Source organism: Cynocephalus volans, chromosome 16, assembly GCF_027409185.1.
Source record: "Cynocephalus volans isolate mCynVol1 chromosome 16, mCynVol1.pri, whole genome shotgun sequence".
Classification (NCBI taxonomy): Eukaryota; Metazoa; Chordata; class Mammalia; order Dermoptera; family Cynocephalidae; genus Cynocephalus; species Cynocephalus volans.
In genome coordinates this window covers 1,911,799-1,983,887 of record NC_084475.1, presented here as the reverse complement: position 1 = coordinate 1,983,887, position 72,089 = coordinate 1,911,799, and the positions used below count along the sequence as shown (strand labels likewise).

Genomic DNA, 72,089 nt, shown 5'->3' with positions numbered 1-72,089 from the left:
AGCCGAAGGAAAAAATATCAACATCTACACGGACAGCAGGTATGCTTTTGCCACTGCTCACATTCATGGGGCAATATATAAATAGAGGGGACTGCTCACTTCGGCTGGAAAAGACATTAAAAACAAAGAAGAAATTCTGGCTCTGCTAGAGGCCATTCACCTCCCTAAGCAGGTCGCCATTATCCACTGCCCGGGCCACCAGAGAGGAAATAACCCTGTGGCGGCCGGGAACCGGAGGGCCGACGAGGCTGCAAAACAAGCCGCCCTGTCGGTCAGGGTGCTAGCAGAAACTATAAAGCTTCAAGAGCCAATCGAGCCTGCTCAAGCTAGGACCAAGCCAAGAGAGCTCACTCCTGACCAGGGAAAAGAATTCATTCAGCGGTTACATCAGCTAACACACTTAGGACCAGAAAAGCTCCTTCAACTAACGAGCCGCACCAGCCTCTCCATCCCGAATCTCCGGTCCACCGTTCAAGAAGTCGCCAATCGGTGTCCGGCTTGTGCCATGACTAATGCGACTACCACCTACCGAGAGACCGGAAAAAGACAACGGGGAGATCGACCCGGCGTATACTGGGAAGTAGACTTTACAGAGGTAAAGCCTGGCCGGTATGGGAACAGGTATCTGCTAGTATTTGTAGATACTTTCTCTGGATGGGTAGAAGCTTTCCCTACCAAAACTGAAACGGCCCTGACTGTATGTAAAAAGATACTAGAAGAAATCCTGCCCCGTTTCGGGATCCCTAAGGTGATCGGGTCAGATAATGGCCCAGCCTTTGTTGCTCAGGTAAGCCAGGGACTGGCCACACAACTGGGGATAAATTGGAAGTTACATTGTGCGTATAGGCCCCAGAGCTCAGGTCAAGTAGAGAGAATGAATAGAACCATCAAAGAGACCTTAACTAAATTGGCCTTAGAGACCGGTGGAAAAGACTGGGTGGCCCTCCTTCCCTTAGCGCTGTTCAGAGCCAGGAATACCCCTGGCCAGTACGGTCTAACTCCCTATGAAATCCTCTACGGGGGACCCCCCCCCATACTTGAGTTGGGAGAAACACTGGGTCCCGATGATAACTTTCTTCCTGTCTTATTTACTCACTTAAAGGCTTTAGAAGTTGTAAAAACCCAGATCTGGGACCAGATCAAGGAGGTATACGAGCCAGGTGCCGTGGCCATCCCTCATCCGTTCCAGGTCGGAGACCAAGTGCTGGTCAGACGCCATCGACCCAGCAACCTTGAGCCTCGGTGGAAAGGCCCGTATCTGGTATTGCTGACCACCCCGACCGCAGTAAAAGTTGATGGCATTGCAGCCTGGGTACATGCTTCTCACCTCAAGCCTGCGCCACCCTCCGTACCAGATGAATCCTGGGAGCTGGAGAGGACTGATAATCCTCTTAAGTTGCGCATTCGGCGGCGGCGGAGCAAGCCTACCAAGTAATAACCCTAACCAGCCCAACACCCTCACCTGGCAGGTACTGTCCCAAACTGGAAAGGTTGTCTGGTTCAAGACAGAAGTCCACCCCCTTTGGACTTGGTGGCCCTCCCTTACCCCTGATATATGTGCCCTGGCGGCGGGTCTCGAGGCTTGGGATATTCCAGAAATTGATGCACCGGCCTCTAAAAGAGTCAGGCCTCCTGACTCAAACTATGAAAATGCTTATAACCAGATCAAATAACTCCCCTTGGTTGACCACCCTACTGTCAACCATCGCCGGGCCCCTATTACTCCTCCTTCTGTTGTTCACCCTTGGGCCCTACGTCATCAATAGACTAGTCCAATTCATCAATGATAGGGTAAGTGCAGTTAAGATTCTGGTCCTTAGGCAAAAATACCAAACCTTAAATGGCGAAGATAACTTTTAATTCCGCTCTAAGATTAGAGCGATCCACAAGAGAAATGGGGGAATGAAGGAAGTGTTTTTTACAAGGGTATAGGGAAAATACAGCCAAAAAGTCAAGTTAAGAAACAAGGGGAACAGAGTCAAACAGGATATCTGTGGTTATGCACCTGGGCCCCGGCCCGAGGCAAAGGGCGGATAGTTCCCAGAAATAGACAAGTCAGTTAAAGTTTCAAGAGTGCCCCTCAGCTGTTTCAAGGACTCCCACTTGACCGAAGTTCACCCCTGGCTTGATTTAAACTAACCAATTACCTTGCTTCTCGCTTCTGTACCCGCGCTTTTTGCTATAAAAAGGACCCAGGAGCTCTACTCGGCGCGCCAGTCTTTCGAAAGACTGAGTCGCCCGGGTACCTGTGTGTTCAATAAACCTCTTGTTTTTGCATCCGAAGCCGTGGTCTCGCTGTTCCTTGGGAGGGTCTCCCTGAACTGACTGACTACCCACTGCGGGAGTCTTTCAAATGTAAAGAGGGTGAGAAATCCTATTATGGTAATTGAAAGGTGGGGCCTTGAAGAGGTGATTGGACTGTAAGACCATGCATAGTGAATGGATTAAAAATGGTGGTCAGGGGTGTGGTCCTGAGGGCTTTAAGAGGAGAGTCTGTCTCTCTCTGCTTCCACCATCTTGCAATGTGAGACCCCTGGGTCACTGTCACAACCACCAGGTGAACTTTGGACTTCCCAGGTTCAGAAACTGTAAACAATAAATTTAGTTTTTCTTTATAATTACCCAGTTCTGTGTATTTTGTGATAAGCAACACGAAACTCACTAATACATCATCTTTTTTTTCCTGAGAAATGTGTGTGAATGATTGTGATTTTATTCTGTAAGAATAAACAGCAGCCATAGTTCCCCTTGGTAAAGCTGTTCCTGGTTCTCTAAAAGAAATAAGTGTTGTGCAGAATGCACAACTTCCAAGCACCCTGCTTCCTGAGTGAGTCTGAGAATCAGGGTTATAGAGGACGGGGATCCTGCCTGGAAGTAACCTCTCTCCAGGCCAGTTAAGGTGGGTGTGGGTGGGAGGAACTGGGCAACACCAAACTATGCTCTTAGAGAAAGAACACACACAGACCAAAAGGGGACAGGAGCATACAAGATGCCCTGCTCAAAAGCAACCCCCGAGCAGTGATTTCCAACCGGTGACTACAGCTCCTTGGAGGGCCAGTTACGGCAGCGGGCCTCCGAATGCATGTGTGCGCCAAGCACTGTTTGCAGAGCAAATAAATCCTGTGTCTCCCACAAATATAATTATTATATCACTAATAGTGATCATATATTGAGCGTGTACGCCTTGATCTCATTTAAATCTTATAACTACCTGTGAAGTAGCTCTTATTCTCCCCAATTAATAGATGAGGAAACTGAGGCTGGGGATAGATAACTCGCCCAAGTTCAAAGAGATATTAGGGGTTTTTATGTTCCATTTGAAATAAATCCATCTACAACATGCTTAAACAAAAAATGGCTTACATTATGTTGGCTCATATAATAAAAAAGCTCTGCTTTCCTCCTGGAAGGCTCTCTGTCCAGCGCTGGTGGCCTCGCCTCTCTGTGCCGGGCTGGTGTCCTAGGGACCCGGGCCACCTGGACCACTCAACGGCTCCCGGCACTCCGCCCCATCCGGCTTCTAAGAGCAGTTTAATTAATTAATTAATTAAATCAATCAATCAATCAATCGGATCCCATATAGGGATGGCTGGTTGGCTCACTGGCTGAGCGTGGTGCTGACAACACCAAGTCAAGGGTTAAGATCCTCTTACCGGTCATCTTCAAAAAAAAAATAATAATACATGTTTATCCACAATCCTAGAGTCAAAGGGACATTAATTTATCAGGCTGAAAATCTTCCTCAAATTTCTAGGTAAAAATGAAATTCTTATGTCATGTCTGCATCTCAAGAGATCTTTCTAAACAAGAATCTAAACCAAAGAATCTCTTGGTTCATGGCCTCAGCTGAGATGAAGCTTAACATATATGGCTGACCTACATAGTTTGGGTCAGGAAGAAACAAGACAGAAGCACAATTTGTGCTCTAAAGCTGAGCACACATATGAAACACTGTGTGGGGATGTTGATATATGTATACTACTCCACTTTACCACTAAGTCTTCTTGGCAAAGAGTAGTGTAATTCTGAATAATCTTGGCCTCACATTCTCATGAATATGCAAATTGGAGGAAAATCCATGTAATACAAGGACACAGACAACAGCATTTTTTTTGGCGGGGGCGGGTGGCTGACTGGTATGAAAAGAATTCTTTTAATAATTGTTGGAATGTTATTTCCATCATTAGTCAAAGGGTAAAAATCAGGTGCTGCTCCTGAAGGATGGGGTTGGGGCACGAGATGGTACACCTAAATTTAATTGCCAATATACATTTTGCTATTCAAGGTTTTTAGTTTTTCTTCTCGAACAGAAAGTATTCACCTTTATAACTATCGTCCCCACAGTATGAATTTCTATTTCCATCCTTTCAAGGTAAACTAAATTTTAAAAAGCATACAAGATTTCGTGCAACCTCAATGATTTAAAGATATCTGGTTTCAAACGATGAAAAACAAAACTATTTTAATTCTATTAAATGAGGTCAACTTATTCTGATTATAATAAAGTATGCACATTATCATATATCCATAGGCTGGGGGGAAAAAACAGTTTAGAGGAAAAGGATGTTGCCTAAAGAAGAGAAGAGCTACACATTCAGATTTGCTGGCAATCAATGCAATACTATTATTACCTTCTAGAAACAATTATTATAGAGTCAGCTATGGAATATGAATAATACTACCTATTTCATAGAATTATCTGGAAAATAAAATGAAATAATATATACTTATATATATATATATACAGTGCTTTTCACCACAAAGGAGAAACAGTAGTGTAGCTATACTACTTATTTAGGGAGTTAATTTTCTAGGTCTTTGTTTTCTCACTTTTAATGGAATAGGTATAGATTATTTAGAGTTACTGAAAGGATTATTTGAAATGTTGTATATCAAGTGCCTAGTAAAATACCTAGCACAAGCAAGTACTCACTAAAATGACAGTATGAGATACATAAAAAGTTTTACAGAACAGTAAAATCTCAAAATCTATCTGTATTCAAGGTACAGTGTTCTACATCATTCTCTAATTTTGGGGGAAGGATTTGTAAGAAGCTGAATTCTTACAATGGTTAACTCTTAAAGAGTATGATTTTCTGACCTCGTGGATACTTAAACAATGCTAACTTCTAGAATTTGATAAAGAAGGCACACTTTCCTTCTGATGAGTTCATGAAAAAATGAAATATCTGCCTCTGCTCCTATTACTTTTCTTATTTCTTAAATGGATTCTATTAGTGAGAATTTAATTATAGTCTGAAGAAGACTACTACTGTATACTAGCTCAGGGGGAATTCCAAAGACATTTAAATGGTGGGAAGCACTTTACAGAATAATCTAAATCTAGGAAATTAAAAACAACATGTTCAAAAGACTCAGCTGGAGAACTTTGCCAAGTCTTTACAATAAGGTTTGTTGCTGAAAAAAGAATTCCTTTTGTATATCCAGTGTACAGAATTATTTTAAAAATTGGGCGGGTGGAGGTATTCAATTGTAAAGCACTCTGTATTATGAAAATAAAAGTTACCTGAAATACCGTCTTTAAGGGAGACATAAACTACAATCAGTTGCAAAAGATGTATGCAGAAGTTTAATTGATTCTGCTGTGAGCTTAGTGTCAATAAAACCTAACTTCATTAGGCATAATTTTTTTCAGTTTATAAAACAAAGAAATGAAGAATAAAAAACAGACAACATCACTTACTAGGCCCAATATGTATTTAAGTGACCCTTTATTCCATCTTTGCTCACATGCTATCTCAACTTCCCCTTTACTAGAGCATCTCCAAAACAAGTTCTCTAGGTTATGCCAATTAATCACAAAGCAGAGAGGCTGGCATAAATCTGACTTTTCTAGAAGTACAGAATAAAAGACTTTACAGCTTTCAATGGCCTATTTTAAAGAAAATGAAAGCTGGTTGTTCACTTGCTCAGCAGCTTTAAGAAGAAATACAAAGGTTTCATGCAGTCATAATTTTATTTTAAATGACAATACCTGTAAAAGGCAGGTAAGTAACTGGATAATAAAAGCAGGATAGGAAAACACAAAAGAAAAAAAATAACAGATAGAATTTCGTACCAGAAATATATTAAGCAACTAATTGTTTTTCACCTAAAGCTAACCTCAAAAGTTTTCCTTTTGTCCTGATTTCATTCTTCTTTCAATCCCTTCTAGGAACAAAGAGTTCCCACCTCCTTCTGCACGGCTAATAAATGATTTCAGTTTTAGAAGTAGGTGGCATTCCTTGGCCACCTACTCCTTTCAGGTGCCTGCACCCACCATTTAAATATTCCAAAAAATTTCCTATGTGGCTGAATATGCACTATAACAACATGTTTCTATGTTTGCTCTAGGTGATGTCAGACAAGATAACAAAAGTGTTAGTTCATGGGTCACTGTAATCTTAATGGGACTGCTTTTAGAAACTGATAAGTAATTACCCCAATATCCAGAATTATTACCTTGTTTCTATACTGACCTTTGCTTTCTGTCCCAATGAAAGATTAGCTGTATTGTAGCAGCATGTCCCCTGCTTTACTGACTAGGTTTCTCAGAATGCCTCTGACCAAATACAGTCTTACTTAATTTAACATAAGAGCATACTTGGTTTCAAAACAACAGGGACTTGATTAACTTCCTGAGATTAATAGATTTTTAACTATCTAGGCAAATACTGCAAATCACTATCTTTTATTTCCTTTTAGAAATCTTTATAGTTTGACTCAGTATATTTGTCAACCTTCCATTAGGCCTACTAACATATTTCCAGGGGGCTGGCCAGTTTTCTCAGTGGTTAGAGTGTGGTGCTGATAACACCAAGGTCCAGGGTTTGATCCCTGTACTGGTTGGCTGCCAAAAAAATAAAAATAAAACATATTTCTGACTCCCAGAAGAAAAGTACAAATTGTGACAAAATATTCTTAAAGATTTTAATGGAAATAAGTCTTGAAGTATTGTGTTCTAACAAAACCATGACTAAGATTAGAAACAAAGTCTTAAGTCTATTCACTGTAGTGTGATTTGTATTTAAATGGATTTGTCATTCCTTCTGCCTAATTATGAGCCTTCTGAGAGCAAGAATCTTCTTATGAATATTTATGTCCCTGGTATCTGACACAATAGTTGCCAGATAGTAAATATTCAATAAATGTTGGTTAAATAACTGAAAGGATCAGGCAGTTTCTTGGGGCACTGTGCTTGTGCTAAGATTTATCAGTGAACAAGACACATGCAATAGCTGCTTTCTAGAACCTACAGTATTCAACAAGTAGCAAATGAAGGAGATAGAAAAAATGTGTTTAATTAAAGTGTTTATCTGATTAATTACCCACCTAATGCAGGAACCAACAAGGCCTGATTTCTGTCAATCTTTGTTGTCATCTGATTGGTTAAAATTACCTATAAAAACAAAATAAGTGAGTCTCTCCCCAAATTTAGGTGAGTCTCTCTCCAAAATTATCAAGTAAATAGTTCTGTGATTATAGCATTATGAACATAATCTAACTGTTAAAGAAAGCCATATTTAAGTAATGAAAATTTTTCTGATAGAATTTTTAAAAATTTACCCATAAAAATGGATACTTATCTGAAAACCTGATTCTACTGACCATAAAATATTATTTAATAGGTAAGAATAGAGAAGTTCTTATTGTAAAAATGGAAGAATAAGATATACCAAATAATATAAGAAAGTCTAAAGAGTAAAAACCTCATAACTGGGAGCACTGGAAAAACTTTGCATTTAAAATCAAGTTTTATATGAGCCAACACAAACCAGAACAATAGCAGCAACATCAATAGTGGTAATGAACACTTACTGAGTACTTAATACATGCCAGAAACTATGCTAAGTGCTTTACCTTCATTAGCTTATCTCCACAACTACTCTATGAATGAGATGCTATTATTATTGCAATTTTACACATGAGAAATCAGAGGCTTAGAAAGATTGAGTCTTTCTAATATCCATATACAAAAGAATATCCATATACAAAAGAATATGAAATATTTAATAAATATCTCACTGGTCACATTTTTAGGGAAGAGAAATACAGTATCAACACTAATGATTTTACAGGAAAAGAAAGAAACTGAGGCAAAGAATTATGAAAAGAGACCTAAAATCTTAAAGAAAATATAATGTACAAGAAGGAAAAAATAAAACCCAGGTCAAATGACTCCAAATTATGACCATGCCAGTCTGCCAGTAATAGCCACATGTGTTGCTTTACTCATAGGTGATCCTCAAGGCTAAAAATATTCCTATATCTCTTGGATTAAATAGCAGCCTGCAGAAAAGATTCCATGTTTGGAAAGACAGTAATTTTAAAGTAAGGAAAACAAAAGTGTTTAAAGCAGACTTAATACAGCCCAAGTCAGATTATCTGGCACTTTTTCATACAAAATTCTCCAGAAACAGTCATTTTAAATATTTTTCCTCTACAGATCTTCCCTCCAGAAAGAAGAGTTACTATTGTAAGCTGAAATTGATAAATAACTTCTTTGAGAAACAATAACAAAAGGTACCTCCCTCTGAAAAAATCAGTAGTTCTATAAGAAAATTGAGGGGAAAAAAGACTGGTTGGCTGTTCCCATTACAATGGTAACACCCTAAAATGTTTGTTTAGTCGAAAAGGAGTAATCTGTGATCCATATAGATCTCAATTAGATACCAACTAGACAACATGACTTTCTTTTTGGGGTGGCTAGCCAATGCAAGAATTTGGACCCTGGACCTTGGTACTATCAGCATGACACTCTAACCAACTGAACTAACCGGCTTGCCCATGAGTTTCTTCTAGTTTGCCCTTAATGGGCCGCGGTGCCTTCCTGTTTGTTACCCCACATCAGGCATCTCAGAACAAGCTAAGCAGAAATTTAAATTGGTAATTACCTGAAATATATGACTAACTGGCATCCACAGCATGTTGAGTAATACTCTTTACTGTACATACTTGTCACCTCTGGCAGAGTGATGGAGACACAAAAGATGACTCAGAGCCCATGTATTCAGAGCAATGAGAAGCCCAAAGGGACTGCACCAAGGAAAACTCCTTCAAGAGAGGAGAGCCCGGGCACAGGCCCGAGTCAGTTTTTGCTTGAGTTTTTATCCTAAGGACAAGAAAGTTACAGAAGAAAAACAGATGGTTGATCAATCATAGTGAAAACATAAACAAACTGGCTACATGACAATCTTCATTAAAGCAGATGTAACTTAAAATAGTTCAAGCAATGTACCACCAAAAGGAGTCATAAAACTAAGCTATGTGACATACAAAAAGAAACAATGAGATAATCACCAAAGTGCCTAACTTCCTAAGAAACTCAAAGAAACAGCTTAGGGTGAGATGTGGAACGTCCCCCAAGCACTAACTAGCAGAATATCCTTGAAGATTTTAGCTTACATACTTTCCCATTATTTAGGTTTAGCTGAACTAAGGGCAACTGCCCCAGAACAATCACTTTTCTCTGTGCTTCAATTCTCTCATCTACATCAAAGGCTTTAATCCTGTGAAAGTTTTCTGGTCTTTCTTAATCTTAGCATTCCCACATGTTTTCCTAAAGGGTTGGGCTTTGGCCCCCTAAACTAAGGACTTTGGTCCTCTAAACTATAGGCTTTGGCCTTCTGCGCTAAGGACTTTGGTCCTGTGAAATACATGTGTTTTATTTCTATCTCATTAATAACTTCTTAGTAGTATGATAAAGGTCGAGCAACTTATGCCTACAGTTTTTGTTCAGAGATATGCTGTACAAATCCATAGCCTTCAGCCACATATAACTTTTTAATGTTAAACTAAACTAGAAATTCAGTTCCTGAGTAACATTATCCATATTCCAAGTGCTCAGGAGCCATGCAGCTACTGTACTAGACTGAACATTTCCATCTTTCCAGAAGTTCTACTGGACAGTGCTGGTTTAGAGAGAGTAATTAGTATATCCATTACATATCTTTAGGAAAATGTAAGAAGTACTTCCTCACCAGCTGTTCAACATCCAAAAATTAGATAGTATATTATCTGCAAATATTTATAATGTAATTATACTACTTCTGCAAAAATGTTGGGCTTAGCAAGACACAGATGAAAATTATTGTGTGATTACTCCAAGCTTCTAAAGAATGTCTTTAGAATAAAGTAACAATCACTTTGAAATTACAAACTTCAGTGCTTTAAAAATACTTCTGCTACCCAAATGTCCTGCAACTAATCAACAGACAAACAAAAAATGTGGTATATCCATAAAATGCAAAGTTATTTGGCCATAAAATCATACTGAAACATGTTACAACACGGATGAATCTGGAAAACATTATACTAAGTGAAAGAAGCCAGACATAAAAAGCTACATATTTTATGATTCTATTTATATAAAATGTCTGAAAAAGATAAATTCACAGAGACAGAAAGCAGATTAGTGGTTGTTAAGAATGAGGAAGAGGACAGAATGAGGACTGAAGGCTAATCGGAAGAGTCCTTCTTCTTTTTATTTTGGAACTATGCTTGTCAGAATTACTTTCTCTGTACAGCACCAAGTTGAGGTTGGCCATAAGAGAAATTTGCTTGAGAACTAAAAGGAAAAAGTGAAGGAACAGACATCTTTAATACTCAGAAGATCACTGTGGGACAGGGGTTTCTTTGTGGGAGAAGTGCAAATGTTCTAAAATTAAATAGTAGTGATGGTTGCACAATTCTGTGAATATACAAAAAATAATTAAATTGCATATTTTTAAAGGATGAATTTATGGCATGTAAATTACATGATATTAAAGCTGTGTAAAAAAACATTTCTGCTAATAATCAAAGAAATGCATTTGTTTAAGGTCTTTCTCCATATCACTTTGGCAAAGATTTAAAAGACTGGTCACACCCAAAATTGGTATAGATGTGGTAAAGCAAGATTCAATGTTGTAGATAACATACTTTGGAACATGCTTTCTAAGGGTAATTTGATAATATATAACAAAATGTTTAAAAATAGATTCCCTTGGCTTAATACTTTCACTTTAAGAAATTTACTCTAAATAAATAACTGGACAAATGGACAAAGATGCAAATATAAAATTGCTGATTGCAGTGTTTTAAGTGACGAAAAATTGGAGCCAACTTTAAGGACTATCAATAGGGAGGTGGTTAAAAATTAACATATGCTACATCACACAATGGAATACAATATAGCTGTTAAGGTAAAGTAGACTTATAAATAGTGTAAATGGGAAGATGTCCACAATATATTAAGTGAAAAACAAAAAACTGCTTTGCATGGCAGCGTACATAATAAAATCTCATTTTCTAAAAAAAAAATGTTAGCATATATACAGAATAAACTCTGGAAATCAACAATAATCACTTTTTACATTTTTGATTAGTTAGAATTTTTTTTAAACGAGTATATATAACTTTAAATTGTAAAATATATTTATTATCAAAAGTCATATGTACTTCTATACACGCTAACTGGGAAAAATAAAAATCAAACAAAGAATTTATAAAGTAAGAGGGGAAAGTATGTCCCCAGTCCCACAAAATCTTATCCCTGGAAGTGACCACTGTTAATTCTTTGATCCTTTTAGATCTTCTTCTTCATATATATACACATATAAATGCATATATTTAATTTTAATTTTTCTCAAAAGTGGTATTATACTGAATATATTGTTGTGCAACTTCAATTTTTTCACTTAATGATATATTTGGATATAGCTTGTCCCATGTTAGTGCATATATATTTACATTGCTCTTCTTAAATACTGCATAGTATTCAATATTGTCATTTGGGTTACTTTTTTTTTGTTTGTCATCCCCATATGTCCATAAAACAAGCCAGTCAAATTTAGCAATGTGGAGCTGTATAAAAACTTTAGTGACACTATGTTAATAAATTCTGATAACTCACTAACATCAGTGCATCCTGGATTACTTTTTTAATCAGAAAAGATAAAGCTATTCTATTAAAACAAAAACAAATAACTGAGGAACTATGCAACCCATTAGTCTTGAGTGCCCCCTACTGGGGACTCTTCACTGATATTAACAAAATGCTAAATTACAATTAATCGCAAAAAATAATTCGAACACAGGGCACTATCCATTTCAGCATATGGTAAAAAAAAAAATCTGGAAACGCAAAAAAAGATGTATGTTTTGAAATGATCTTATCAAGGAAGTTCTTTCTTTACTTATGATGCATTACAGGTATGTGCTAAGGACTCTATACATCAGGGTAAAGACAAAGAAATCAAGTGAAACAGTGTGATCTTCCATCTCTCTCCCAGACAAGTGTGTATATTTGTGTCACTGGTGGGATGGGGTTGCAGTGTGTGAAGTGATGGCAAACAGACAGTTTGAAAAACACAGTTTTACCTCATTCCTTTTTATCTCTTCACTTCTGAACTTATATTTACCTCTCTCCTCACATTTCAAATCTAGAATAATTATCTCTACCTCAAAACATATAGGTTGTTTTAAATTACACTAGGAATTTTTCAATCCTTCTGAGTCTGCAATTATACACTATATAATAATCAAAGACTCAGAGTAAAAGAAAAATGGGGATTTTGGAAGAGCTCACTTGAAAAACATCAAGTATATTTCGATAAAAAAACCCACTGCAATTACCAATGGGAACATTTCTTTATCAAAGTCCTCCATTTTTTAAAAGACATATTGATTATGCTTGTTATTTTTCTGAAAAACTAATATACAACTCCTATAACTGAAATTAATTTTTTATAGAAACCAAAACAAAATTACATTCAAAAGTGCAAGTTTGTATTTTTTACTTTTAGTTAGGCAAATTCTGTTTTGCTATTTCTAGACATTAATATTTTAAACAGTCTTGACTTTACTATAAAACCCTCTTAACTAGTAATACCTACAGCCAATCTGTGATTATTTGCAAGGCTGATCATTTGCTGGGCTAGGCCATAATCCACTATCACTAATCAAACCTAAATACAGAAGAGATAATGACATTTAGTATTAAAATTACAATAAAAATGGCATCCAAAAAGCACAGTCCATTACAGGAAAAAAACCCTTAAAATTGTGGATTTCCAACTCTCCAAAGAAAAGCTTTTCTTTTAGAGAGTTATAAATCTATTCATCCAATGCTTTCTGTAGTAATCACCAAAAGTTAAAATATATTCTAGTTTGATAGTTTATCAATTTAAAAAGAGTAATTAAAAAAATAATTATAATTTTCTTATAATTTGCCACTATACACAGTTTTTACAGAGGTGTCTTCCACTGATAAAGGCACATTTGAAGTCTTAGTAAAACAAATTTCTCAATATACAAATTTTACCTTCAGAGTTCCTTTTATGGTTAAAAAAACACCTTCAAATTTTAAATTATAATATCTTCTTCAAAAATTTAATTCTTGGTACACCTTTTCCTCTTAATTTAATATATACTATGGGGCAAGTAACCATTACAGAATCTGTTATAATACATAATCCACCATATGGCAGATATGTTTTGAATTCCAACCAAGAAGATTTACCTATAGATTGATAAGCATTTTTATGACAGTTTCACTTATTATATAACCCAAGTAATTATAAGTGAAACTATCACAAAAAGGTTTCACTTATAATTATTTGATGTAGAAATAATTCAGAGAAGTTATACAGTTATACATTGCTTAATGACGGGTAATATGTTCTAAGAAATGCATTGTTAAGCAATTTCGTTGTGCAAACATCGTAGAGGGTACTTACACAAACTTAGATGGTACAGTTTACTATACAACTAGGCTATATGGTACAGCCATATGCAATTATAGTCTATGGGACCACTGTCACACTAGTGCTCTGTTGATGACTGAAACATCATTATGTAGTGCTTGACTGTCTATTAATATAGAAAAGTAAAGTTAGAGTAATACATCAATATATAAACCTAAGATCCAAAATCAGAAGGAATCTGAAAATTACTCTAAATGTAAACAAACCCCCAAAAACAAGGCTGTATTTTTTTCTATCTAGTAAAATGTAAGTTAAAGAAGAGGCTTTTGTGATGCAATGACTAAATAAGCCATTCTTTAATCTTTTATTTAGACTATTCATTTCTTCATCTAGCAAATATTAGACACTGAGTATATGCTAGTCACTGTTCCAGGCACTGAGGATACCATGGTGAATAAGAGAAGGTCCCTGCTCTCTTGCAGTTTATGTTCTAGTGGAATAAGAGACTCTTAACATGCAAACACATAAATAATATAATTTATGATAATAATAGGAGCTATGAAGAAAATAAAACCGAGTGAAGGGATAAAGTAGGTGATGGGGTAGAGGAAGGCTAACTTAGACTGAATGTGAGAAGGCATTAATGAGAAGGCAGGCAACAGAACTGAGTCCTGGATGAGAATGTCTAGGAGGGAAAGAGCCTATATATAAGGAACAAGAAGGGCAAAGGCCCCAAAATTCAAACAAGTTTCATATGTATAAGGATCAGAAAGAAAGTAATGAGAGGTGGAATAGTAGAAATAACATCAGACAAGTACAGTGGTGTGCTGAAGCCAAATGCTACAGCCAACTGAGCCAAGTGCTACATTTTCAGAAATTCTGTGAGGCAGTCATTAAACACAGCCATTAAAAAAATTAAACTATATGAATGAGTAGATAACTTATCTTAAAGTAGGAATAATAAATACTCAAAACTCCTTACTTCCTAATCATTTTACCATATTTTAATATCAGCTATAGTACTTATAGTGAAAACACTATATATTATGATGTGATAGTATACATTGTCTCTTCTGTACTCCATATTCAATGACATCATATTGAAAGCTTGAAGTCAGCCATAATAAGAGTATTTTCTCCAATTATGGAAATTGGCAAACAAATCACCTACAGATCAGGGCTTGTTTTATTGATTGTCTATTAAAAGTCTGATAATAAACTGATGGAGAAAATGTCAAAATCAGATTAAATTAAAAAACATGTGGTATCTCAAGCCATCACATTGTGAATTGCACAAAAAATTGAGGAAATATTCTCTAGTATTAGAAAACTAACCAATTCAGAGCTAGTCAGTTAGTTCAAATGGTCAGAGAACAGTGTTCTCCACCAAAAAAACCAGAAGACTCTAGTCAATTCAGCAAAAAAATTACACCTTTATCATCTTACTTTCATCATATTCTTAACTTAACAAATATAAAACTTAGGCAAAAGTAAAAACCTACACTCATGTTAAAATAGCATTTGTTCATCAATGATATGATCAACTTTCCCGAAGAAGACAGCAACCAAATATTTACCAGCAGCTTCATTCTGCCAAATAATGGTACAGGCTGGATACAGATATATGAGTTGATAAAAATTCAAATTAATAAAAACCTCATACATTGGTGGTGGGAACGTAAAATAATTCAGCTACTGTAGAAAAGAGTTTGGCCATTCCTCAAGAAGTTAAACATAAAATTATCATACGACCCAGCAATTCCACTCCTAGGTATATACCTGAGAGAACTGAAAAATAGTGCAACAAATACATGTACATACAGGCTTATAGCAGCACAATTCACAACTGTCAAAAGATGGAGATATACTCCAAATATCCATCAACTGATGAAAAGATAAAAAAATTGTTGTATACACATAAAATAGAATATTATTCAGCCATAAATAGGAATGAAGTACTAACATGCTACAATGTGGACAAACTTTGAAACATTACACGAAGTGAAGAAGCCAGACAAAAAGGTCACATATTGTCTGATTCCATTTTATTAATATCCAGAATAGGTAAATCTCTAGAGACAAAACATATATTGGTGGTTTCCAGGGAATTGGTGGTTACCAACTCAAGGGTTAAGATTCCCTTACTGGTCATTTAAAAAAAAAAAAAAAAAAAGGTCAATTTCACCTCAAAACAATAAAAAAGGCAAATCAAGGAAAGATTTCTGTAAAAATCAACCAGCTATATGAAATTTATAATAAAGACTACTATACATTAGTTGTAAATTGTGTGCTACACATCCTTTATGTTAGCAAAATTTATAAATGTGTGTATGTATATATATACATACGTGCATATATACATACACACAGGTATAGTCATTAAATATTTACCAGCATGCCAATGGAAAGATAAGAAGAATCACATCATGTAAGGTCTTATATATTTATTCAATGGTTCTCAAAAGCCAGAAGGTGATAGGATGACATAATCTAACTGATGAAAAAAACAAAAACAACTATCGACCAAGAGGTCTATATCTGGCAAAAGTATTCTTAAAAAATGAAGCGGAAATTAAGACATTCCCAGAGAAACAAGTAGACCTGTCCTACAAGAAATGCCAAACAGAGTCTTTCCAGCTGAAATGAAAGGACACTAGACAGTAACTAGAATCCATGTAAAGAAATAAAGAACACTGTTAAATATAACTAGATAGTTACATAAAAGTCAGCATTAATGTCTTTTTAGTTTGTAACTCCTCTTATTATATCATTTAAAAGACAACTACATAAAATGATAATTCTATGCTGATTGGTACACAATGTATAAAGATGTATCTGTGACAATAACAACATGGGGGGGGTAAATGGAACTACAGAGAACCAAAGTTTTTGCATACTATTGAAACTAAGTAGGCATTAATTCAAACCAGATTTCTGTGATTTAAGATGTTAACAATAATGGTAGATCAACTACTAAGAAAATAAAACATATATAGTAAAGGAAATGAGAAAATAATCAACATGGTACACCAGAAAATATCTGTCCAACAAAAGAGAAGGCACTAATGGAGGAATTCAGATACATGATGTGATACAGTGATATAATGAGAAATACATAATTTCTCTATCCCTGGTTCCTGAGATAGAGTTCCTAAAACCCTTCTAGACAGTGGTACTAGAAGAATCTTTTGTTCTCATATTTGGTCTTTGACCAGGGTTCCTGACACAGAGCTTCTAAGACCTTTGTAATTTCCTGAGTGATAGGAGTGTCTGACAGAGAGTTCCTAAATCTTTTAGAATTTCCTGGGTGACAGGAGCATCTTTTGTTCTAATGAGGCAACTCTTGGTGAGTTCCTAGATAGTGTCCAAATTAGGGGTTGGTTGCCAGGGGGAAAGAACCATGTAATGAGATGGTTAAAAATTTCAATCCCATCCTCCAAATCTGGGAGAGGGGGAGCTGAGGGTTGAGTTGTTTATTAATAGCTAATGATGTGATCAATCATCCCTACTAATAAAGCCTCCATTAAAAAACTTCTAAAGGACAGATTTCAGAGAGCATCTGGATTGTTGAACACATGGAGGTTCCTGGAGGGTGTTGTGCCTAGAGAGGGTATGGAAGCTCTGTGCTCCTTCTCACATACCTTGCCCTATGCATATCTTCCATCTGGCTGTTCATCTGTATCCTTTGTAATCCTTTATAATAAACTGGTAAACATGCTTCCCTGAGCTCTGTGAGCTGTCCCAGAAAACTAATCAAACCTAAAGAAGGGGGCACAGGAACACTGATTTATAGCCAGTTGGTCAGAAGTATAGGTGACAACCTGCTACTTGGTACTGTTGTCTTGACAGAGGGGTAATCTTATTGGACTGAGACCTTACCTTATGGGATCTGACTATACTCCAGGTACAAAGTGTCAGAATCAAAGTGAATTACAGAACACCTAGCTGGTGTCACAGAACTGCTTGATGTGGAGGGAAAACTTCTATAGATTTTGGTTATAGAAGTATTCTGTGTTGTGTTCACTGTGCACGAAGAAAAAGTGTTTATTTCTTACACCTGAAATAATACATACAGAAAACAGAGAAATAACAGAAGTGCCTCCTTATCAGTAAGTACATTATACATAAATAGATTGAACTCTCCAATTAAAAGGCAGAGACTGACAGAATAGATTTTTAAAATGATCCTACCTATACACTATCTACAAAAGACTCATTTTAGATCCAAAGACGCAGGCTGGCTAGTTAGCTTAGTTGGTTAGAGCACTGTGTTATGAACACTAACGTCAAGGGTTTGGGTCCCCACACAGTCCAGCCCCCCCCCAAGATAATAACTCAGATTTAAAGATGCAAATAGGTTAAGAGTGAAAGGATGGGAAAAGATATTCAATGGAAACAATAACCAAAAGAGGGCTGGAGTGGCAATACTAATATACAACAAAACAGGTTTTTTACCAGAGACAAAGATCTACAAAGATGGGTACTGTATAATAATTAAAGGGCCAATCCATCATGAAGATATAATAATTGTATGCATATAACAACAGAACCCAAAATATATAAAGAAAAAACTGGCAAAACTGAAGAAAAAAATAAGATGGTTCTGTAATAATTGTTGGAGCCTTCAACACCCCACCTTCAATGATGGGTGGAACAACTGGACAAAAAATAAACAAAGAAAGGGAAGATTTAACAATACTATAAACCAACTGATAAAAGGCATCTATGAAAACCCAAGCTAATACTGTAAAGTTGATTCTCATAATTCATGGTAGTTAGGGTCTATAGAGCTAACACCAACACTGAATTAGTGAATACTGAACCATTGCTCCTAGGGAAAATACAGGGTTAGGTTTCTGTGACCATCTGTTCACAACGTTTTCATCAACCAATAAATATATAAACTTATTTTATGTGTGTTTTTACTTAAAGATGTGTTTAGATCATTAGCCAGCACTTCAGCACTACACTTGATGGGCATTTTAAACAGTGAAATCACCAAAAAAAATAAAAATAAAAAAAATAATAATGCAAAAAATGTGGCATTAAATAGACCCTGAAAAGGACTTACAGTATGAGAGATAAGACAAGAAGGCAGAGAATATCACCTTATTCACTTCAGTGGGAATGTATGCATAGATGACTAAATCTTTCACCACTCTACATATATCTACTGTTAGCCAAAGAACTGTGTCCCCCTAAAATTCATATATCGAACTCCTAACCCACAATATGACTATATGTGGAGAATGGGCCTCTAAGAAAGTAATCAAAGTTAAATGAGGTCATAAAGGTGGGGCCATTATCCAATAGCATTAGTTGTCTTATAAGAAGAGACACCAGAGAGCTCACTCTTTCTAACTCCCACCATGTGAGGACACAGAGAAAAGGCAGCTTTCTGTGAGCCAGCCAGGAAGAGAGCCTTTGACAAAAACTGAATCAGCCAGAACCTTGATTTTGCACTTCTGCCTCCAGAACTATAAGAAAATAAACTTCTGTTATTTAAGCCATTCAGTCCATGGTATTTATGTTATGGCAGCCTGAACTGAAAAATACATTTGCAAATGACTACATAAGCACTGTCAGTATTAATTCTGGGATTACAAATAAATTTTTCTAAGTATACAAATTCATGGTTACATAATCTGTGAATAATGAAGATCAACTTATTTAATGGTGATAGATTGAAAGCTTTTCCCCAAGATCAGGAACAAGACAAAGGTGCCTGCTTTCATCACTGTTTTTCAACATTATAGTAGAAGTTCCAAGCAGAGCAATTAGACAAAAAAAAGAAAAAAGAAAAAAAAGAAAAGAAAAAGAAAAATGAAAAGAAAAAGAAATAAAAAGCATCCAAATTGGAAAGTAAGAACTAAAACTACCTCTATTAATAGATTCCATGATTTTATACATAGAAAATCCTAAAAAATCTACATAAAAAAACTACTAAAGCTAAAAAACAAATTCAGCAGAGTTGCAGTATAGAACATGAACTTACACACAGTTTTATTTCTATACACTAGCAATAAACAATCCAAAAATGATATTTAAAAAAACAATAGCGTACAAACAATCCACTTACAATAGCATCAAAAAGAATAAAATACCTAGGACTACTTATACACTGAAAACTATAAAACATTCTTGAAAGAAGTTAAAGAAAACCTAAATAAATAGGTATCCCATACTTGTGGATTGAAAGACTTAATATTATTAAGATGGCAATACTAGTACACTCAAATTGATCTTTAGATGTTGTTGGGAAAATAGAATAGTTTAGTCAGGTCCCTTGCCTCAGGGCAGGTTGGGGGTTGTGCAGCACATTCTTTGTGAATAGACTGTGTGTGGGTTGAGTTGGTGTGCATGCGGGCAAGCTGCAACCTTGGCTGGCATCTGCCTCGGGTTGCCACCGCCCACACAGCCATGCTCTCAACCTATAGCTTCCAAGGAACTGTCTGCTGGTTACCTAGCTCATAGACCTGCATGTGAGGGGTCTGGTGACCCAGCCTGGCATGTGAGCGATCTGGGGACCCAGCCTGGCATGTGAAGGGTTTGTGACCCAGTCTGGACAATGGGCTTAAGGGGTCTGTGAGCTTCAGACCCAGCCTTAGCTCGACAATTGGCCCAGTTGGCAGGATTATGGGCAGGTAAAAGAGCTTTACAATTGGCAACATTGGCAGGATTCTGACAGCGCCAGACCACCACAGATGCAATGTCATCTTTATCAGAATTCCAGCTGGAATTCTGCAGAAATGGACAGGCCAATCCTCAAATTCATATGGAAATGCAAGGGGCTCCATACAGCCAAAACAATCTTGAAAAAAAAAAAGAACAAAGTTGGAGAACTCACAGATCCCACTTTCAAAATGTACCACAAAGTTACAGAAATCAAAACCATGTGATAATGGCAGAAGAGTAGACATACATCAATAGAATACAGTCCAGAAATAAACTCACACATCACAGTCAACTGATTTTCAAAATGGGCACCAAGTTGATTCAATAAGAAAAGCTGAAATGTTAGCTCAGTGAATGACTCAACTAATAAAAATTTTGATTGACAGTTAGGACATGATTGTGGTAAAAAACATACACTGAAGTTAAGTGTTTCCCCTATACTCTTATCAGCAACTATCATCACAGAAAACTGACTTCTGTGACCGAATGTGTGAGAATTTCTCTCCACTGGCAAGCAAGCAATGAATCAATTCTGCAGTATACACCAGCTGGGTGCCCTCCAATCAATTTAGTTTGCATTCCCCAGGAAACTAACCTCAGATAGCACAGGAAAAGTTTTTCTTTCCCCAAATAACCTCATTTCAGAGACAACCCCAGGGGGAGTAGGGAAAGGCTATAAGTTTAAAAGGCTTCCCAACATTTTAAGGCTATTCCCATACACAGTACTCATCCTCCATTTCCAAGGCCAAACTCTCCTGCTGTTTATCCTTTCTTATTAAAGCTGAGCATTTATGGGCTGACTGATTAACTCAGATGGTATCAATCCCTATACTGGCCAATCCTCCCCCCAAAAGCTGAGCATTTAAGGACATCTAAGCATTTAAAAGCATGGGTTCTCACATCAGAACTTACTGGAAATGCAAATTATCAGGCCATATCCATGTAATGAATCAGAACTCTGGGGCTGGGATCCATCCATCTACATTTTAACAAGCCCTCCAGGTGAAATGCATACTAAAGATGGAGAATTACTGGCCATTGCATATTTTCTTTTTATGGGCACTGCATTTTGAATGAGCAGAAATCTCAGCCCAGTCTGAGGTAAGCCAGCCTCAAATCCTTGGGTCAAATTAGCATGTGACTTTATAATTCCACTAACAAAAGTAAATTGCCACTGGATTAAAAACAAAATGAAACAAAACAGAAAATACACTCCCAGTACCCCCTCCTCCAAAAAACCTGAAATGAAAGGAAAGGGCTTTCAGTAGGCCCATGAAAAGAAATGGCTCCCCATTACTTCCCAACGAGTGTCAATTTCCTGCAATAGCCCAAACCTATCTTTAGCATCTAGTCCCTCAGGGAGGAGTCAAACAATCAGAGTGACTATTACTCCATGATGAACATATTAAAAGAGAAGGTCATTGTTAGTAGCTAAAGAATAATATAATTTTTAGAATCTAGAAATATTAAGAAATCAAATTTTTTTAAACTGTAGGGTAGCCAAGTTACACAATATAAAAAAAAGTCCAATCTCATTAATAACTAAAGAATGTAAATCAAATAACAAAGAGATAGAATTTCTATGTAAAATCCTGGCAAAAATATCCATAAGGTCAGGATGATGGGTAACAGGCATTGATATATATTGTCAGTAAGAGTGGAAATTGGTGTAACCCTTTTGAAGAACAATCTGTGTTAAAGAAAAAATTACTCTAACACTTTTTAGAACAGTAAGGAATACAAACTTTCCTGTAAGCACTGCATGAGCCCTGCATCGTATAAATATTGATATATTGCACTTTGATTTTTTTCTTAAAGTACTCTAATTTCTCTGTGATTTTTCATTTTACCCATTGTTTATCTAGGAGAGTGATGTTTAATTTCCACACATTTGTGAATTTTCTAAATTTCCTTCCATTATTGTGGTCAGAGAACATACTTTCTATGATCTTAGTCTTTTTAAATGCATTAAGACTTGCTTTGTGGGCAAAAAAAAAAAAAATCGTTACCTCGCAAAAAAACAAAAATAAAATTGCAAGGAATACTTTTTTCAAGACTACTACTATAGGGGTATCACGACAGGGGAGAGAGATTGTATTCAAATCCAAATACAACAAGGACAAGTGGGGATTTACAGACAAGGAGTAGAGTGAAAGAAGGGGTCAGTGAATGGAAAATTCCTAACAGGGGACATCAAGGGTAAGGGAATTCTTACTAAACTGACCCAACAGGATTCTTGCTAAAGGCAGGCCAAGGATTTATTCATGAAAGGTGGGAAATGAGGAACTTCATCAGATATCAAAGGTGATCAGATTATCAAGGGTGAGATAATTTTTTTTTTCTGACCAGTAAGGGGATCGCAACCCTCAGCACAGTGTTGTCCACACCACACTCAGCCAGTGAGCGCATCGGCCATCCCTATACAGGATCCAAACCCACGGCCTCGATGCTACCAGCACCGCACTCTCCCGAGTGAGCCACGGGGCTGGCCCAAGGGTGAGAGATTGTGACAGCTGGATTCTTTGCTTAGACTGGGCCAGACAGGCCAATGGCAGGATGGGGCCAAGTTTGGTCAAGGAGAATCTTTGTTGTTGGAAAAGTTTATCAAAATTAAAGATGCACATACCCTTTAAGATTAAAATTCCAATATGGAATTTATCCCATAAACAAATATTCACCAAGATATATGTATAAGGATAATCACCAAACCATTAATAATACTATCTAAAAGTTCACTGGTTAAACAAATTAAGGTTCCTACTTAAAATGAAGTAATAGGCAGCTGAGTGTTATAATACCAAAGTCAAGGGTTCAGATTCCTGTACTGGCCAGCTGACAAAAACAAACAAACAAACAACAAAAAAAAAAAACCCAGCTGAAAAAAGAATGAGGTCTATCCTTTTGTGTTGATACAGAAAGATATGCAAAACACTTTAAGCCAAAATGGAACGTACAGAACAATATCAGACTGTAATCCCACGAACAAACGTTAAAGATGAGGAGATAGATACTGCAATATGTACAAAATTTTTCTGCAAAGACACAAGAAATATTAATAGTGGTCAACTTTGGGGAGAGGACTAGGATGAAATAGCAAAAGGGCAGTCTTTATTTTTCATTTCACACCTTTCTATACAAGTCTGTTTGATAGGAGCTATTTAGGTGGAACCTCTTTCTATATTATTTCTATATTATTATTACTGGAGGTGGAACCTCTTTCCATATTATTTCTATATTATTATTATTGGAGGCGGAACCTCTTTCTATATTATTTCGATTTCTTACTCTGGGCATAAACTACACACACAAACACACGTGTGCATGCACGCATGTGTGCAAAATAAACTGTAGAGCAGGGAAAGAAGAGATGTTTTAATTGGCTTTGACTTTAATTTTATGTTATTGTATTACTTGGTTATTTTTCATGCTTATCTTTTTTTTTTTCTGGTGGCTGGCTGGTACTCTGGACCTTGGTGTTCTCAGCACTATGCTCTAACCAACTGGGCTAACTGGCCAGCCCTTTCATGCTTATCAAATACCTCCAAATATACTTGGTTAGTTACATTTCTGTAGTTTGTCCCATACCTTTGAGGGCGCTGAAAGGAAATCTGGAAGGAGATAAACTTGTGCCAGTAGCTCTGTGTAGTCATGACAACGAAAGTAATAAACATGGGAAAGAGTATTTTCAAGTGTGAAATCCTCTAAAGCTTTTTGGTGTTATGAAACAAACAATAAAACAATTTTAAAATAATTAGTTTTACCTATTTTGATATGCTGGTGATTGTAGGAAAACAATAATTTTAAATAACAAAATGCTATACTTTGTATAACAAAACTCTTCACTTTAATTGAAAGATGACAAAAGTGTAGCAAAATAAAATTATGATAAACTATCATTTCATAATTCCTGACATCTTATCACTTTTCCACTGTTCCTTACATAGTAGGCTATCTATAAATTGTACACATATACAACTAGAGTTTTAATGCCTGCCTTTTCATATTTCCAGTCATTGGCTTCTATTGCACAGAAGGAACATAATAAGTTTCTCTTTCTTGTTTTTTTCCATAGGACTACAAATTTAGAGTTCAAAGGAAAAATGTTCAAATGAAGCATTTGTCAAAAGACAAATTACAAGAAATTTAGTTTAAAGATTACAATTGTCTTTACTGAGACTCTAGTTTCAAGCAACACTTCATTCTGTAAAATAGAATTAAATGTTCCAATAAGCGGAGCAGAAGGGGTTGGCTTTACGAACAGAAAGGCTGAAGAAAGTAGAAACAAAGAACAGAATGTATTACTACTTTTTTATAAAGCAGGGACAGGGAAACAGAATAGAAAAATAACTGATTAGTTAACATCAGGCTGCTTCTTTTGCATAAGAATTAAAGCAGAAGGAGAGGCTATCCAAACAGCTTTAGTTGGTTAGAGCGCAGTATTGTTAACACCAAGATCAAGGGTTTGAATCCCCATACCTGTCAGCCTCAAAAGAAGAAGGAAGAAAAAAAAAAAAAAAGGCAAAGGGAATCTCATCATGCTGATGGACAATTTAAACTGGACTGTTTGGGATACTGGCTGTTTGGGGGTTTGGTGATGTGGAACTTTAGCGTGGATGACTCCGTTTTGATTTTTAGTCTGGTCCATTGAGGCCTAGTGTTCAGAAACTTAGTTTAAAACAATGGCCTCCTCTAACTTTTACTTAACACATTTTCCCCCTTTATATGCTATAGTATAATTTGATATTTACATAGAAACAATGATATAAAATCCTCCTTAGACTGGATTTTAAAAATATAACCACTTTGGTTTTGTACATATTTTGGACAGAAAAGAATTTATTGCATTTAAAGTTTTAACGTTAAAAAGCCAAGAAACTATATTTTATAATAAAAAAACATTGCCTATTGCAAATACACACAAACAAAAAAGTCAAATTCTCACCAAAAGAATACAGCATAATCACATACCAATCATTAAAAACTCTATATCCCAGTGCTATTTTACTGTAAGATTTTAAGACATTATTACATATACGCATTGTGACATGGGAAGCTTTAAGGAAGAAGGGAAGAAAAATTCTTTTTCCTACTACCCTCCTAGGTTCTCTGGCTGAGGTCCTGTAAATTGGACTGAGAAAACAAGGATTAATTAGAGAAATACATGTATAAGTTTATTAACTTGTGTATCATGAGTATAACACATGGGGAACCAGAGATTAGTAATTCAAAGGTTTGGTTAGAATTTGGGTTTATTTTACCAAAAGAATAAATTTTAAGAGAAATGACAAAGGAAAAGAACCCTGAGTCTTTAGGGGTAGCAAATTACGGGAAGGCAAATATATGGGAAACTAATGGAAGATAAAGGCTAGCTAGTAAAGTTCGTATAGATTCCTCTGATGCTGCTCCAGGCTGATAAGGGTCTAAATGACTAACTTTTGTCATTCCTGATAGAGAGGGGAGAGGAGACACTTTTGTACATTTATGTCCTACTTTTAGGAAAAAAGAGGGAGAGCAGATAGCTTTACTTTATCTGCTTCTTCTCAATTGCCTTCAGCTCAAAATAATCCTTAGGCCAAAGTGGAATATCGGGGTGGCATATTCTGCCAGTATATAGCATTCAGTCTACTGAATCCATTATATCCACATAATGATCACTCGTTAAATGGAACACTTAGTATCACGAAAAAAATAATAATCCAGCTTATTACACTCATTTAAAGGAAACAGTCATCTCATGAGAAGCATTGTGTTTTTTAAAACTTCTAGAGAAAAAAATAAAAACTGCACATTCGAAAACAAAATAAAATATACAAAGCAAAAGAAAATAGTCAAACCAGAAGCCATTTAATTTTATAAGTAATGGAAAGGACAAGAACTTGAATATAAATTACCTTTCTAAAAAGTTATTTTAAAATCAAACCTTTATTTCCACGTAACAAACACCAAAAAAACCTCTCAATCACAGTAGCAATGCAATCAACACAGTTATGAAGTCAATTTATATATACTTAAAGCCTCCAAAGGTCAATCAGCTTAAGTTCCAAACATGTCCAGATGCAGTTTCCAAACCAGTATGGAGGCCAATATACACTGGAATGCATTTAACAACAGTTGTTTATATTAAGGTGTCCAACAAGCTTACACTTGACAAGCTGAAATATAATAATCTGAAGTCCTATGCTGAAACACACACATAGGTTTTGCCCCAAAGCTCCTGCAGTAAGAAGTGAAAGGTGAAAAAAGGCCAGTCCAGGTGGTGAAATTTCTCATTCTGTAACAGACGTATGAGAGTTTAACACTAGTACGCTGTCAAGTCATTAAACTTTGCACTCCAAATCTCTTGCTGAGGTCTGAGATGGACACAAATGCAAATTATTTTTATTATATAGAAAAAAAGAGGATCATTTGCTAACTTACTCTCTCCCATGTGTGTTCCTGCTATAAGGTGAAGGTGCTGAATACAGACAATAGCAAGGTCTACCACTCTATCAACCATAAAACTTCCCTCTGTATCAATAAAAACTGCTTCACCTGCAACTCCTCCAAAACATTCTGGTATCTGCACATCTACTGACAACTGCATACTGTCAAGAAAAAAAAGTGAAATGACCAATCCATTATTAGGGTCATCTAATGCAGTGTTTTTCAAACTCCAGATAATGACCAGTTAAGTACCACTAGGGCCGAGCCAGTGGCGCACTTGGTAGAGTGCTGCGCTGGCAGCGCGGTGACGCTCCCGCCGCGGGTTCGGATCCTATATAGGACTGACGGGTGCACTCACTGGCTGAGTGCCGGTCACGAAAAAACGACAAAAAAAAAAAAAAAAAAAAGTACCACTAAAAGTAAATGCAAATACTCTCCAAGGCAACAAAGATGTCTAACTCTCTACGGCTCCAGATATATATGAATCAATTGATACCTGGATTAAGGGAAGGGAGTGCCTATAAAACCACTATGAAGGACTTTTTAATGGTTTTTAGGTCTCTGAGAATGGAATCCTTTCTTATTATACATAAATATACTTTCGAATATTTGACTTTCAAATATATTCTCAGGAGTGAATTAATAAAGTAGAAGACTGACTGTTTAACCTATGTTTAACAATGTGAAAACAAACATTTTTTAATATCAAAATAATTGTATCATTTTATCAAGATGCGATACTGAAGCACCACAAACGGTAAACTGATTTTTGTTTGATGCACACACACATAAAATTAAGAGCACACACATGCCTTTTTTTGGTCTCCTGACTATAAAACTAAGGCACAATACTCTATTACTTACATAAAATGTTAAGTCCACCCTTAAGAGCAAAACATTTTATTTTACCATATTTGTGTTCTTCCAACACCTGGTGCACCATAAATTTCTGTTGTTTTCATTAAGGGTACACCGCCCCCAAGAATATTATCCAATGCTGAACAGAAGGTAATTATGAAGCCCTGCGAGTGCTCCTGCTCAAGAAGTTCCAGCGCTGTACGCTTCTTGCCTGACTCAGATGTACCAGCATGTCTTGGTTTATTTGAGACATTCTCTTCTTATAATCTGCAAAGTTTCTAAGGCTTCCTCTTTAGATATCCCAACTTGTGAAAGCAAAATAAGGAAAATAAAACAAACCCTGATTTTTACAGATTTCACAGTCTAACATAATGGGTTGTCTTCGTTAATTTTACTTTTTAGATAACAAGAGTGATGCTGAGTAGAGAAATATAAAAATATGAAATTCCATTAACTATTTAATTTTTCAAGTTAAAAAAGGCATTTTTTGTGTGATTTTTTAGTCACATAAAGATTTACCTATTGCCTCAAAAACAGAATTCAACTAAAGTATTTCTGGATACCTACAAGAGTATCTCAGGAGGTAGAAATAAAAATGTACTAGCAGTCAGTCCTTTTACTATCCCTTTTGGTCTTATGAAGCCATATTTATCTTGCTTCCATAAGGTATACATATTATTTTTCAGATAAGAATGAGAATGGCTTAACTACCTAAAACAAGGTACAGCTTTAAGAAGTGCATGTGCATGTAGTATTCATAATAAAAACTTTTCATGGAAACACTGACATAAAAAATTCATGTATCACTCCAAACTACTTAATGAGAACAACTGTTCGATGCACAAATATTTTAAGTAATACACTTATACATCCTCAACCACACAATTTCACTCCTATCTGATGGCTGGAGAAGAGAAAATAGCAATTACAAAACAAACTGCTAAAGAAATAATGGTGATGGGCTGGTGGGTTAGTTCAGTTGATTAGGGCATGGTGCTGATAACACCAATGTCTAGGGGTCAATCCTTGTACTGGCCAGCTGCCAAAAAAAAAAAAAAAAGGAAAAAGAAAAGAAAAGAAAGGGAAAAAGAACACTTGCGTCAGAAACAGAAATTTTTCTTTAATTAAAAAATTTTTTTTTTAAAATTAAAAAAAAATGGGAGGACATCACTTAGTTTCATATATCAGTGCTTTATTTATTAAGGATATGAACTATAAAGCTGGTGCTAATAAAAGATAATGTTGGTGATAAGTATTTAAGAAATTGAAATCCTATTCAAGAGCTTGATGCTGGAGTCAGATTGCTTGGGTTTGTAAATTCTGACTGCACCACTTACTGTGTGACTTTGGGCAAGTTACTTTTTTGTGCCTCATACTCTTTTCCTCTATAAAATGGGAATAAGACAATACATATAAAAAGCTTCATAGAATACCAAGGCCACCCCAAAATGGTCAACAATCATTAGCCATTATTATTGAGTCCCTCACTTCTTCTTTGGAAAAACAACTTGTTGAAAGAAAAAGAGCCCATCAAACTTTGGAGAACAGTCTGCAGTATGACTTAAAACTGAACGTTGGGTCTACAATATTTATTCCTTTTTTTCCCCTGGTGGCTGGCCAGTATGCAGATCTGAACCCTTGACCTTGGTGTTACAAGGCCGTGCTCTGACCAGCTGAGTAAAGGGCCAGCCTGCAGAAGTTAAACTCCTGAGTGGCGAGTTGAAACCTCCTTATTTTCCATGGTTAAAGGCAATTATTGAAAATTCTGCCCTATTTTCTTCAGTGACTAGCACAGGTCTGGCCATATCACAGTGTGATGTGCACAGCGAGAGTGGCTACAGCCAGCTTCATTTTGGGGTATCTCAGGATGCAGTGCTTCCCACCGACCTATAATCTGCAGTACTCTGGAATATGTTTTGGGTTTTTCAGTGAATTACATACAGAAGCGCTGTCTTTTTTCTACCGCTATTTCCAGGTTCTGGGAATTCTACTCCCTTTCTCGCTCAGTGTCTCTAGTCTTACACGAGTCCTGCATTTCTGGAATTTAATCCCCACCCTTTGTATTTTGAAACAACAAAAATAAGACAGCCTGTTTGGTTTCCAATTGTAGCTCCACTATCTTCTAACACAGTTATCATAAAAAGTTACTTAGCCTCCCCAAGATCACAGATCAGTCCTCTCAACTACCTACAGGACACACATACTGCACCACGTCAGAAGGTTCTTTTGAATATAATTGAGATAATCCTCAAAGCATCCAGCAGGCACCGCCAGAGAGAAAGCAATCAAGAAACGTTACCACGACCACAGTTCTCCTAACCAGACAGCTTTTAAGTGGAGTCAAGGCGCTGTTTCACGTCGCAGACGCGATCGCGGGAGGCCCTGAGGTGGGAGAACGAAGACCACGAAGCGCCCGTGGCGGCCGGTGTGCCTCAGTTTATACTCGGTAGTCCTTACCTTTGCTGAGTTCGGAGGGTTTCACCTCTAGGAGTTCCTCATGAGTCTGGAAACCTGCAGACACCAGCTTCGCTCCCATCGCTGGAGACAGCGGGAAACTCACTAAATCCCGCTGCATTTCAAAGCGGGACGCCGACACAGGCACTAGTGCGAACCCAAAGCCGCAAAGCCTTGGCGCCCACACCTCGCACGCCGGCGCCCGGCCGTGCCGCGTGACGTCAGACGTAAAGCGGGAGGGGCGGGGCCTGCCGCCTTACTGCAGGAGGTTCTGGGCTTGACAGCTTTCCGAAGCATGCAAAATGTCACACTTCGGCAGCATTTCCGTTGTGATTCCTGCAAATCCCATTTAGGGTTTCCCCATCAAATGTACACCCTTGACAGTAAAAAGATGGATGGAGTCCACAGGATGGACAGGCAGGCCCAGTGTGGCCGACACACCACATTTCCTCACCTCCGCCCCGGCCTGTTGGCTGAAATCTCAGGCACAATAGGAACGATCTCCCCGAGTGGGAGCAGCGGTAGTAACAGGTGCACACTGGCCAGCACACTGGCCAGTGACCGGGGTTTTTTTGGCGTGAAAAGTCCAGGAAACAGTCATATAAGGATTGACCTGATGCCCATTACAGAGTTCCAGCTTCTTGGCTCTTCTTGCCAGCCGTCCCCGTTGCCTGCCCCCCGCCCCCACCCCACCCCGCCCGCGCCTTTCCCGCCCTCGCGAGGCATTGTGGGCCAGCCCCCGACCGGCGAGGGAACGCTCGCGCCGGTCCCCGCAGCCACCAACGGCTTTCCGCGAGTGAAGTATGGAGGTTACTGAGACCGGTACAGCTTCACGACCACCTGGTTTAAGAAGTAGCTGGAAAAATAAGCAAGCAATGTCCCCACAGTGGGCTGGGCCTGGGCTCCTCGGGGCCTGAGAGGGAAGCGTTGGGTTACGCCAGAGTTCTCGGTCTGGTAGAGTTGCGAAGGGGCGTTCACGCCGTGGAAGTGACCGTTTCTAAAATACAGAATTTGGGGGGAATTGGAAGGCAGTTTGGAAGGTGATTGATGCGGTCTTTCCTTGCCTACGTCAGTGTGATTTATTTAGGAGAGTAACTTATTCGCTACCTGTTGGCGGTGATTCTTAGCCTTGACTTTTCTTCCCAGGTTAAAGGAACTCTCTTAATGTACTGCGAATCAGCCCTTCAAATACCTAAGATCTAAGGAAGGAAGCAACATATGTTGAGCATTTTAGCAAATCGCACGTGTTGCAAATGCTCAGAGCCATGCTACAAGGAAGTTGGGGACATAGAAGCTCAGAGCACAGTATTCTTGAAGCCAAAATTCAAGACGAGGACCCTTTCACTACCCTGAGGTAACGCTAAATTGTGAGCCCCTCCTGGAGAGGGAGAGAATTCAAGAAGTATTTGTACCCCGTTTGATAGGTCAGGGAAAGTCTGGTACTACTGGTCAAAATGTGGTTTGCCACTCAGTACCATTGCTTAACTTCTAATTGGATCTGCATCTGGGCACTCAGTGGGCATTACACACGTATTGTCCTCAGGGAGAATTCATGCTTATGCTTATAAAATAACCAGATTCTTAGGTGAAGACACGGTGTTACCACATTCAGCGATAGCTCTGCAGTAGTTTGGTCAAACTCAATGGAATTGGTCAGGTTTAGAATTTTGTTTCATTGGCAGTGGAGAGTTAAGAAAGGAGTCGACTCTGCGTGTAGCTACACAATTTGTTATTAGTATCTTCTGACCCTACAATAGTTATTTTCATCATCATTCTTAAGATTGCTTTAATGCAGTTTGCTCTGCAGTCATGCTTTTAAATTGGGGTCCAGGTTTATGAAGCCAGGCACCAAGAACTAAACAAATCTATGGGACGAATACAGAAAGTACACCTTCCTCCACTGTCAGTTTTATCAACAACAACAACAAAACGTTTTTTAGGGAGGGAAGAGTTGAATGATTTAACTTGTGAGTCATTTGAAATGTTTTATATTAAACAAGCATTAATATATTGTGAATAAAGTGCAAAAATAAAAATAAATTTTAAGATAAACGTAAGACGTCAGAGATGGATCAGACTTATACTGGTCATATCAGAAGTTTCCCGAAGTCCCCTGGGAATATGTTTTTGTTTTCCTTTGCAATGTGGGGTTACTCCATGAAAAAGTTTGAGAGTCACTGCTATGGACGAATAAGTACGGGTCTCGGAGTCATACAAATTTGGGTTTGTTTCACATCTCTGGAAGTTACCAGCTGTGTGAGCTTTGGCAAGTTATTCGGTTTCCTCACCTACAGGTAGAATATTTCATGGAGTTGTCAGAAAGGTTAAATTAACATATATGAAGTACTTAGCATAGATAATGTGCATAATAAATTTTAGTCTCTTTCTCCATTTTTAAATATTCTAATGTGCGTATTCAGTTGAATAAATCCTTGTTGAATACCTAGCTCAGCAGAGTGCTAATATTGTGAGGCAGTTTTTAAAAAATGCCTACGTTGTAAAGTGCCAAAGTAGAGTGCTTTCACATTTTTCATTTTTTTTTAGATTTGATCCTTACAGTAATTCTGTGAACTGTTACTGGGGTTCCCATGTACGATTAGCCACCAAGGTCAAGAGTTCAGATCCCTGCACAGGCCAGCTGCCCACCCCAAAATTAGTACACGCAAGGTTGGATCACTGAAGCAAGATTAAATATTTTAAAGTGGTAGTTATGTGCCACATGACAGAGGAAGCAAACAAGACAGATTCTCTGCCCTCATGTAGCCTAAAATGTGTGAGGATCATTATTGAGTATTTCTGATAGGTTGCATTTCTGAGTTGCCTTGCTCCCTAGATATAATAGTAGGAAGGAACTGTGGCTGTCAGTATCCACAGTTAATCTGTCAAAGTATCCCAATAATGAGACATTTTCTTCTCTCCATTTCTGGAAGTAGAATTCCTGGGTCAAAGCGTATGCACATTTACGTTTTGAATCGTATTGCTAACCCCATCTGCACCCCTCCCTTCCCTGCCCCCACCCCCACCATGGTTCCACCACTTATACTCCTACTAACATCATATGAGGGCTGGTTTTCCCACCTCTACCCAGCACTGGCCCTTGGCAGTCTTTAAATAGTTGCTATCTTTCATTACTAAACGAGCTTAAAAATCTTTTTTCATATGATTTTATCTTTATATGAATTTATTTCATATGATTTTATTCATGTATTCTATCATCGTGATTATCTCATTTATATCCTTTGCCCACTTTCACTCTTATTTTTAATAGTGGTAAAACACACAAAATATAAAATTGACCATCTTAAATGTTTTTAACTTTACAGTTAGTAGTGTTAATTGTGTTCACATTGTGCAACTGATCTCCCGAAGTTTTTCATCTTGCAGAATTGAAACTCTGTGCCCATTAAACAAGTCCCACAATTCCTCTCTCCCCACCCATCCACCCAATCCCTGGCAACCACCATTCTACTTTGTTTCTATGAGTTTGACGGCTCTTGATACCTCATATAAGTGTACTAATACAGTATTTATCTTTTTGTGACTGGCTTAGTTCCCTTAGCATAATGTCCTCAAGGTTCATCCATGTAGTATGTGTCAGAATTTCCTTTCTTTTTAAGGCTGAGCAAAATTCCATTGTATGTATATTCCACATTTGTTTATACATTCATCTGTGGGTGGACATTTGGGTTGTTTCCGCCTCTTGGCTATTGGGAATAATTCTGCTATGAACATGGGTGTATAAGGGTACTTTGAAAAGTTCATGGAACAATATTGTTATAATATGAATCTTTCCACGAACTTTTTGAAGTACCGCCATATATCCTTTGGCTACTTTTTAATTGGGCTACTTTTATTTAAAGTATTTATTTGTTGTAGGTCTATTTTTAAAAAATTAGTATGAGGAACAAGAGCTAACATTTATTGCCCTGACTACGAGCCAGGTGTTCTGCTCAGCTGTCTGATAGCAGAACCCATGCTCTCAACTGTTATGCTGCCTATTCTCGCTCATGTGCATATTCCATCACACAGGCTATTTACCTAATCTGTGTATTGCAAATACCTTCCCACTTTGTCATGTGTGTTTAAATTTTGTTTTATGAGGTTTTCTACTTTATAGAGATTTTCTGTATGTAAATCTAGTCAAATTTTGTATTTAATTCTGACTTTGGCAACATGCTTAGAAAGTGATTCAAAATTATAAACAAATTTTTTGTTTGTATTTTTTCTGCATATGGTTTAGATTTACATTTGAATATTTTAATCTGTCTTTTAAAAATATAGGGTAGGAGGAAGCATTTTTTCCTTCTTTCTAGTGTGAGCTTATTTTCTCAGCAGTCTTCATGTAGTAATCAATCCTTTCCCCCATCTATATGAAATGCTACCTTTATCATATACTTTTCTGTATTTAGGTCCTATAGTCCTAGTATAACACCTCGAGTTGTTATGTCTATTCTTTTAATATCCTGCTAGATTCAGTTTACAAGTTTTATGCATTTAGTAAGAGTTTTGCATGGTTGTTCCTAAGTGAGATCTGTAGCAATCTTTCTATACTTAACTAAGTTTTTCCACTTTTTTTGTGCTAACTCATGTTAGCATTTAACAAATGATAACCACAAAATCTGCTCTTACAAGGTCAGCTAAATTATAATGCTTTGTCAGTAGTCATGTCCACCTGTCCTGGAAAATGCTATCATACGGCCATTTTTTACTTAGAAGCAGACATAATGGTACCAGAAAGCCATAAAATAAACTAAAATGCCTCTCATAACCCTTATCGTAAATCCCTGCATATAGGATGTAACCTATTAATAATCCCAAGTCTGTATGTCATGTATAACCAATAGAAAACCCGATGAAGTAATTAGGTGGGGCTGTCCTCTCTTCTTTGATCCTTTCCCCTTCTTGTGATTATAAAATGCTAAGCTCTGCCGTCTGCCTTCTGAACGCATTTCTCAGGGTGACCTATGTGTCTCTCTGGATGCAGTCATCATATTGGCTCAATAAATCCATGCTGTATTTTGGCCTCAGCTTCTTTTTTAGGTGTACACAAATACATATATTTCCAATCAAAGAAATGTGGCTGTCTTCAAAGGTCATTAGAGGATCAGGGCTTCTGCGAGGGTAGTCACTTTTTTCTTAACCTTCTTGAGTTAAAATAGTGGAGGACAGTCACTTTTATGTCCCAAGGCAGACTCTCTTGAGCAGATATTTTGATAGCTAGGGCAATAACAATGACATCCTTGTGAAATACTGAAACTGGGCCTTGTGAAGATTATGGGCCCTTAAGGACTCTGTATTATTAGTTTAAGAAGGCACTGCTAGTCATAAATCTTCTGAAACTGGGGTTTGGTGATAATAACAGTATAGTTCACATACTTTACTTTTCCCCTTACTTGAGTGGTCCCCAACCAGATTTCAAGTTGTTTTAACTTTTATTTCACAAAACAAAATGTAGTTATTTTATTTGTAGATTATATGTATACACAAATGTATGTGTGGACATATTTATATATGTTACATAATTCTTTCAGGAAAACGATACAAAAATCAAACTGGCAGACTGTCAAAAGCTCAGACTTGAGGGGTAGTTTCTGCTTACATCACACAATCCCTTCTCTTGCCCCAGTATTTTTTCTCCCCGTTTTAGATACCTCTGTGTTCTTGGTTGTTGCTTGTTAATCTTCCGTAAGATTTTTTAAACAGCGTTATCTCTTCTCGGTTTTTTTTTTTTTTTTTTGTCTTTTTGGGACCGGCCGCACGGCGCTCAGCCAGCGAGGCACCGGCCGTCGCTTCTACAGGACCCGAACCCGCGGCGGGAGCACTGCTGCGCTCCCAGCGCCTCACTCTCCCCGTGCGCCGCGGGGTCGGCCCCACAGGTTAGTTTCAAAGAACGTTGTCTTCTTTGTGGCTTTTTCCTGCGTTTTTAAAGTTAGCGGTTTAGCATTTTTGTCTTTTTCCCCCGTCTTTATGTTTATTTCTCTGGCTCTTCTGTGTCATTCTTCAATTTATTTTTTATTTTGGGCAGACTGTGCAGAGGTCCAAACCCTTCCCCTTGGTATTATAACGCCACCCTCTAACCAGCCAGTCATGTTTTGTGTCTTTATAAGGACCCCGTGATTACATTAGGCCCACTGGGATAACTGGGTTAATCTGTTCATCTCAAATTCTTAATCAAGGGCTGGCCAGTTTGCTCACTTGGTCAGAGCATGGTGGTGTCCACTCGGCTCGAGGGTTCGGATCCCCATACCGGCCAGCTGCCACAACAAACAAAAATCACATTTGCAAAAAACGTAGGGTAACAGATTTACAGGTACCAGGGATCAGGATGTCGATATTTGCGGTGGGCTATTTTTCCTACCGCAGATACAGAAGCCTCAGTTTCGTCCGTAGCTTTTGACGTCACCAAGAGGGGCTTGGAGTATGTAGATGAGTGCAGCGTCTTCCGGTCTTGTTCACACTGTACGTATATTTCTTAGGATTTTGCAAATATTCTATTTCCCAGAATGTTATTTTCTGGCTGTTACAATTTAGAAAAGTTCTTATGTTGTAAGCGATGGCTAGAGCTGATGTGAAGGGAGTGACCCTACGTGTAGAGGATTTAGAATCTGAGGGTGAGATGCCAGGCAATGTTAGCTGCTCATACTTTTCTGGGCGTGGAGAAACCATGATCGCGAAGGCGGTTTTCCAAGGGTGAGGTTCATCCATTGCACTCCGGGTATGCTGACCCCTGCGACTTCCCCAAGTGCGGGAAACTCGACTGCATGGTTTGTGACAGTTGGGGACTGCGTTCGCGCTTCTTTAAGTGTCCAACTATAGTAAAGGATACTAGAAGGTCAGTGCTTACTTTGTTTTTCCTTTGTGGTTCGGGGGGCTGGGAAGGTACTGATTAGGTTTTTTGAGTACGTTTCTGAGTCTTTCTTTAGTTTCTACCGAAATGATAAGATGACGAAGTGAGGTTTGTCTCTTAGGCTGTTTGTTCTTTTCTTTTCCAAAGTAATTTTGCTTTTTTGACACTTGAGATCTGATAGTTTTACTTTTTATTAAAGTAACATGCATGTGATTTAGAAAGCGTCATACAGGTGTAGAAGAGCTTAGCATGAAATGTAATTTTTTTGTGTCGGTATTTAGCTGACATTCCTTACCCGGAATACCTTCTCTTCTCCAATCCTTCTATTATGTAGGGAGCAATTTTTAGTTCCTCACTTGGTTCCCTTAGTCATGTACTTTTATTACTTGGTAACTCCTCACTTGGAAAGGTCAGGATATTAGCAAGGCTTTATCTGCACCCATAAAAAAATTAGTTAATGATATTGTAGATTATGTAGAGTGACAGAAGGGCAGGAAGAAACGTAAATGGTAGGAAGATGTGATTTATTTACCGCTTATAAATAGTATTGGTTTTTTAGGGCCGGCTGTGGCTCACTTGGGAGAGCGTGGTGCTGACAACACCAAGTCAAGGGTTAATATCTCCGTACCAGTCATCTTAAAACTAACCAACTAACTAACTAACTAACTAAATAAATAAATAAAAAATAGTATTGTTTTTAAATTTCATTTTCCAAGTGTTCTTGCTAGTATGAAGAAATACAGTTCCTTTTCATGTTTAGATCTTGTTTCCTGCAACTTTGCTACGTTTAGTTATGAATTTTAGTTATGAACTCTTTAGGAGTTTTTATTTTTTATGATAAATGCTTTAGAATTTTCTGTATAAACTGGCATATTACAATGTTTTAATTTAGGATCTTTAAGATGGAGAGCACCTCTTCTATGACAACCCCTTTGATAATTAGTAGAAAGACAAGATAAAAATAAGGATTTTATTACTTACAGGCCCTTGGGGTGTACAGCATGCCTCTGAAGGGCCAGGAGAACTGGGGGGACGGAGGAAGGAAGGGGTAACCCCTGGGCCAAAAATGCCTTTATCGGAATCCAAGACACTACCCAAGCAGGTTTCCTATGGGGAGTTCTTTTAGGTTTTTTTTTTTTTTGGTGGCTGGCTGGTTTGGGAATCCAAACCCTTATTCTTGGTGTTACAACACTGCATTCTAATCAGCTGAGCTAACTGGCCAGCCCCTGGGGGAAGTTCTAATTGGTGGGTTTTATTAAAGTAAGCAGTCATGACCATCAGGAGGTCACACTGTGACTGAGAGATGGTCACTGGGCCATTTCTGTGAAGTCCATGTGGGGTGTGTGTGGGTCAGTGGGGCCAGTCAAGTAGGTTATATCTACCTGTCCCATAGGGAAGTGGTCACCAAGAGGCCGTTGCATAAGACAGATGTCTGAATTGACCACATTGAAGAACTGGGAAGAGGTGTAGAACTAGAAACTGTCAAGGGTGACTACCTGCTACCTCTGGTATGAGGAAGTTAAGCATGTTCAAAATAAATGCCGAAGAACATAAAATTATAAGTTCACCGCCTACGTGTAAATAAAGATGTTTTACTTCTTTTCAAACTATGGCTTTTATTTCTTTTCCTTGCCTTTATTGCACTTGCTAGAACATCCAGTACAATGTTGAATAAAAGTGGTTAAAATAAACATGCTTGCTTTGTTCTTAATCTGGAGGAAAGGTATTCACTCTTTTACTATATTAGCTGTAGGGTTTTCATAGATGCTGTTTATCAAGCTAGTCTTACTTTGCTAAGATGATCATAACTGGGTGTTGAATTTTAACTACTTTTTCTGCATCTGTTTCTTCTTAGTCTGTTGATATGTTGAATTAGACGGGTTAGTTTTCTGGTGTTAAATCAGTGCATTCCTGGGATAAATACTGGATCAAGATGTATTACCTTTTTGTATATTTCTGGATGTGTGTGTGTGTGTGTGTGTGTGTGTGTGTGTGTGTGTGTGTGTGTGTGTGTGTGTGTTGCTGGCTGGCACAGGGATCGAATCCTGGTGGTATGTATGTTTGACTTTTTAAGAAACTGCCAAACTGTTCCAAAGTGGCTTTACTATTTTACATTCACACCAGTAATACAGGAGGTTCTCAGTTTCCCCACATCCTTGCTAGCATTTGTTATTGCCACCATTTCTGAATTGTAGCCATTCTTGTGGATGTATAATGATACATTGTGGTTTTAATTTGCATTTTTCTAAGTAGTTGATACTAGCATTTTTTCATGATGTCAGTAACAGTGTATTAAACCAAGTATGGTGCACTGCTAAGTGCATGGCTCTCTGCAGGTCATATGCCCATGAAGCCAGCCCTGACCTCCATTCCCTCAACCACATTTACACATTTCCATAGAGCTCTCTTTCCCTTTCTCTTGGTTAATCTCTGATAGCTTTGTTTTATCTCTTCTTCCAAACTATCTTTAGTACTATGTGCAGATTAATTTTTCTAGAAAGAACCTATAATTCCTTTGCATAAATACCTTCAAAAGAGTCTGTTGCTTCCCAACCAAAACCTAAACTTGGTAGTCTGGCTACCTTCACTTATCACACCCTAATGGGTCCTTCACTATCACACAAGTATGTTTATTTCTGAGCCAATTGTCTATGAACAGATACCCCTTCCTCCCAGCTTCAAGACCAGCATGTGCTCTCGACATTGACACATTCTTCGTGGCCTACAGTGCCCATCTGCATGAGCAAATACTACCCTCCTTTTATTTTATTCCTTAACATTTATTTTAATTCCACATAACTAGGCTTCTTGATAAATAAATAGCACACGTAAATATCCACTTAACCTTCCACCCAAATGCCAGTTATCCTTTCATTTTTTCCAGACCTTTTGCTCTCCTTTCATAAGCAGTATTATCCTGTCTTCCCACCCCTTAAGACTTGTCTCAAATGTCTTCCCTTCTCCTTTCATAAACAGTATTATACTGTGTCTTCCCACTCCTCAAGATTTGTCTCAAATGTCATTAGAGGCTGATCTAATTCCTTCTGAAGAAGTAATCTCTTGTTTCTTTAGAGCAGCCAGGATCGGGAACGAGGCATTATGTGAGAAGCTGTGCCATCCTTGGGCAGGGGCCTCCTGCTTCAAAGAACGATCACAGGCTAGTGGAGTGACTAGGAGTAGTGATTTGAGAAGAGGGGCAAGGAGGAAAAGTCAGGGGAATTTTTGCAGAGGATTTTTCACTTGAATTTACCTTATCTTTTTTATAGCCTCTGGGTTCTTTGGAAGGAGAGACTGAATCTTACACATCCTTTATAGCTCCAACAACAGGAATGTAGCAAACAATTGTTGAGTGAGTGAGTGAATGAATGAATGAATGAATGCAGTGGACCAGTCTGAGCCTTTTGAGGATTCATTCATCAAGTGGGATCAGGCCGGAGTCCACAAATACCATGTGACATTGAAAGTTAACCTTTCTAACCAGCCAGCCAGGAAAAAAAAAAAAAACAAAGAAAAGCCTTTCTGTGCCTTTTCCCACATCTGTAAAGATGGAAACAATAGTAACTACCTCTTTACTCCCACTGTTTCACTTGACTGTCCTAAAAAACAAAACAAAGAGAAACAAAACCAATAGTAACTACCTCATAGACTGGTTAAGAAGATTAAATTAGTTTTTGTATGTAAAAGACTCTCAGCACAATGCCTGCCATATAGTAAGCACTATATAAGTGTTAGCTACCACTACCATCATTGTTGGTGTTTTTGTTGTTATTATTGTTACATGTGACTCACACTTGAAAGCTATGCATCACACTTTTTTTTTTTTTGGCAACTGGCCAATGCTGGGATCTGAACGCATGACTTTGCTGTTAGGAGGCTGTGCTCTAACCAACTGAGCTAACTGGCTAGCCTCTCATGCATCATATTTCTATGCTTATGAAATGTCTATAGCATTCTATCAGTCTGCAAAACAAAAAGAAACAGCAAGAGTTATCACAAGAATAGGCTCCTCACAGGCTGTGTTCTTATTCCCAAGGAGAAAAGAAGGCTTGGCTGCCCACTGGCTTCCAGACAGTGGGCAGTACGAGATGTCATCCATAGAGGTGGATGACATGTAGATGAAGAAATCCAGTGCAAATAGGGAAAGAAAGTCTGCTTCTCCTACCCTTGTGTGTCTCAGGGAGTAGTTTGGGGAACTTTGAAACACCGCCAGTCTTTGTAAGAGTTTCAGAGTGTTTGGGTTAGTTTTATGCTACAATATGGAGCTTTTCGGTTAACATTTACATTAGGATTATACCTAAATAGTGCTATGCATACCGGACTGTGAAGGCTGCGGGGAAGGCCATGGGCTAAAGCAACTCATACTTACCCAGCAGGGGAGATACCATGATAATGAAGGAGGTTTGCCCGGGGTGAGGCTCACTCTTTGTGTTCTGAATGTGCTGACCCTGCAATCAGGAAAACTTGACTGCATAATTGTGGTTTTGGGGGACAGTGTTCATGCTCTCCCCTGTCATTTTTGTTTTCTAAAGGAGAGCTCAACTGTTCTTTTGGTGGCTTTGAGATGTTAGAAGTCTATACTGGGCTTTCATTTGTATTTGAAAATACTTGTCTTTATTGTTGAAGCAGTAGGATTTTCATTTTAGGGTTGTTTTATAGTATAGTATAGTATAGTATAGTATAGTATAGTATAGTATAGTATAGTATAGTATAGTATAGTATAGTATAGTTAGTATAGTATAGTATAGTATAGTATAGTATAGTATAGTATAGTATAGTATAGTGTATAGTATAGTATAGTATAGTGTATAGTATAGTATAGTATAGTATAGTATAGTATAGTATAGTATAGTATAGTATAGTATAGTTAGTATAGTATAGTATAGTATAGTATAGTATAGTATAGTATAGTATAGTGTATAGTATAGTATAGTATAGTATAGTGTATAGTATAGTATAGTATAGTATAGTATAGTATAGTATAGTATAGTGTATAGTATAGTATAGTATAGTATAGTATAGTATAGTATAGTGTATAGTATAGTATAGTATAGTATAGTATAGTATAGTATAGTATAGTATAGTATAGTATAGTATAGTCCTTAACAGGACACCCTGATCCCTAAGCTGATTTTCCATGCAAAAGCTAGATCCTGGTTCTCTGGAATCTCTGCTTCCTGTGGTTTTCTCAAGCGTGGGAAATTGTACCAACTGATTTCTGGGAATGGAGTGCTATCTGTATATGCTGTTTCTCCTGATTTTATCTGTCCTGAGAAAGGAGGTTTAAGGTTTCTCTGAGTAGTTTGTTGTTTTCTAGGTTAATTTGAAGTCTGGATTCTGGAGGGCGTTGAAATAACTTACTTTTAAGATGGTGCTGTCTTTGTTTTAAAAATCAAATGTGCTACCATTTTAAAGGGGTTATGTTGCTGGGAGAAGTCAGTCCAGGAACAGGTATTTTGGGAAGTGGGTATAAATAGGGATGGGAGGGATATAGTAGGCAAGGTAGGGTGGTTACGGTGGAGTTTACATATTAAAATTAGAGATCATGCACATGTGGCCTTGAAGAAATCACAAAATTGCTTCCCAGTTTGAGTCTTGTTCGCTGACCCTTCCAAATGAGTCTGTGGTATAGAAGCTTGTATTTATGCTCTCTTTTGGTTCCAATTTGTTGAAAGTTTAGTCCAGAAGATGCTCTGCTATTCCCACCCCCAACAGTGCTTCGTTGCCAGTAACTCTGGAATTTGTTTGGAGTCTTCTCTTGGCTGTTTATATTGCAGATGTGGCAGGCAGGCCATTTAGTTAACCAGCAGCCCAGGATTAGGAGCATGCTGTTTTGAGTATTGTTCTTAGATCTCTAAGGAGATCTAAGGAGAGACAAAAAAGTGGGAGATGAAGATTTAGAAATGAGCTATGGAGAGAGCCTAGTTGAATAGTTGAATTAACTTCATAGTTGGTGCTGTAGATTGGATGCTCCCCAAAACTCAAGGAGACTTAATCCCCACTGTAATTGTTGAGAGTGGGATATCTTATTATGGTAATTGAAAGCAGGAGGGAGGGCTTGAAGAGGTGATTAGATTGTAGGACCAATATGAGTGGATGTGGTCAATGAATAAATGAGGGTATTCGTAAGCCCATTATTAAATGGTGGTCAGGGGTGTGGTTCTGAGGGCTTGAAAAGGAGAGCGCCTGAGGAGCTATCTCTCTCTGCCATTTCTGCCATGTGAGACCCCCGGGTCACTGTCGCCTCACTAAGGAAGACCCTCACCAGATGTTTTCCCTGGACCTTTTGGACTTCCCAGCCTCTGAAAATGTAAGCAATCAATTTCATTTTCTTACAAATTACCCAGTTCCATGTATTTTGCTATCAGCAACAGAAATGGACTAATATAGTTGGCATCAGGAAGGTGGATAAATTTTTTGAGGGAAGAGCTTCCATGTTGAGAAAAGCAACAGTTCAAGGTCTGGACTTTGAAGAATTTCTCCAGTTAGAAGACCAGAGGAGAAAGGACACCCTTGAAAGAAACCGGGGAAAGAGCAGAGATGAGCAGTGTAGGGGCCGGCCCATGGCTCACTTGGGAGAGTGTGGTGCTAATAACACCAAGGCCACGGGTTCGGATCCCTATATAGGGATGGCTGATTAGCTTACTTGGGAGAGCGTGGTGCTGACAACACCAAGTCAAGGGTTAAGATCACTTTACTGGTCATGTTTAAAAAAAAAAACAAGTTGCCTGAGAGACCTCAATAAAATCAGAGTGGAGCTGAGACAATTTCTGAACTTTGAAAAAGAGAATTGCGATTAAAAAAAAATAAGAGTAGGAGAGAAGACATTTCACAAAGGAGGGACAGCCTGAGGATGGATTCTTTGAAGAAAAGGAGCTGGCCTGGGTGTGGACCTTAACCAAATTGTGTTGCCTATTTCAAACTCTACCCCACTTTTAGATTTATTGCAGCTTTCTCAAAATTAGTATCTGTGACTTCCTAAGCATTTTCAACTCTTTGGGTGGAAAATAGGGAAAGGAGGTACAAAGCTGACAGTGCTTCAAATGACCCTGAAAATAGGCTTCAATAAAGGTTTAAAGGCGCAGAGCATGAGAAGGATGGGAAGGTGGACATAAGGAGGAAAAGGAAAGAGGGCTTATAACAGGTAAATAGATAACTCCAAGGCCACCGAGGAGAAACTTACCTTCTTCCAGGGTATTAGTCATGTGTTGGCAAACTTCACAGCACTCTGCTGTTGTGTTTATGTTGGGGATGTTTTTGTTCTTAGATCTGTATAGAGAAATGAGACTTTGCATACTTATATGAATGACTAACCTTTATTGAATGCTTTCTGTTAAGTGCCATCAAAAATGCTTATTCAAACTATCTGTGAGGTCAGTGTACTTTTTTCACATGTTATATCTGCAAAATTAGGATTAATTTTACAGTCTATGTTTTACTATTAATTGACAGGAGTTTTTTTATTTAATGGAACATGAAATAATGGTGTATCTTACAATGGGTGTCAGATTAGATGAAATATAAGTATTATGTTAAAGTTGATTATTCTAGATAATATGTAGACAGAAGGGAGGAGGACAGGAGCAGGGCAGAGAAGGAGGCAAAAGATGGGAGAGTTGGCTCCTGAACCGGATTACCCAGCACTGCAACTTAGTAGCAGTGTGACTTGGGGGAAGTCGCTTGACCTCTCTGGGCCTCTGAGTTTTCTCATCTATACATTTGATCTTAGCTAAAAGACTGAGAAGCGATTTTTTCTCATCTATAGATGATGATAATATCCGACTTCATTGAATTTAAGATGGTATATGTAAGACACAGCATAATTTTACATACCATTAAGAAAATACATTGCCAATTGAACAAGTGACAGTTATAAGATGAATCCTGGTTTCAGGCGTTAGAAAGTTAAAGAAAAAAATCAAGCCTATGAATTCATGAAATGTGATGATTCCTCATCTCTCAGGGTTGTTGGGAACGGCATAGCAGAGACTCAAATGTTTGCTGAGTTTAACGGGGCTGCGGTATAGGGGGTGTTTGTCTACCTTCAGGCTTGGCACAGAGCAGGAAAGTGCAGGTTAGAGAGGTAAAGCTACTCCCACAGCCACACAGCCATGAAGGGGTTGGAACGCAGAGACACAGCGGAAAACCTGGCTCTAGGTTCCAGGAACAGCCAAGTTCCAACCCCCCTTGGAGGGCTGAAGAGGCTGAGCATGGGTGGGCTGGGGTGAAGCCGGGAAGGACCAGGCGGGTGGGCACGGGGATGGCCGCATGTGCACCAGGGAAAGGAAAGGTTGGTTCAAGAGATCCTCTCTCTGCAGACCCAAAAGGCGAGCTGGGGCAAGTGCCCCACGTCCCTCCCACGACCCTCGACCCAACCTCACCTGGGAGCACCAGACAGCCCCACAGCAGGATCAGAGGCCGCATCTTGGACGCCACAGGAGCAGACACCTGGAACTGGAGCTCCTCTCCGGGCCACGCGGTGCTTTAACTTCCTCCTGAAGCGCAAGATGTGGACGAGGAAGGAGAGGAGGGGCCGTGCGGGTCACCCCTCCGCACGCCCGGCCGGGGAGGCGCCTCTGCTCCGCTCTTGACTTAGAGCCCCGCGTGCCAGCCCTGGGCGTCCCTGCCCAGCCTGCAAACCCACGCGAGCGCTTCTGCCAACCTCGTGCCGCTTCCAGGGGGCCTGAACCTTGGTCTATGCGCCCGGAGGCGTTTGTGAGTAGAATTCAGGGAATCCATGTCTTTTGATGGGAAAAAAAAAGACATATGGACTTTCGTGAGCATCTAACTGATCCTTGGCTTTTCCTTCTGCTGGGTGCAGTGTCAGCAGTGCCTGGAACTGTGTTAACAATAAAAATCACAGACACCAGCACGTCGCGTCGTTGCCCCCATCTCGAAAATCGTGCAGACCCCTCACCGCTTGGAAAACAGCAGTTACCAGACCTGCCCCTCGGTGGATTAGTGAAAGCGCTAATAAACACGCTTACTGCTGTATCACACGATTACAAATATTTCGATAACCATTCACTACTGTTAGCTTTCTTTAAGCGTAAGTATTTTATTTTATGTATGTAGGGGGTCCGCGGCTTCACCGACCGCTAAGCGGTGGGTGGGAACGAGCCCCTTTGCCCCCTTGGCCCTCGCCTCCCGGTGGGCGCAGTACCGTCCGGGGCCACGGGGCGGCGGTGCAGGCGGGCGAGCCGCGGGGCTGAGCGGATGCCGTGGAGTCCCGGGCCCGCCGCTGCCGAGCTGGCTGAGCCGTCCTGGAGTTCGAACAAGTGAATGAACGGCTTCCCCAGCGCAGATGTGAATCCTCCTTGAAAGGAACGGAACAAACACGCACACTAGAGGGAGCCCTGACACTGTTTCCAAAACAGCGCTGTTTCTCTGATTGCAAAGTTCATGCAGGTTGTAAGCAAAATTTTACACAATACAGAAATGTAAAGAGAAAGGTTTCCTGTCATTTCCCTCGTGCCTTAGATAACCGCCGTTAATATTTCGGCGTATGTCCTTCCGTAAGCACAGTTGGAATTTTACCCACCTGTGTGTGTGTGTGTGTGTGTGGTTCTGCTAATGCAGGGGATGTGTTCTGTCCTCACAATGGTTGGGGGAGCTGCTGCCACTTAATGGGCAGGGACAGCTGCTCACGTCGGTGAAAACCTGTTATGACAATCTCAGCCCAGAACCTGACTCCCTTTTACACACTACAAAAGGTAATGGGTTTTGCAGTTTGAAAAAGACAGTTTAAGATAATATTTATTCTAGCATTTGATAGTAAATCTCTGTTCTTTTAGTTATTTTTTTGTCCTGACCCAGAATAATTTCTGATCTTCTAACTTTTCTTGAGCCCTAACTTAGAAGCGGGGGCAAACATCCCACACTTCATTACGTTTTCTAGTGTCACCGGGCCTGAGCACTGGCATTTCGAAGTATGTGTTATTTGTTATAAATGGTTTTCCTTTTGTTCTTGTCTCCCTAGTACAGCTTGGACATTATATTATGACTTTTAAAAATGAAGAGTGTGAGAAGGTCTATTATTTATGATTGTCATTTCAGGAGAGCAAAGCAGGCGTTATCAAATGTTTATATACATAAAGAGGGTGTCGGGTCTGATACCTCCCTTCCTGCATATTCTAAGGTCTTCCCCTCCACTCCGTCAGCCCCACGCCCAGCCCAGGAACCGGGCTTGAGGACTCCGCTAGAAACAGATCCTGCAGGCAGGGAAATGGAGCGAGCATGGAAGGGAAAAGTGAGGTGCTGGTGAGGTCCTGCACCTGGTCCTACCCTAGGGTGCGTGGCAGCCAAAGGGTGGATGCCCAGGTGGGTTTGGGGATCTGAGAGGAGAGGACATGTACATCCTGCTTCCCACCCAGAGCGCTGGGAGGTCCAGCAGGGCAGAAGGGCTCCTGGGCTGGTGGGCTCTGGCAGACTCATCACACCCTCACGAAGGGCTCCTTGTGCTTGAGAGTGGCACGGCCATGCCCGGAGGTGCAATGGCTGGGATGAAGGGGACCGAGCTGTTTGGTCTTTGATGTCTCCCTGGTCTGATTCCTCTCTAGTTTCGACTTGCTTGGACCGAGTCACTTCGGCTGGTCTAAGATGGCAATTTGTTCCCCTCAGATCAGGGTTTCGCAACCTCAGCACGATTGGTATTTTGGGTCAGATAATTCTTTGTTGTTGGGGGCTATGCTGTGCATTGCAGGATGTTTAGCAGGGTCTCTAGCCTCTATCCACTAGATGCCAGTAGTCCTTCCCTCCCCAGTTGTGACAATCAAAAATGTTTTCAGACGTTGTCAAATGTCCCCTTGGGAGGCAAAATTACTCTGGATTAGGAACCACTGCCTCAGGTGATGAACTCATCTATGGAACAAATAAGTGTGCTTTTGTGTAAGTTGTGTTTATGCAGGTGTAGTAACAAGGCTTTGGATATAGGGGAGTGGGCTTCCTAATACTGAAGGCCAGAATTAGGTAGACTTTAGGCAGTTGTAGGCAGTGCTGGAAAACTACAGCAGCCCCCCCAGTCCCAGTGGGGCTGGGGTGGTCCCTGCAGCACTCAAGGTGAAGTGTGGAATAATAATGCAGAACACACAGGCTGCAGGCGCACCAGCTCCAAGGGACAGGGAGGAAAAGGAAGGGGCTGAGTGACACATGCCTTGTTTCTCCTTCCAGGTCCATCAGTCAAATCAGCGAAGGTGTAGGGAGAGACCATGAGTGTGACTCCAGCAGGCATCTGTCCTCATGAAAGGAAACATCAGGAGTGGGGAAGATGTGTCCTTGACAAAGACGGGTGGCCCCCAGATGGAAAGATTTAGATTCCTGAGCCACTTGGAAGAAAGTTGCCCTGGACGGCTACCAGGCCTGCAGCAGACTTGGTGTGAGCAAGGGAGAGATTTTTCTGTGTTTTGCCACTGCGATTTTGCAGTTTGTTTGTTGCTGCAGCATAGTCTAGTGCACCACAAAGGTTTTGTTTTTTCTCACACATTCCATCTGCTCTGTTCTACCTATAGCTCCTCTCCCCAGACAGTTGTAAATACAACTTTTCAACTTCCTCCACTGAAACAATTCTGAAAACTCTCCAGTTTTTTAGTTGACTGTTTTAAGGACTTTTTACTTCTAGGCATGACAGTGAAAATGATGGGGAGGACAGTAATGGCAGGCCAGGTAATTCAGACCGTCCTCCGGCATAAGCGAAGTGATGTAGGTAGATATTTTAAAAACCTTCTCGAAAACACTGAAGGCTTAATGCAATGTGGCATCTTGGATTGGATCCCAGAACAGAGAAAGGATATTCGTGGAAAAACTAGTGAAAAACGAATAAAGTCTGGAGTGCAGTTAACGTACCAATATTAATTTATCAGTTTTGACAAATGTGCCGTGATTATGTGAGATGTTAACATTAGGGGAAACAGAGTGAAGGGTATTCAGGAACTCGCTGTACTATCTTTGCAGCTTTTCTGTAAATCTAAAGTTATTCCAAAATATAAAGTTTATTTTTAAAAAAAGAGAGAAAAAGCAGCATCGGTCAGTAGCTCACTTTGGAGAGCGTGGTGCTGATGACACCAAGGTCAAGGGTTCAGATTCCCATACTGGCCAGCCCACAAAAAAAGAAAAAGCAGTAAAGAGCTGACAAGAGCATGAGGGATTACCAGGCCACCAAGGTCTGCAAGTAGACAGAAACCCAGAAAGGAGCTCAGCATGCAAGATGCTTTTGTTCTTGGGAGCATTTACTGATTCAGAAGCAGCAGCTAAGGGCATGAGCTAGGAGTCTAGGGACCTCCAAGTGGGGGGAGTCTGGTATATATTTCTTATCACAGAAGAGTGAATTGCAAATAAACTAGGCCACCGTAGACTTTCACTCAGCTTCCTGTCATTTAGATGTCCCAGGAAATTTCAAGCTTTAAAGTTGAATTAAAAGTGGTCCTTGTCTGGTAGCACTTTCCCTATCCCTACCCTCAGGTGCTGTAAGGATATCAGTGAAAATCCTTTCTGGAGGAAATTAGCACCAGCCTAAGCCTCAAATTGTTTTTACAGACAGTATTTTCTTTTTCTTTTCTTTTTTTTAAAATAAGATGAAAGGTAAGGGGATCATAACCCTTGACTTGGTGGTGTCAGCACCACGCTCTCCCAAGTGAGCCACGGGCCGGCCCCTCTATTGGCTTTTTAGTCAACTGCTTTGGGATTCTCGGTATACGCCTGTTATCCCGGGTATACCTCTGCTGCCTCCTTTCTAGTAGTTACGTCTGTTCTTTCTTTCTTCTCACCTGCTCATACTGGCCAACACACCCAGAGTAGTATTAAGTGAGTCTGGTGTTGTTAGGCACCTTGAGGTTTGATTATTAGATTTATACACATTTAGGGATTCAAATTAGATTCATACACATAAGATATATCTTAGTGATCAACTAATCCCTTATTATGAAATGATACCCCTTTATCTCTGGTAATATTCCTTCTTTTGAGGTCTACTTTGCTTGATATTAATATAGTTGATGCAGCTTTATTAGTGTTTCCACAGTAAATCTTTTTTTATTCATTCTCCTTTAGTGTATCTGTGTCTATTTTTATTTATTTATTTTTTTAAAAAACAGAAGTCACTCAGACTGTGTTCTCCCCCCGTGTCTTTATTTTTAAAGTGAGTTTTTTCTAGAAAGCATATCGTTGTCTTGCTTTTTTATCATGTGATGATCTCTGCCTCTTAATTGGAGGACTTACACTATTTACTTTTAATAAAAACAATTTTATTGAGATATAATTTACATAGCATACAATTCATTCATGTAAAGTGTGCAATTTAATTTTTCTTAGCATATACACAGAGGTTGACAACCAGCACATAATCTTATTTTAGAACATCTTCATCATCTTGAAAAGAAACCTTGTACCCATTAGCAGTCAGTCCCACCTCCGATCCCCCGAGCCTAGGCAACCACCAATCTTTCTGTCTCTACAGATTTGCCTATTTTGGATTTTTTCATGTAAATAGAATCATACAACATGTGTGGTCTTTTGTGACTGACTTCTTTTAGTTAGCATAATGTTTTGAGGCATGTATCAGTACTTTATTTCTTTTTATTGCCAAATAATATTCCACTTTATGGATATACCACATTTTATTTATGCATTCATCAATTGATGGACATATGGCTTTTTTCCACTTTTTGGCTATTATGAATACTACTGCTATGAACATTCACATTCAAGTGTTTGTGAAGACATATATTTTCATTTCTCTTGGGAATATACCTAGAAGTAGAGTTGCTGTTTCATATGGTAACTCTGTTTAACCTATTGCTCACCTACATTTTTGAAAGATATTTTTAAAAATTATGTATGGATGCCTTTTTAGCATCTTCTATGGATATAATAATGTGAATTTTTCACTTTTTATCCTATTAATAGATTACCTTATATGCACTTACAGTAATAGATTTCCACAAAAAACAATTTAATTTCCAAATATTAAACCATTTTTAGAATACACTGTACTTTTGTGTTCTGGTAAAATTGCAAGCTAATAGAGTTTTTAGGATTTTTGCATCAATATCATAAGTGAGACTGTTTTGGGGTTTTTTTTTTTTTTGCTTTCTTTGACAGGTTTTATTTTCAATGCCATCATAAAAAGAATTTTAAAGTTTTCCTTCTATTTCTTTGCTCTAGAAGAGTTAGAGATATCTGTTCCTTAAATGTTTGGGAGAATTCTTCTGCAGAACTACCAGGGCCTGGTGCTTTTTGAGGGAGCAGTTCTTTGATAGCTCCACTCTATTGAAATGGGTCTGTTAATATTTTCTCTCTCTTCTGGGGTAATTTTTGTAATTTGTATAATAATAATAGAGTGGGTTTCTGGACCAGCTGAGTCAAAGCCTCTGACTGCAGTGACAGCATCAGGATCACAACACCCCAGTTTCCTTTTTCACGTTTGCCTTCTTTCATTCAGTACAATACAGTTTGACATTCAACCATGTTGTTGCACGGAGGGGATAATCTTTGAATAGTAGTTTTTTTTTTATTGATTAGTAAATATACCACTGTATGGATAAACCACAATTTATTTATACATTCACTTGCCAAACATCTGAATGGGATTAATGCCCTTATAAAAGATGTTAAATGAGCACCCTAGCCCCTTTGGCCCCTTCTACCATGTGAGAACATAGTGTTCATCCCTCTATGCCCTTCTGTCTCCTCCACCACGTGAGGACACTTTACCATGCCATCAGTGAGGAACAGGCCCTCACCAGACACTAAACTTGCTGGCACCTTGATCTTGGACTTTCCAGCCTCTAGAACTGTTAGCAAAATACATTTCTATTATTTATAAACTACCAAATCTGTGGTATTTTGTTATAGCAGCAGGAACTAAGACAGGTTTTAATTTGCATTTCCCTAATGACAAATGATGTTGTATGAGCACTTTCTCATTTGCTTATTGGTTATTTGTATATCTGCTTTTTTGAAGTGCATGTTCATATCTTTTGCCTATTTTTTAGTTGGGTTGTTTGCATTTTTATTATTAAGTTGCAGGAATTCTTTATTCTGAATACAAGTTCTTTATCAGATATGTACATTATAAATATTTCTTCCCAGTCTGTGGCTCTGTGGCTTGCCTATTTATTCCTTTTTTTTTTTTTTCTTGATAGTGTTTTTGACAAGCAGAAGTTTTAAATTTCGATGAAGTCCATTTATTGTTTTTAGGGCCCATGCTTTTTGAATCCATTCTAAGCAATCTTTGCCTACCCCAAGACTGAGAAGATATTCTTCCTGTTTTCTAGTAGCTTTATCAATTTAGTTTATGTTTTGACTTATGATCCCTCTTAAATTGAATTTTGTATATGGTGTGAGGTAGGGACTGAGTCCTTACACACATGAATCCTAGTTGTTTCAGCACTATTAGTTGGTGTCTTTGTCAAAAATCATTTGACCCTATTCCAGATGGCTCTTGACGTCTCACCAACAGTAAGCACCACAGGTAAAAATGTCTTGTGTAGACTTTCTCTCACCTGGGAACTTATTAGAAGTGCAGAATATGGGCTGGCTGGTTAGCTCAGCTGGTTAGAGCAGGGTGTTACAACACTAGGTCAAGGGTTTGCATCCCCTTACTGGCCAGCCACTAAAAAAAGAAAGAAAGAAAATGCAGAATCTGTCTCCACTCCAGCCTACACAACCCCCAGGTGATCCATGGGCACACTGCATCCTGAGGAGATCTGGTGCAGATGATTTTTGAGGAAAAGGGGGGAATTTCATCATGACATTGGCTGCCTCTCACAGCGTCCCCATTCACTGCAGGCTGCGGGGCCTGTCTACCCACTTACGCTCCTTGACTGCTACTAGACTCAGTCCCCGAGTTAACCTCTGGGTCCACACCTCCCAGTAGGTGCACGTTGTTCTCTGCTGCTGGGGTTGAGGGGAGGGGACTCCCTCACTCCTCGCCCTCGAATACCCACAGCCACCGCTCACTGGCACAGCAGCTCTTGCCCTCTCTTCCACGAATATTCTCCCACTTCTGAGCTTCAGCTGCCTCAGTGGCAGAGCCGAGGCAGTAGCAGTCTCCGTCTCAGGGGCTGATGTGATGCAAAGTGATCTGAGGAGCACCTGTGCACAGAGACAGCACAACAGAAGTCAGTGATCGTCATGGCCATTTCAGAGCGTCCTCTAGCAGCAGCCCCTGGACACTAGTCACCTTTCCTACGCAGCCCCACCCCCGCACCCCCGGCCGAGTCGAGCGGCCTCCCCGCAGCAGCCTTCCCCTCCTGCCCTCCTGCCTCCGTCCTCGCGCCCCCAGGGCAGCGCGCACCGAGACGGCTTTCCCAGCACGCTGCACCGTGACAGCCCGTGGCCCTCCAGTGCGACCGGTCCCCAGCCCCGGCTCGGGAGCTCCTCAAATCCAGGGTCTCTGCCTTGGTCGTCTTCGGAGCCCCAGTCCCTGGCACAGTGCCTGGCACTTGGAGGGCGCTCAATAAATGTTTGCAAAATCCAGCTGTATGCTGAGCAGGTGCCCACCCTTCCACACGCGGGGGTGGCGTGTGTGCCAGCGGAGGGGGCAGAAGGAAAGGCCGGCTGTGTGCCCGCCGAGCCCCTGCCCCGTCCCCGCCGCTCGGTCCCCGGCCTCGCTTCTCGTTGGTCCCCCAGGTCCCTTCCGAAAGCGGCCGGAGTCTGCGCTTGGCCGCCCGCGGGGAGAGCGGGGGGCGCGGCTGGAAGCGGCGGGAGGGCCAGCCCGGGGGGCGGGGGCTGCAGGGCCCGGGACCGTTCTTATGCCTCTTAGTGTCACCAGGTCACCCGAGCTCAGCGCAGCGGGCTGGCTCCACGTTTGCGGAACGAGTGAGTGATGACTCTCCTTGTCCCCTCCTGAAGGAGGACTTTCTGAGGTCCACGTGCTGCAGAGCACGTTGGGGGCCTGAGATGGGGGGTCCCCGCTCCCGCATAGTAGAAACCGGCTCTCGTTAGAGGAATGAGAGGCCTCGTCTTTGCGGACCGTTCTGGAGGTTCCCTTTGGGTTGGGCTTGCGGCCGGGTGGGGGGATCGAGGGGGCTTTAAGGCCCAGCCAGGTACTTATGGAAGGGGTGTTGCGGCAGGGGACCTGAGCAAGGCCTGTGAGAAGGTCACGGTGCAGGGGACGCTGCGCAGGAGAGCGCCCGCTGCCAGGCAGAGCCCGCCCGGCACCTCCAAGGCCAGCCTGGAAGAACCAGTTGGAGCAGGATTGCAACTCAACCCCTCCAAGCCTCGGTTTCTTCGTCAGTAAAATGGGCACGTTAGTGTCCATTCCTCAGGACTTTGTGCAGATGAAGAAAAATGACATATGAAGTCACCCAGCACAGTGCTTGGCATATTGAGGGCACAGCTCATCTCAGTTTGTGAACAAAAATGTGACTTGTCCCCGTCCTCTCTGTCTACGAGTTGGTCGTAGACACAGTAGACGTGTAGTCACTGTTTCTTGAGTCCTCCTCTCAACATCAAGTTATAATTATTTTCCAGTATTTCCAAAGTATCTTGTATATGTTTCTATTTAAATAATTTTCTGTTTTGTTTTGATTGATACAGTTTTTCTAACTCCTTATAACCAGGAAAGGTGTTTTTGTTTTGTTTTGATTTTCATTTTAATTTCTCCGTTTCCTATCCCAACCCAAACTCTTACAGAGTGGGCACTCAATAAACAGTGGTTGAACGAATGGCCGAGTGACAAAAGCAGAGCTGGCTCTGCAGTCCCTTTCTAATTCACTTTATACACGTGTAATTAGAACTAGGCCAGGAAGAAGATACGGTAGATTTCTTTGTTTCTCAAAGACTTTTATGTATGACAGAATTACAATGACGTCTGTTCTCCTGTGTGCAGAAAATCAGTACATACCCAGCTATGTGGAAGGACATTATTTTTTGAGTTCCTCTTTTTTCTCCCATTTTTGAACTTTTTCCAAAAATTAATTAGACAACAAAGGACAGAGTACATAGCATCTTCCTGGAGGAAGATGGTCAGATACCCAGTGAGGAAATGAAAAGCTTCATCTGGTTCTTATTTTCCAAAAGAATAAAAGACTTTGTTAATTTTTTTTCAGACAACAGCTGTTAAAGAAAAAATTATTCAGTTGTACTTGTTAAAAGCATGGTAAGGAAGGCTTTATTAAGGACCATCACAATGGATCTTGCAGAGGGGGAGAGAGATGGGGCTCAGCTCCAGCTACAGCAAGGGCAGGTTGGAATTTATGGCTAAGGAGCAGTGTGAAGGTCAGTGGGTTGAAAGTCACTAAGAAAGATCAGGGGTAAGGCTTCCAGGGTGATTAGACATCACCTGGGGGATGGTGGAGCCTGATCAGATACTGAGGGTGGAGAGGTTCTGTCTAAACTGATTTAGCAGGGTCTTTTGCTAAAACTGGATTTTACAAGGAAGTGCAGAGATGGGCCTAGGAGAAGGTTCAGAAAGCTGACCAGAGTTTGGCCACAGAATCTTTGTCATGCTTCATATTCTTTATCTCTAAAATGGGGATGATTCCAGTTCCTACCTCAAAGTTGTGAGGATTAAATATAAAGTCCAGGTGATTTACTGAGTGCTTAGTAGGCTAAAGCACTCAGTAGATATTAGCTGGTAGTATTTCTTGGTTTGCTTTGGGGTTTTTTACTGGGTGGCCTGATTCACATGTTATAATTATGCTTTATAGTTTGGGCTGTTACTTTGCTATTTACTTGGCTTTATCCTCAAAAGAACTCCTCCAAGGTCAGTAATGCATATTTTACAAACCGAGGTCAGAGGCTAGAATCATATCTAGAGCCTTCCTATATGAACACTGGATTGCAGTCCAGTTCTTGGATTCCAAAACCCTTTATAACACACCCCGCTAGCTCACCGTTCTCCCCTTCGTGGAATAGGAGAAAATAGTGCAGGGCTGCTGTGGAGCTCCGGTATCCCGGGAAGGCGTGAAGGTGACTTGCTACTTTTTAAAAAACTCTTTCACATCCGTTTGCTCAAGGGCTTTCCCCACAAGGAGATCCAAAGGCCTTTGGCTACGCCAAAACTTGGGAGAGGGATGGATTTTTGTCAGGAAAGTAGCCTGTTAGATGTCACTTAGGATGGCGCGTGAAGGAGGAATTGGTTGAAAGCTGTCTCAAATGGTGCGGGGCAGTCGGCGAAGGAGCAGGCAGCTGCGCTCGCTGACCAGCCGGGCCTGCGCGTGAGGGCACGCGGGAGGTGGGGGATGTAGGTTCAAGAATCTGCATCTTGGAAGCACGTTCCTTGGAAAGATATGCATAACATCTCTATCGCCCGAACTCAGACATAGTACAAAAAAATTTTTGTTGCTATGTCAATAAAGCCCAGTAAGAGTTGTTTCACAATGACCCGAAACTTAACAGTGGTTTTGGCACCAGGGTGTAGAGCCGGGGTCAAAAAGGAACTGGTACGTATGTGGCAGGAGAGTTACCGTGATCATGAAGGTGGTTTCCCAAAGCGCGGTAAACGGAGCTGGAGAACTTGTGGTAGTGGGGGCTGCGTTGGCAGTGTTGTGGTGGAAGAACAGATGCCCTTGTTGAGAGTTGACTTACGTGTAATGCAGAGAAGTTTTTACTAAGAACATGGACTCTGGGTTTTTGCGTTTTCGTTGTTCATTGTGATCAAGGATAGTTGACAGCTTATTATGGTTGGTAGGAACGCTATATGTCAGGTAGATTGTTTTAGGCTTACTTATATACCGTTAAACTTGATCTTATTTGGTTTTGTAAAAAGTAGTTGGTAAGGGGCTTTAAGTTATATTCTAATGTTGCTCACGTTTGAATAAGCACTTTTCTAGCCTTAGGTGCTTAAAAATCTTCCGGTACAAACTGTGACCTTACTCGCCTGTATTGTACGTAGAACGCGTTTTTGCATTATTCGTCTTACTATTCTGTCACCGCTAGGCTGGTGGCTAGCACCTTAAAAGCTTATTTTTTATTTATTTTTGGTGGCTGGCGGCTCCGGGAATCTGAAACATTTCCTTGGTGTTAGGAGTCTGCGCTCTAACCAGCTACGTCAACCAGTAAGCCTAGCACCTTGAAAGCTTAAGTGCCTGTGAGTAAATGAGAAATGTGCACTACATACAGGCAATGCTTGAGAAGTGGTGTTTTTCATCATTAGCAGCACTCACAGAAATTTTAGAATACTTTGTGAATGGTGAAAATACTGGAGTAAGCAATAGGGCATTCAAGTGAAACTCCTCCAGCACAGCAAAAAGGGCCCGTTAATACCTGTGAAGTCAAAGCTATGGGGACACAGTCATAGAGGCCTCAAAGCTGTGGCCAGCCTGGCGTTCATGGGTACTATGGAAGCAGCCAATTACGAAAGTAGTTCAGTAATGAGATACTGTATAACTGAGGTGGGGTTGGGTCACACTTTATTGACGAAGATATCTAGCAAATGTGTAGTTACTGTGGTTTTCATTGCAGAGCCCTGTGGCTGAGAAATGCAGCGCCAGGGCCATTGCCTGTCAGGAGTGAATGAGTTTAGCTCCCTGTAACTCAGGCGGTCCAGAGAGGCCAATAGTTATTCCTGCTTTCCTGGCAGTGGACATGTAGACTCAGTTGTGTTATCGACTTGATAGCCACACCCTGCTTTATGAACATATATATCAAAACCCAACTTTTGAAAAATACTGAGTATACATTTCACCCTCATTATATTTCTGAGCAAGTCCCAAAGTGGAGTAGCAATTCCGACCTGGCACGACCGATTCTGAGCGCTCCGTCCCCAAACACGGTGGCCTCCCAAACTGCTCTGCACTGCAAATCCACCCCGGAATCTTCGCGTATGCCCGAAAGGCAAGTAATTTAACAATCTCTTCAGCCACACCTGCTGTTGTCTTTTGGATCAACGTGAGGGGTAGCTAGAGCGAACTCATCCAGTAGGGACTGTAGGGAAGGGAGCCTTGAAGCAGAGGGTGAAGTCGCTAATACAGGCGGAGATAACGGAGGTAGAAGCGCCGTGGTTGCCGGTTCTAGTGTGTTCTTTGCGCAGTAGAGTTTCTAGTGAATATCCAAATAGATTTAGCCTGATGTGTGTCATTTGAGCAAGCCTTGAAGTTGTGAACTGAAGAATGAACTCAGAATGCAATGACCATGACTCTATAGGGGGTTGAGGATGATGGTAAGGTAGCAAAGTTGGCGATTTATATTTATTTACCTGGCGGGGGAGGTACCATGATCAGGAGGGTGCTTTTTTCCCAGGGTGAGGCTTCTTCATTGCACTGTGAATGTACTGAATTCTGCAATTGCTCGAAATATGGGAAATTCGACTGCATGATTTGTGGTAGTTGGGGACTGCATTTGTTCTTTCCCGTGATGAAGTGGGTTTTTTAATAATAGGCTATAAAACAACATTCATTATTTTCAGTAGGTTTTTCTTGGTATTTTCCTACGGGTCTTATGTGTCTGGAAAGTTAACTTATGGTGGTTTGCTTCTAGTGTAATTGAAGTTAATCCCTGTTCAGGTTCTAAAAGTTCGTTCTGGGATAGGCTAGCCAAGTCCGTTCAGTAAAAGTTCAATGCCAGGGCCGAGCCCGTGGCGCACTTGGTAGGGTGCTGCGCTGGGAGCGCGGCGATCCTCCCGCCGCGGGTTCGGATCCTATATAGGACTGACCGGTGCACTCACTGGCTGAGTGCCGGTCACAAAAAAAAAAAAAAAAAAAAAAAAAAAGTTCAATGCCAGCCGCCTCCGAGGTGGGAGGATGCCTTAGGTGGGATTTCTTGATTGGTTTGTCTGATGATTTGCCTTTCTTACTCACTTGTGTGTTTTGTATGTGGAGCCATCCAACTTTTGAGGGAACTGTATGATACGGGGTGAAAGGTCAAATACCTGATCCCTATGCTTAGTTCTATTTTTTCCACATGTAGATAAATTTGCTACTTTAATTTTTATTCCAGTTGTGGGATGAATCACTGAGGGTGTCTGTAGAGGAAGTTAAGATTTGAAATACCCAGGAGTGGGTGTTAGTATGTAAATGGTGAACAGAATTCATGCTGAGGTCCTCCCAACTAAGCCATAAGCATAACATGACATAACTTGCTATTTTTAGTGTATTTACTGGGGCTGTCATAACAAAGTACCACAGTTTGTGTGGTTTAAACAATAGAAATTAATTTTCTTACAGTTCTGGAGACTGGATATCCAAGTAAGGTCAAGGCATTGGCAGGATTGGGTTCTTCTGAGGGCTCTCTCCTTGGCTTGCAGATAGCCATCGTCTTGCTGTCCCTTCACAGTGATCCTGGCCCCTAGTGTGTCTCTCTTATGACATCTGTCACTGCCTTGTGGCCCCACTGTAAGGGCCTCATTGTAATTTAATCACCTCTTTAAAGACCTTATGTCCGTATACAGTTACATTCTAAGGTACTGGGGGGTTAGGCTTCAACATTTGAATTTTGGGGGTAGAGACACAATTCAGCTCACAACAACCATCTACATTATAATGGAAATACACCACTTGTTTTTATACCTGGAAATAGAAGGAAGACAGACTGGGGAGGAGTTGGGAGTGAATGACAGCTTGCTATAAAAGCTTCAGTTCCTATATGTTTAAAACAGTATTTTCTGGTCACTTTTGTTTGCTTAAGACCATTGTGATGCCATTGTCTTCTAGGATGCTGTTTGTAGTCAGTGACATGGATAGTAACAGTTACCCAAGGAAATAAAGTTAAAGCACGCAACTTAACAGTACTTTACACATTTAATTCATGGATAAATTAAGAAAGCTTTACTTCTCAGTAACATATAATCCCTAAACTTCCTGGCTGGTGAAGATTCACTGAATTTGTCCACCTTCTTGGCTTTTTCTTTTACCTTACCTCATCTCACTCATTTCACATCCTCTTGCTTCTCCATGTAGCCCTTAGTCATGCCCTCGATGTGCGTGCTTGTTTATTCATGTGGATGGAGCTTCCTTGTCTTACCCACTGTCTGTGGAACACCAACATGGTGCTACTTGTGTGCCCTGCTAGACTATGAGCATTGTGATGGCAATGACCTAATTTTTAGGTGTCTTACACAGCACCTGTCACATTTGAGACACTTTGTAAGTTCCTTAGTTCATTTTGTGCTATAAGAAAATGCCTGAGGGCTGGCCAGTTAGGTGTTTAGTTAGAGCATGGTGTTGTAACACCAAGGTCAAGGGTTCAGATCCTCGTATCGGCCAGCTGTCAAAAAAAAAGAAAGAAAATGCCTGAAACTCGATAATTTCAGAGAGAAAGAGAGAGAGGCAAAAAGAGGTCCGAACTCGTCCTTTTATAAGAAACCACTCCTGTGATAATGAACCAACTCCCTCTATAATGGCATTAATTTATTCATGAGGGCAGTGCCCACATGAATTAAACACTTCTTAAAGAGCCTACCTCCCAACACCTCTGCACTGGGGATCAAGTTTACAAACACATGAACTTTGAGGGACACAAACTATAGCAGTAGGCCTACCACAAACACTTGATTGTATGAATGATGGTCAGGTGTGGCTGCCACATGTGGAAAGTTAAAATTTCTCTACATGGCTCTTATCATGCACAGTAACAGCTAATAGCTACAAAGAACATGCTTGGTGCCAGGCACAGTTCTAAGCACTTTACACTTTTTTTTTTCTTTTTTTGGTGGTTGGCTGGTATAGGGAACTGAACCCTTGACCTTGGTTTTTACAAGGCTATGTTCTAACCAAGTACTTTATACACATTAGCTCATTTAAATCTCTCAACAACCCTTTGGTTATCATTATCTCCATTTTACAGATGAAGAATTGAGGCCTATCAATGTTGATTAATTTCTCTAAGGTCATACAGTTGAGAGGTGAAAGAGCCAGGACAAGGACTTCAGAGTCTGACATATGAACCCAATTCCTATCATACTATCTACACTCCCACATAATTATTTCATTTGTGTTCTAAACATTCAAAGTTAATACTCTCCTAATTATCTTTTATTTTTATTTTTGTTATTTTTTTCAGTTTAGTTTTTTCTCTTTAAAAAATTTTTAAAAAATTTTTTTGGTTTTTTCCCTTTTAATTTTTTTATTTTTTAGTATTACTTCCCAGTAGTCATCAATTTTCTGTCCTGGGAATTGGGGATAAATATATTCAGTTCTTTGATTTCAACAATAATGTTGAGGATAGACATTAATCTCATAGAATTTTAGTAATTGTTCCCCTAATCTTCTTCATTATTAGTGAAGGTGGGCAGATTTCCAAATGTGAAAGAATCTTAAGTTGCTTCCTTGCATTTCTGATTCAGTTAGAATAAACATGTTGCTCTCTTTTGAAACAGGATGTCTCGGGCTGTCCATCTTCCAGTTCCCTGTCCTGTTCCACTTGGTACATTAAGAAATGACTCCTTGGAAGCTCAGCTGCATGAGTATGTCAAACAAGCAAACTATGTGAAAGTGAAGACAATTCTTAAGAAAGGTAAGCACTGTGTTTAGATGGCAGATGCAACTTGGTCCACATTTCTAAATAGCATTCGGAAGAAACCCAGGGACAGTATAAAACTATGAGGTATATAGGAACTCTTGCTACTGTCTTAGCTATTTCTCTGTAAATCTAAAACTGTCCCAAAATAAAAGGCTTTTTGAAAGGTCAGTACCATTATACTCTCCCCTCCACACTAGATACAGCTTCTTTTAGCTTTATAAAATAATAACCTTGCCTCCATAATTCTGAAACAATATTCTCTATAGAAAACAGAGTTAATCAAAATCTTCCAGTTACCATTAAAGACAAGGAAAGCCTGAGGAACTGTTAAGATTAGAGGAGACAAAGGAGAAATAACTAAATGCCATCAATATGAAATCCTGAATGGGAACCTGAACAGAAAAAAAGACATTATTGAAAAAAGTGGTAAAACTCAAATAAGGTCTGTGGTTTAGTTAATAATATTGCACCAGTGTTAATTTCCTAGTTTTGATAACCGCACTATGATTACTGTATGGATACTGTAGTAAGGGATGATGGGTGAGGGTACACAGAATTTTCTGTACTATTTTTGCAGCTATTGTATAAATCTAAAATTAAAGTAAAAAACAAAAACCTTCTAGTTATGGAATAATCTCCAAAATATAATATTTAGAAGAAAAAAAAAATCAAAGTGCTCAAAAATGTGCTTCCATGCTACCCTTTGGGAAAGTACAGTGGAGAATGCCTGCTTATGCATAATGTATTTGTGAAAGAACCCCCGTGTAATTAGAAATAGTGGTTGCCTTTGAGAAGATTAACTAAGTGGTTTACTTTGCACTCTGAATCCATTTGTGCCTTTTGAATGTTGTAGTAGAAAAGCAAAAAGAGAAAGGAAGGAAAATAAAATGTGATTTCAATTCCCCAGGACACAAACTGTAGTAGCAGTAGTAGTAGTAATGATGATGATGATGGTGGTGATCATAAATAGTTTATTTCTTGCCTCCCCATCACCCCAAATTTTTTAACGTCATTTTGATGAACTTAGACTTATTAGAATCAATTCTTTCCAAAAAGTCAACACAGCATCTGATTATCTGAAGACCTCAACAAGACTTCAACAGAAGTATATTTCTGCTGCTTTATCTTGCTTTCAAAACCTCATTTAGATCTCTCAAATCCCATTAGAGATAGATGATCACATAATGTATTGCACAAACCAGGGCACTTTGAGAGTAAAAAGGGGTGCTAAAAATTATTCCAGGACAAAAAGGTTAAACATATGGTCATCCTAGTAAAAATTCACAAATCCTGTGTTGGAGCATTCCTAAAAATTTAGTTTTTAGGATGATTGCTTGGAATACTTATTTCATTGTCTAAATCAACTATTCCTTTCTAAATACTTTCAGAGTTGAAACACAGCTTTCATTAACGCTGATCAAAAATTTAAATTCAGAAAGGATCAGCCTGGAAGCAATTTCACTTTTACCAAACAAAGTGTTAAACTGCACATACATACATACACTCAGCTTACTTTCCTTCAACTGCCTCCTCTCAAGAAAAATTAGACCTTTGTGGCAGGTCTAATTACAAGTCGAACAGAACCTGGCTGACCTACCCTGAACATCATTAAAATACAAGTACACAGTAGCTCCAGTTCCTCACAGGTCAAGAATTCTGCTTCCAAACACCGGACAAATGTGGAAACTTCTCTATTACAAATTTAGCTGTGGTGATCACTTAAATATAAATAGAGACAAGGACTGCCCTAAATTTATCCATATAAGTGGAATCTTGTTATTTGCTAACTGGTGCTGATTTTGGCATTCACATAATTCCACAGTTGTACCCTTTCCATGATTAACTATATGATAATATAAGGAGAAATTAGAGCTGGAGAAAAAGGAATTATCAGGACAACTCTTTAAAGATCACAACCAACAGCCTATAATCTCAAATAGCAAAACATAATAATATCAAAACTCTAAAGAGCTGATCTTATTCTCTTCCACCTTCCTGTAAGTACTGAAATTTAATATAATTTTTAAAATTTTAATAAAAAATATTATTCGTAGTCAAATTCAGTGGATCCAAAGTTTCTGATTAAGAAATTATTAATATGCAGATTACACAGAGCAGTTTTAAATCCTGTCTGACTGTTCCCATCTACACTAGCTCTGAACCAAATTTAAAGTAGTTTTATCATTGGCAGTATATTGTACCACTCATGTTAGCCCTAGTTTTTAACAGCTGGCTCGAGCTACTAAGCTCCTTATTATAGACATTCCTGTCTCTCCCTGCTCCAAATCGCCCCAACTAAAATTTCTTTTGTACTGTATGTACCATTATTCCCTTAGAGGTTTTTTAATATCATTGAGTACATATAATAATTGTAGCCTTTCCTCAGAACTCAAGTAACATACTTGTTTATAATTTGGATTTTCTAAATTCAAAATCCAAAATATATAATGATGCTGATTTCACCTGCCATGGACAAAAACTGGTATGTTTAGCAGATAGTACCATACAGGATAGCTTCATATTCCATCTCAGAACAAAACCAGTCCTCTTCTATCACCAAATAAATAACTGTGAGACATCATTTCTGTTTTGCTCTCCCGTACACATTCCAAATAAACCAATTCTAGTATTAGCCAAAACAATGGAATTTAAAAAGAAAATGTCCCAGGAGGAAAAACCTATCCAGAAGGAAATGGACATTCTGGGGATTATTGGTGGCATCTCACTAGTATATTTAAAATTCTTTTCAAATTAGAAGGTAGAAACATCACTGTGGTCAATTCCTCATAAACCCCGATTTTTCACTGTTGTTGCTATAATCATACAGTCTGATTTACAACAATTTCCACTATATTATAATAAAAATCAAAGCTCTCTGAAGCCAGAGACACCAGACACCTAATTGTCATGCTACCATTTGCTACCTCTATAACCTTGGGCAAATTACCAAACCTCTTTGTAGGACTGTTTCCCCAGCTATAAAATCCAGAATACACTATGGCATTACGGCATAGGTTGTGAGGTTTAAAGAGGTATAAAATAATGAGTTATTATTTTAAAGCACTGTTGAGGCCAGTCAATAACCCAGAGGAGTAAACTTCACTTACTAAGTAAATTTAATGTTATGTAAATTGGTAGGAAAGACAATGGTTATCCATCCCAGAAAATAACTAGGAACTTGAAAACACATTACATTGGGTCAAGGGTAGGAGCATATCACACACTTGTCTAAAAATACACGTACATCTGTTTGACATATCAAATTTTCTGAATAATGACATATCAAATTTTCTGAATAATTTGATTAGGACAAGAAAGGGCTGGTTTCCATAAAAAAACACTACACTGAAAAATTATTAACTTTTTAAAACTCCATAGGAGTAAGCAACCTTTTTTACAAATGCATCCAAAATACAGCAAATGATTCTTACGGCATTCAAAAAGGTAGGGAAATAATAGTTAAGAATTCCTCTGGAAGGCTGGCCTGTGGCTCATTCGGTAGAGTGTGACGCTGATAACACCAAGGCCACAGGTTCGGATCCTATATAGGGATGGCCGGTTGGCTCACTGGCTGAGCGTGGTGCTGACAACACCAAGCCAAGGGATGAGATCCCCTTACCGGTCACCTTAAAAAAAAAAAAAAAAAGAATTCCTCTGGAACCATAGTAACGGCATATTATTTCACTTACCACTGGCTGGTATGACCGATTCCTTTCTATTCTGACGTTTTGACAAAAATTCTGCACTTGCTCACAGAAAACCAAGTGCGTATACAATGTTTCACACAAAAGGAAACACAACTAAAAGGTTATTGCTGTAATTATACACAATGAAGTAAGAGTATAACTGCCTATAACACAAACTTCATACTTGAAATCTCCCTCAACTAGCTTTATAGTGTATTACAGAGACTAACAGTTCAATCCAGATAACCCACAGCACAAGAGGGAGTTGACTCCAAGTCTGGACGTTCTTCTCAGACGTACTAAGCCTCTTTACCAACATACCTGCCTTTATTCAACCATTAATTCAAATATCTAAGCAACTTCTATGTGCCAAACCCTGACTCAATACTAGAAAAATAAATACAACAAGAATGTCTTTGGGGCTAACTGGTTAGCTCAGTTGGTTAGAGTGAGGTGTTATAACACTGAAGTCAAAAGGAAGGAAAGGAAGGAAGACCAAGGTCAAGAGTTCCAATCCTGCACCAGCCAGCCGCCAAAAAAGAAAAGAAAAGAAAGACTTTGCATTCAAGTTCTAAGTCCAGTGAGATAAGATAAATTATAAGAAGGTAGTATACAGTAGGAGAGGTAGAACAGCACAGTGGCTAAAAGGCTGAGACTGATCCAAACTACCTGAAAGGTAGCTCTGATTTGCTAGCTCTGTGACCTTGGGTAAGTTTTTCATTTGTAAAGTGGGGATAATAACAGAACCTATTTTATGTGGTTACTGGGGAATACACGAGATAATAGTAACTAACACAGAGTAAGTGCTAAGTGTACTAAGTGTTGGGTGCTACTATTACTAAAAGTGCTATTAGTGAAATACGACCAAAGCACTGTGGGAGCACAGAAAATGAAACAACTAACTCTTCCTAGAGAAGATGTCAGAGGTGATATCAAATTGGGTCTTGAAGAATGAATAGGAACTTGCTAGAGAGAAGAGCATTCTAGAAAAGTACGAACATACGTGAAAGCAAGAAAAATCAAAGAGCCTAGCATGTCCAGGTAACAACAGAAACTGCAGGATGGTAGGACAATGAGAAAAGAGATACAGCTGTTACCATGGCACCAGATGGTTAAGCGTTTTATAAGCCAAGTTAGTGAGTTTGGGTCTCACACTTAAGACATCAGGAACTATAGGGAAAGTCACATCTCAGGCGAGATCAAGCTTGAAATCTGAGTTTACTAACTGTGTGCCTCAATTTCTCTGAGCTTCAGGTTTTTCATCTGTACAATGGGGGATACCACCTCCTCCTTTAGAGGCTTACTCGCATTAGCTAAATATCTCCAAAATGCTTTGGCACTGGGCCTGACATATAACATCTAATCAACAAATAGTACTTGACCATATCCTGCCCAGATATCACAGCAATGAACTTTTAATGTTGTATTAGTCAAGGATAAGTTTATAGTACCTTAACTTGACAGTATCCAGAAGTATCATTCTCTCCAACCTACTCTTTTACTGGAACAAGGACTGATGTTTCCTTGTTTTCTTATCCTTTTATGATGCCAAGCTAACAAATGGGCACTCAATAATCTTTGGGAAATGGAATGGGATTGTCTGCAAGACCTACACACAGTGAAAAGACCAGCAAGAAGATATAAACGATTGATTAAGTATACAACACTGAGATATTTCGGAAACAAAAAAATATATAATCTTTAATGATAAGCATACCAACTATTTCCTACTAGCTAGTTAACTGGTAAAAATTGCTGCCATGTATTAAAGAGAAACAATACCAACACATCTCCTTGAATAGAGGCTAGTCTGTATACTGCAGAAGAAAGAACATTGCCAAAGAAATCAGCAGATTTCAGACCAGAAAGTTCAAAACTCAGCTCTGCACCAGGGAAAATACTTAATTTATCTGGGCCTCAGTTTCTTCATCTATAAAACGGGGTTACTACCTATTCTGTTTACTTCACTGAATTACTAAAAGAATCAGGAAAGAATGTATATGAGAGCATTTATTAAACCATGACAGCATACAATCATACAACATTATCATTTTCATATCCAGGTTAGATGATCTTACAACATCCTGGTACCTCTGTTCCTTAATTTCCTTTCCTACAATGATCTTGTCCTCCATTCCACTTGAGCCATTCACTCTCATGGTCAGTGACAATAATCCAAACCCTTCCATGCTCTCTATTTCAAACATTGTGCTCTCCAACAACCACCTTCTATCTTTCCAGCTCATTCCTATTAGTACTCCCATTCTAATGTAAACCCCATCCAAATCTACAATCTATTGATCCTACCAACTTTTCACCCTCTCACCACCACCACCACCCTCTCCCCAGAAGTCCTCATTTATCTCCTTACCAAGTTTAAAATCACAAGTCCATTATTGTAATCACTCCCTTGTATGCACCCTCTACTCCCCTGCCCCCATTCACAGTAACTCTGGCTATCGGACACTGATTGTCAGAGCTTTAACTGTGTGGGTATAGCATATCTAACATAACTATATCTGAATCAATCTTCCCATAAGAAAGACTGCTTTGATGTCTATCCCTCAGCTTAAGTACCTTAAAAGCTAGTGAATTCCTGCTTAAAGCATTAAAATAAAGCTTACTTGTGGCCCTAGCTTTCACTTTTTCCTTTGCCCAATGGTTTGTTAATTGTCCTAAACAAACAAATTCTGCTTGTTCCACTTCTATATTTATGCCCTGGCTATTTTTTCCAACTGAATGTCCTCCCGCTCTTTTCCTTTACAAGGAGGCAATCCCATCCTTCAAATCCAGCTTAAATGCTAACTTCTTCATAAAGGTATGCCCAGTCATCCCACTTTAAGGGTTCTCTCCCTAGAGTTTTTGCATTTACTGACTATACTATTCATCTAACAATCATGCTGGTCTTCTGAGTAATAAACTAAACATTACTGTTACTTTTGTTATCTCTCCATGTAGATAAAAGCTCCTTGAAAAAACCCACTTCTTAACCAACTCCCCCCACAGACATATTTATACGCACTTCTTTGTACAATCACTATTCAAGTACTGTTTTATTTAACCAAGTTTTCAAAAATGAGTCCGTATTCTAGGAACTATTCTCAAGGCAAATATACCCCATGATATCTGTTGTACAGTTGATACCCTAAAACAATATTCAACCAATTAAATTTTCAACCACTATTGCCCTTTCTTTTAAGACGCTTCATAATTTTACTTACAGCTTTACTCACAGCAAGAAGGGAAATTATTGATACTACAGCATATAATCCACAAACATAAGCTTTAGCTTCTGCTATAGTCGAGATCTAGAGTATCATATTAATTTTTTTTTTTAAAGATGACCGGTAAGGGGATCATAACCCCTTGACTGGGTGTTGTCAGCACCACGCTCACCCAGTGAGCTAACTGGCCATCCCTACATGGGATCCGAACCCATGGCCTTGGTGTTATCAGCACCACAGTCTCCCGAGTGGGCCACAGGCCGGCCCCTAAAACGACTTTTGACCTGAGGCACAGCAAGAAGCCTGTAGCCTTGGAGTAGAGGGAACGTTAGACACATGCCCAATGACTGCTAAGAGCCTATTTTTGAGCAATCCTTTGTCCCGAAGTTGATCCAAATCAAGTACATCTCCCTGGGCTTCAGTTTACTTTTTATAAAATAAGGAAATTGAATTTAATAATCTCTCCTGCTCCTGCCCAGCACTGACTTTGTGTAGGTCCAGAGTCAGATTTTTGAGGTCAAGGGTTCAGATCCACATACTGGCCAGCTACCAAAAAACCAAAAAATTTAAATTAAAAAAAAATTTTGGATTTTTCCATCCTATGACCTTTCTGAGAACCTCACCCAACCCTTCAGCACCCTTAGCCAAAATACATAAAACACATGGGAATGGTGGCAGGGCTTCCCTGCTTTTGAAAAGAGTAGGTGGTAGAAATCACAATGGAAAAATAGACCTTGCCCTACCCTGAGTCAAATGAGGTGTACTTTTATGGAGGAAGGGTGTGTATTTTCTAATCTTTTGTTACCCTCCACCCTACCCCTAGCCTAAGCAGAATACAGTAAGAGCTCCCTAACTAAGGGGAGTGTAGTGCGTTGAATTATGCCCCCCCAAACTCATTGAAGCTTGAGTTGTGTTCCCAAGTTTTATATATTAGAAACTTGGCCCCCACTGTGACTGTTGAAAGGGTGGGATATCCTAATATAGTAATTGAAAGGTGGAGCCTTAAAGAGGTGATTGAATTGTAGGACCGTGCAGTAGTGAATGGATTAAAAATGGTGGTCAAGGGCATGGTTCTGAGGGCTTTAAAAGAGGAAGAGAGTCTGTCTCTCTCTTTCTCTCTGCTCTGTCTGCTTCCACCATCTTGCAATGTGAGATCCCTGAATCACTGTCACCACCACCACATGGACTTTGGACTTCCCAGCCTCAGAAACTGTAAGCAATAAATTTCATTTTCTTTATAAACTACCCAGTCTCAGATATTCTGTTATAGCAACACAAAACGGACTAATACAGGGAGACAGGGCACACAATTCAAACATTGTAAAGAGACTTTAGGGTAAATGTGGCAGATTGAATCACATGGATATACACCACACCTCTTCTCCCTCTCAAAACCGCACTAAAATGACAGTAAAGGAATTAGAAGGGCATAAACTCACACGAACAAAGAGACGTGGAGAAGGGACAGCAGCAGACAAGAGATGTCAACAACATTTTGGAAGCTACAGATTATAGATATATGGAAATAGCTTTAGTACAGTGGAGAAAACTAAGTCATGGAGTAAGGGAAGACAGGAAGGATGTTAATTAATGCTGAAGGGCATGAGAAAGCTCAGGAATTGGAAGAACCTGGTGCCCCATCAGTTTTTGGGTGTTAGCCATCCTAACTGGAATGAGATGGTATCTCAAAGTGGTCTTGATTTGCATTTCCCGGATGCTGAGTGAGGTTGAGCATTTTTTCATGTGTCTCTTGGCCATTTGTATATCTTCCTTTGAGAAATGCCTATTTAGGAGGCGGGAGGCCACCCTCCCCCAGCTGTGCACCCCGGGAGCTCGCTGGCTGGTGGGTTCCGTGTGAGAGTCAGTGTTTCCTGGCCTTCTCCTCAGCTGTCCCCGGCAGCCCAAAGCCTGGGTGAGGGGCGGTGGTGGGCAGGGGAGGCCGCGAGGGAGAGTAGGGCATGCTGGGGACACCCTGACTTACCCCCGTCCAGCCCCGTCCCTTGTTCCTGACCCTGTAGGCGAGTGTTGACTTTTTCGGCGCCACGAGTCCTGCAGCGCTGGCTGTGGCCATGAGATGGTGAGCTGGGGGCCCTGCTGCAATGAGAGGGCTTCTCAGGGTGGCTGGTTGGTGAAGCAAAACCCATCGTGGTCTCCGTGGAAGAAATGAGGAACGTGGCTGTGTTGTCCTGCCTCAAAGAACAAACTCATCTATTGCAGGCCTAGCCTGGAGTGCTGCCTTTGAAAAGAAAGACAGCCTGGTAGAATATCAACGCAGCACAGCATGGAATTTCCAGAGAGGTCTTATTTCAAAACTTCATGAGGAATGAGAGCCACATGGACTTCTTCAAGGGAGGTTGAACTGGCCTGAGTTTGAAGGCGAGGGGAACGTGTGCCGAACCTGTAACTAACACCAAGGAGGCCAAGTGGCAGAAGGTCTTGTATGAGCGACAGCCCTTCCCTGATAACTACGTGGACCGGAGGTTCCTGGAGGAGCTCTGGACAACCACCTGTGCCCAGAAATACCAATATCGGGCTGTGGTATTTGTATCCAGTGTGGTGATACAGCAGCTGTGCAGCATCTGTGTGTTTGTGGTTATATGATGGTATATGGATGATGGTCTTCTGGCCCCCTGCTGGCTTTTTGGGACTGGCATGTCTTCTTCACTGATTGGGTATGTTTTGTTTGATCTCATTGATGGAGGTGAAGGGCGGAAGAAGAGCGAGCAGACCTGGTGGGCTGACTTGAAGAGTGCTCTAGTCTTCATTACTTTCACTTATGGTTTTCACCAGTGCTGAAGACCCTGACAGAGTCTGTTAGCACTGACGCCATCTATGCTGTGTCAGTCTTCATGCTGTTAGGCCACCTCATCTTCTTCGACTATAGTACCAATGCTGCCATTGTATCCAGCACACTGTCCTTTAAAATGGCCATCTTTGCTTGTCTGCCTGGCTTCATGGCTTCCGCCGTCCCTGCATGCCTTCATCATGGTGACATTTGCCATCCAGATAGTTGCCCATGTTGCAGAAGAAACTGAAGGCATGTACTCCTTGCAGCTGTGTGGGGGTCACACTGCCTTTTGCATTCTCAGCCTTGGGAGGCCTGCTGTCCACTAGTGCTGTGGGAACTATACTCTTTGCCCTTCTGCTGGTTTCCATTTCATATGTTTGCCATTCCTACCTCATTTACCTGCAGCTTTTTTTTTTCTTTTAGACTGGTGGGATGGCAACCCTCGGCACGGTGCTGTCTGCACCATGCTCAGCCGGTGAGCGCACTGGCCATCCCTAAATAGGATCTGAACCCACGGCCTCAGCACTACCAGCGCCGCACTCTCCCCAGTGAGCCACGGGGCCAGCCCTTAAAGAAAACATTCATGGGCTTTGGGATGAAGCTGAAATCAAGGAAGACTTGTCCAGGTTCCTTAGCTAAGTTAGGGACCTCCATTATATTATTAAGGAAAGCTGATAGACTACTCTTCTAACTAGTATAAAATTTGAAAGCAGAGTTCCATTTTGGAAGCAGCATGCTATTGTGGGTGAGAGAGCAGAGATCAAAAGAGAAAATTACCCAAAGGCTTGGTGGTGAAGGTGTTTATCCTTTGTTATTTTGTGGGTGAAAAAGCTTTCTGTGGCCCTCTTGAATTATTGCCTCTCATTTATTATTCACTGTAACAAATGTTCCTGTTTATTAAAAAAAATTTTTTTTAAAAGAGAAATGCCTATTTAGCTCCTTTGCCCATTTTTTAATTGTCACTTGTTTTTTTTTTTTTCTGCAAATCAACAAATTTCTTTTTGAGTACGCACAAAGTACCAGTAGAATGGCCAGAAAAGTATATCAATTGTCAGT

At 39.7% G+C, this 72,089-nt stretch overlaps 2 non-coding genes and 3 pseudogenes across 2 annotated transcripts; 4 read left to right on the top strand and 1 right to left on the bottom strand.

Annotated features, from left to right (window-relative positions):
- Window positions 1-23,323: 23,323 nt before the first annotated feature.
- Window positions 23,324-30,296, bottom strand: LOC134365076 (DNA repair protein RAD51 homolog 3-like; annotated as a pseudogene).
- A 6,438-nt stretch (window positions 30,297-36,734) lies between these two features.
- On the top strand, window positions 36,735-36,897 carry LOC134365351 (U1 spliceosomal RNA). Its single transcript, XR_010022055.1, has one exon. It is a non-coding gene; the product is annotated as a U1 spliceosomal RNA (small nuclear RNA).
- Window positions 36,898-41,300: 4,403 nt separating this feature from the next.
- LOC134365360 (U1 spliceosomal RNA) lies at window positions 41,301-41,452 on the top strand (annotated as a pseudogene).
- A 14,806-nt stretch (window positions 41,453-56,258) lies between these two features.
- Window positions 56,259-71,742, top strand: LOC134365075 (phosphatidylinositol N-acetylglucosaminyltransferase subunit C-like; annotated as a pseudogene).
- On the top strand, window positions 58,068-58,233 carry LOC134365352 (U1 spliceosomal RNA). The gene has a single exon (XR_010022056.1). It is a non-coding gene; the product is annotated as a U1 spliceosomal RNA (small nuclear RNA).
- Window positions 71,743-72,089: the final 347 nt, after the last annotated feature.